The following is a 59,627-nucleotide window of genomic DNA, read 5'->3' as shown; positions in this document are numbered from 1 at the left end:
TATATTTCTAGGTTAAAAATGTCCAAAAGTAAAAACTATTGAATTCCAATGAGGTTGTTGATAGTACTTCTTTAAAAGAGCAAGATATTATTTTACTCAATTTAGGTAAATAAAATTACCATAAATTGCTACAATAAATTTACTTTTTCTGTCTTAAGCGACATCATCAATTTAAATGTCTAGCGTTGAGTAAGACCAGAGGTTTATTGTTACCTGACATTGTCTTTTAAGACTGAAACAGTAAATTTATTGTAGCAACTTATGGTAATTTTGTTTACCTAAATAGAATTTTTTAAAATTATATATATACAATTAATGTTGTGATGATTAATTGAAATCGGAACTTTTTGGGGAATTGGAAAAGAATTTTTATTTTCCGATGCCAAAAACCATTTATTTAATTATCTTTTTTTATTTGCTTTTAAGAAAATATGCGTACATTTAACATTTGTTTTTATGGTAATAGTGGAGAAAATAAGTTCTGGATATTTATACAGAATCTGAATCGGTAATTATATTGGAATTTAGTTCGGAATCGGTAATTGTATTGGAATTTAGTTCGGAATCGGTAATTGTATTGGAATTTAGTTCGGAATCGGTAATTGTATTGGAATTTAGTTCGGAATCGGTAATTGTATTGGAATTTAGTTCGGAATCGGTAATTGTATTGGAATTTAGTTCGGAATCGGTAATTGTATTGGAATTTAGTTCGGAATCGGTAATTGTATTGGAATTTAGTTCGGAATCGGTAATTGTATTGGAATTTAGTTCGGAATCGGTAATTGTATTGGAATTTAGTTCGGAATCGGTAATTGTGTCAGAATCAGGGGAAAATATTGGAATTGTTCCATCACTAATATGTATATATATATATATATATGTTATACAAACATTAATGGCTACATATGTGCACATATGTAGCCATTAATGTTTGTATAAATAAACTTAATATACCGGCTCTGTTTACTCATTGAGCACTTTTTGGTAGACACATGTTGTTTCATTGGATGTACCTCTAGGAAACTAAACTCTACCGCCATAATATATATATATATATATATATATATAAATTCCCCCCCACCCCACCCCGGCCCCAAAATCAACAAAATTTAGACAATTCTTATAATAATTTTTTCCTGTTGATTGTGATGTAATACTGTTTCTGTACAGTTCTAGGATGTTCACCCTCCCAGGCTTTGCCTTCTCTCTTTGAGAAGGGGTTAGTTTATTGCTAATTGCTTGAGGTGCCTCTGCTGGGAAATGGCAATTGGGCTACTCAGGCATCTTTTGTAATGTCAGCGTGCTCCTCCCCTGGGGTGCTGAGTTTTCAACCCCACTTTCCAAGTACTGTGTGATATAGAAGACATTACACCATTATTGTCCTGATTTTTTTTTTTATTGATTATGTGCTTTAAAAAAAAAAAAAAAAAAAATTGATCAACGTAAAGTTTCCCAATGTAATAACCATATTATCGCAAAGGTAATATTTTAAAAATTCACATACTGAACATATTAGCATTAAAATCAGTTTATGAAATAGAAAAAAATGGCACTTTTTAAATTAGTACAGATCGGCCATGTTGGAAATATGCCAGTATATTTGCTAATTTACTAATTTAAAAAGATTTTATTTCAAAAGTAATACCAAATTGATTTTGTTCTTGTCTAGAATTCTCTTGATATAAATGAAAAATCTCTGACGTATGTACTTGTGACGAAATGAAAATATCATATTCCAAAAATCATATGAATTGGTCAAATGGTTTAATTTTTATATTAGAAAATTAAATTTTACAAATACTTGAAGAGTGACTGTCTCATCCGCCATTTTGAAAAAATATCAACAAACAGGTGAATAATAATTCTTTAATTTTTTAACATAAGGGTAATTCTGGACAAGAACCATCGTTTTTGTCATGGTATCTACCTTTACAGACTACATGAACTCTTCCTCTTCACTAGAAATATCGGAAGCACATACCTCTGTATTAGGGCAACAGTAGTCTAGTAGTTGACAATCATATTGATGCTAAACGACTCTCCCATATGCTGTACTTCTAGTTTCTTCAGTATACCTTGTTTCACTTAATCCTGAGTTCATGTATTTTTTCTGGATCTCTTTCTGGTCCATATCAGATTTTAACATCAATACATTCAGCATGTCATAATCTTAAAAAAATATAACTTTTGAGCTACCACATATTGCCTTTCCAATAAAATTATCAAGTCGGGAAACTTCACATTTACCAAAACAATTTTATAATCTGCTACTACTAGTCCTGAAACCCACCAGAGTCGGTATTTACTTGCTTCCCCACGAAAGCAAATTAGACACAAGGTCGTTTTTTTAATGTGGGGAAAATCAGCTCCCCACCAAAAGGGGGCACTCTGGCAGTGTCCAAATAGTTAGTAATTGTCTCGGTATGAAGGGTTTCCCCTACATTAATCAAGGACCAATTAACTCAAGTGAAGCATCAGAACAGATACTGCACTCTGATCCTGGCCCGAAGGTCAAGAACAATACCTGTGCTACCAGAGTCATAGGGATGCTGCACTGATGAGTGTTGTACAAACTTTCTCTATTTCTGCCACTCTTGGTTGCTACAGAATTATTTTAACAAAAAATTGAAATTTAAAAGTCCACACAGTAAATAAATTATTTTTTTTTCTTTTTAACTTAAAATCTTTTTATTTATTCAAAATACACTTTTTATAAAACTGTTATTAAATTAAAATCAAAAACTTGTAGCATGTAAGTTAATACGGGTAAACTATGTAGGGCCTTGTTGTTGTTGTTGCTCCACGCTGGTTGATGACTGACATTAGTGGCACCTTTAACACACCTGGAGTGATATGGTTGTGGAGGGAGAATGTTAAAACAAGAAAACATTGTGAACGGGTAAATAAATAAATAGATGGTTTATTTACATATAAATATATGAAATAGAAGTTTATGGAATAGTAGATAAACATGGAAACAAACAAATATATAACTATTTACACCAAATTAATATCGTTGAACTGTAACATTTTCAACAACAAAAAAAAGGTTTTTATACACATGTGCGTATGTGCTGGTCTTTTAGGTGTTTTCCGTTTTTTTTCATGAGTGGCCGTCGATCATGTCGTCTGATTAACTAAAATGAATAAAACTTTTCATGCATGAAAGACACAAGAGGACATCTGCTGAGACTTCAAGGTTTTATTTGGAGAGAATGGAGTTAGGAGAGACTGTTATTTTCTAGTTATTTACTTTTTAAGCTTTAACTTTCTAATTTAATGAAATGAGTGATGCAGACAAACAGAAACCAAGGTAACATTTTGCATGGATTATTTCTATCATTATTGATAGTGATTCGTTTGCATGGCTTCCATCGAGAGCCTGATCTGAAAACTTTAGTTTTCTCTCGTTTGAAAAACGTGATGTCATTCATTATCGTTTGACTCCTGTTTTGTCTACAGTGTTTGACCTCTGCCTCTTGTCTCATCTTTACCTCACTTGTCTCTGAGAACGATTCTGTTTGCAGATTAAGGTTATCTGACATTCACTAAATGTGATTTTTGTCAAAATTCATACCGGCTAACTTAATTGCTACTGATGTAGGATCGCTAATGTGTAACAGAACCAATCAACTGAAATATCTTGGTTCAGCTTTAATGATGTGTTTGTGTGCTTATTTCTACTAGTCTGTTATCATTTTTATCTACTATTCCATAAACTAATATTCCATTTTGTGTGAAATTTTCGTTTCATATTTTTACTCCCTCATAGAAATATATGTATGCTTCAGTTGTATCTTTGGTGTTAGTAAAATCAGTTCAAAGTTCACATGAAGATGCGTTAGTGTGTGCGTAGAATGAAAGGTAATAAAACTGCAGTGTTTGTCAAAGCAAATTTTTGATCTTCTGCCATGTTTGGGTGAGTCAGTATTTGAGTGTTTTGAAGGAATGCAAGATCAAATTTTTTGGTTTGCTCTGAAATGGATTATGTTGATTATTGAATATTATTTAATTAGTACTTATTCAGAATAAGGACTGTGCTATCATTGGAAGTTTCCCGGCAGTTTAAGTAAAATGTCGCAAGGTGTTGAATTAAAGTTTTGTGATTTTGTGCAAATGCCAGCCAATATTTTTTTCAATGAAAAAAATATTATTTCTGATATTACACAGATAATTCAATGAAAAATTAATTTAAAAATGAAAATAATATTCTTTTTGTTTTTACAAAGAAAATACAATGAATAATTATTGGACAGTTCTTATGAAACTTTAAGAAAATTTAAATTCAAATAATAAAAAAAAAACGTTCATTCAAGGTAAATTTAATGAATAAATCTTTCTTTTGAATAGCAAACAATTAATAGAAAACAAAAAATTATTTTATTTTTTTTTTTTCATATAATATTTTTGTGATTATTTTTGCTCAAATCTAGGTAAATATTTAGTTTTTAAAAATTGATACCAAATGTTTTCTTAAATGATGTTGCTGCGGTTTCATTTTACTTTCAGCATTTTATGTAAACTGACCAGTACATTCTGATGATAGCACGGTCCTTATTCTGCAAACATATATATAAAACTTTTCATGGTAAAACAATATTTAAAACTGATATGCAACTGCACATTTAGTAAAAAATAATGTTAATAACATTATAGAATCACTCCCGTCTCCAATAGCATGATTTTAAAATATTCTACGTGGTTGTCACTACTTTTCAAGGCTGATAAGCCATTCGAGGATAAGGGTTAATGAGTGTCAGTTGGTCTGTGAAACCACACGGTAATGATTTGTAGTGGTGAAAATTGGGTAGAATTTGATTATTTAAGAGGACGGCTCAACAATAATGTTTACATTGGACTTGAAAATGACCATGTTGTAGTCAGCTGGAAAGCAGCCCCGCAGTATAGAATTCCATAGACAGGAAGTTCTAGAAAAAAAAAACATGAGATTTATTTAGATTTAGGCACAGATAAAAATTGTTGACAGTGGTTGTAGCTAGACGAGTATGTGTTGTGAATGTTTTGTAGATTGAAGCTCTGTTGAGCATTTGCCATGAAAATAATGATAGTTGAGATAAACTTGCTACTTTTGATAATGTTGGCATTAAAAACTGCTGTAAATATGTTGTTTGGTCGTTATGTCATATGACATAAGAGTCCTCTCCCTAAAATCCCCTCAAAGCTAACTCTAACCTTCTTTTTTTTTTTATTATTATTTAGTACAGCTTGTTTAAAGAGATTAAGGTGCCCTCCACCTAATGCTAGCAGTTAATTCTGTTATGAGTTAAATTTATATTTGAGAGTTCTTTTAATGATAGATTTTGTCCATTTTAGGGCTGCTATCTTTACCTTGCTACAGCTTGTCTATGTATTTTGTTAATTTTTAATTTTTTTTTTTTTCTTTAACCAGTTTGAAGACGGGCTTGATTCTACGAAAATACCATATATTTTTGAAAATGTTAATTACATCTTTATCTGTTGCAAATTCATATTGAAGTGTTATTTCCTGTCAGATTGACAAATTAGCATCCTATAATGGTACTACAACCTATCTATTTAGTTGAAGACTATGGCAATCATGTCCGATGAGCCTTCACACTTGAAATGGATTCTTTGCTTTCGAGTTGAATTTGAGTTTGGCTCATAATTTCAGGGATATGAATTTCTACTTAAATTGTTTCCGTGTTATTCTTTGCTATTATTCACTGAAATCTGCTGGGTTTTTTTTTTTACCATTTTCCTCCCCTGCCTTCCCTCTTCTGTAAGACACACCTACCATTTTCTAAATTGGTAACATTTTTATTAGTCTCATAGATGAGTTTTCTGGTTTTTTTTGTTTTGTTCTTTTTTTCGAACCTAAGCAATTTAATTTTGTGGATAAGATGGGTTATATGTTAATGAGACTGACTTCAAATGATTTTCAATGTTTTTGAAGGAATGATGAGGTAGACAGTAGATCTTATATGGTGGCTTTGACTGTTTCATAAAAAAAAAAGCTTGCCAGTCCCTTTCCCTATCACTTGCCATGTTTTTTTTTTTTGTTGTTTTTTCAAATAGACAAAAAAAAGAATGAAACATTTGTATGAATAAATCTGCTCATTAATTTATATGCAAATTTGCCTTTTCTATTTCTTTTTTTTTTTTTTTTTTTTTTTTTTTTTTTTAAATTTACTTTCCTCATTTTCTCTCCAATTTCAATTAAATGTGTATTTTATGCCTCCTACTTTTTATTCTGCCTGAATGGAGCAGAAGGAATTGCAAATTATATTGTTATGATGACTGAACTTATGCATTCGTGACCTGAAATTTTCATTTCTCTGTTGCAGATATTGATGGTGTCAGACTCTAAGAAAGCAACTCCTCTCCAAGATGACCAAAGCAAACACTATGAAAAAATATTGTAAGATATAAAAAAAACTACAAGTATAAAGCCTTTTATCAAAATTTATGTATTCAGCATTAATTTGAAAAGGGTTGATATGCCATAAAACAAAGCATCGAAACCAAACGTCATGAATAAATATTCGAAAACATAAAGAATTTGAGCATAAAATTTTTTACCCAAATGAACGGATTTGGCATTAAATAACCTAAAAAGGGTTGATATGCCATAAAACAACCAAACCAAACACCATCTCTGTGACAGATCTTGTTACACATGTAACAGTTGTTTTATTAACATGTTTGATCTTCCCTGTAAAGTCGATCTGTTTCTTGCCTTCTGATGTTGATAGCAGCAGCAGCAACCCGTTTTTCTTGCTGTAATAAAAACTAGTGTTTGTAGTAGAGTTTTAGAATAATAACAAATTCAATTTGTACTTATGTATATGATGGACTCTCACGTTGATTTGGACACATGAGCTTCCGCCACAACAATCAAGTTGCTCGGAAATCCACACAGATGATTTGTTTATAGTGGTGAAGGCTTTGTGTAGAACCAACCACACTTTTTGGTATTACTGCTAACCTTTATCGGTGCAGATACGGAGTATACAGTAAATTAGTTTATTACATCAGTTTCCTTCTAGAAGCATGTCTTAAAAAAGACTGAGGGTGCATCTCTTCCAGTGAATTAATGTGCCTCCAGATACTAACCTGGAAATTTCTATGACTTGGTGCGGAAATATATATATATATATATATATATTCTTTTTAAATTTCTTATACTTTATTAATGGAAGGAAAATTAATAAAATGAGCAAGAAGTGCTCTGAAAACACGTCTGCTAGTCTTGTAAACTAAAAGCCAAAGGGGAAAATCAGACTAGCTTATTTGCTATGCCTCGTTAGAGACTTTGCATGATTTATTTCTGGCTTGATACTAATAAGCAAAATCTCAACTCTGTCCTACACCATTGCTTGACTAACTTAAGGAAGACAATGTAGAATAGATATAGGAATGCAAAGACTTAAATTCTTCAGTGTAAGGGTAATTTCCTCATTAGCTGTAGGAGGACTACCATTATGTTGTCTTATGATTTGCCGAACATTTGCCAAGGATGTAGAACACTTAATAATGAAAATTACTTGCACCTGCCAGTATCATATATATCTACAAAGCCACCATTCACCCATGCATAGAATAGTGTTGCCACATATGGGCTGAAGCATCTGCCACTAGTTTCACCCTCTTAGACAGTGTCCAAAAAAAGAGTCTCCAATTTAATAGGTCCCGCACTATCAACCAATTTCCAACCCCTGTCCCATCACCACAATTTTGCATCCCTATGACTGTTTTACAACTATTTTAATAGAATGTACTCTAATGAACTCGTAGCATGTATTCCATCAATGTAAATACCTTCGACTAACCCGATAAGCAGCAACATTCCACATCTTCATCGTAGAAAGCTTTGGATTCTGGAAAGCCTTCTACTCTAATAGTTTCTTCCTTTGAACTGCTAGACTTTGGAATTCCACCCCTGTTTCCTGCAAAAAATTTAAATGTAATGTGCTCAACTCCCTACATAGTGTCCCTGTAGATATACTCCCAAATAGTAGCCCCTCATGTCTGTGTTGCAATATGCTTCTTTGGATGAATAAGTTTTTTAAAAAAATTATATACTAGGAGAGTAATTTGTAAACTGTTCCAACATCATCTGGAAGATTTTTTTTGTGTGTGTATATCTATGGTCAGCTGGTATTTCTATACTCACAGTTGTGAATGCTTGGTGTGGATATGTCGGTGACTTCTCATTAGCTTTGAGGAATGTTGCATAGTTGTGATGTCAACTTATTATTCCATTACTAAAAGAAAGAGATCATCTCATGATTTCCTAGGCACCATTATTCTAGGACATACTGAGAGATTTAGAGGTGAAAAGTTTAAATTCCTACAAGATCATATCCTTGAACATCTTCATCTCTGTATATGCATATAAAACGCCTTGAAATGAGAATACTCCCTCCTACAAGTAAACTCTGACCAAATATTTAAACTAACATATTTGAATATCCGCACACTGGCTTCTATAAGGAATGGTGCACCTTTTCCTAACGATACTACCTTGAGTAACACCACTTAGCTGGATAATCCACCAGACAAGATTCGTGTTCTGGAATCTGGCAAAACCAAAAATAGACCACATAAAACTTTGTAGAAGCTCATTTATTAACAGTAACATCAACTTTTATAATTCTAATAAAAGAATCCTACAATTAAAGGAAACCCAATCCCTTTAAAGAATGATATATTTATTTGAGTAGCCTACAACATTGGGTGTAGATTGCTGAAAGTTAAAACAATGTCACAGTGAAGGAAGTAAGGTCAGCTGACGAAAGTTATTAAACACTATATTTTCTAATGAAGAATAGCTTTGCTCAGCGTCAAGTTGAGAGAAAAAAATATCGGTACTTCTGCAGTTTAAAGCCTATTTTTCTACGAGTCTTGCTTGGCAACGCCCAGAGGACAATGGAAACCACCAGATTATACCAAATGAATGGAAATCAATAAAAAAAAAAACAACAAAAAGGAAAATAAAACGAACAACTTACCGTAATAATTTGATAAATTTTACTCTTTTTATTTACTTATTTTTATGGTAACTGTGTTTTTTCTCGTTATTTATTTATTTGTTTTAGGGTCATAAAAGTTCTGTTTCTTTGAATTCGTGAACAAATATATTTTTTTGTTTTGTTTGTATATGGAAAGTTATTTTGGTATTTTTTTTTATGACCTGGCCCAGCGTAGTATAAATGGCTTTCAGAATAAATACCCCAAACCTTAAAAGCCATTCTTAACATAGGGAGGTTGGAGGTGTTTATACTCCGCAGGGGCAGAGCATAAAAAAGACCTCTCTGTTGCCAGTTTCCTGACAAAAACGTGAGGACTGTTTCTGGTAATTTACAAATAAATTTCAGCCTAGAATTATTCATTTTCCTTCCTTGTCAAAAGACTTGTTTCTAGAAGCGCAATGATAACCTTTCCTTTTTTGCTTTGATTTTTACCGTCTCTTTTTGCTCATTCGGTATAATCTGGCAGTTTCCATCACTTACCGGGCGTTGCCAAGCAAGACTTGCTGAAAAACGGGCTTTAAGCTGCAGAAGTACCAAAATATCTTTCTTTGTTCAAGCTTGGAAGTTCTCTGAGATTGCTATGTAAAGCTCAGGTAGGGATCAGAGTGCTACTGGTGAAAAGATAGATGTGGGGCCGACCTTTACAACTTTTAAGAAACCCAAACAATATGATAATGGCCAAAGATGGCTGACAAACATTAGATGGGATTTAGTTAAATATAAAAACAGCAAGTTTTATTTAGACAGAGAAGTGCAATTGCAAATGGTTAGATTCGTTTGATGGCATTGGTACTATTAGATCAGGCTGTCTGAAGATACCGGCTTCTTGACATTGATGTTATTGTTATTCTGATTCTTATGATATAAAGGGAGACAACTTAACATTGCTGGTGTCTTGTGAAAACTACAGTTCCTTATAAAAAAATATATATAAAAGATAAAACAACAAAATTAAAATTAATTCATTGCAACAAGTCTCTCAGAATTTCAGAAGAGGCTGCCATCTTTATCAGACAATCTGCTCTCAATTGCTGATCCATTCAGTTTGAATTTCCATCATTTCCTTCAGTCTGACCATCTGAACTCTTAGATGTAGTCAATAAGCCACACAACAAATAAGGGAGATCACTCTAAGAATCTAACACAAAGAACAGAAATCTTAATACAAAGGGAAGATGCCTCTTTTAGAAGTTGGAGATCTTTATGTTGAACCTGGTACTTACACGAAAATTTTGAGCTTAAGCACATTCATGGTGGTAGATTATTCTCATTTAATAAAGTTTTCAGTTTGAAATTCTGTATATATTCCTGAGTTCAACATAAATATTCCTGAGTTCAAAAAGATGCACCTTAAGAAATCTGAGGTTACATCAGCCAAAATATTGTGAAAATAACAAGATAAAAATGGCAATCTGAATCTAATAAATTTTCAATCGCCATTTAAAAAAATTCTGAAACAGCAAATTTAAATTAGTTTTTCTACTTTTAATAAGTCATAGCGCTGCTGCTACAAAAATGTTTAGCTATGGCTTTTTATTCTGAGCCAAGTTTAAAGCTTTTTTAACATTACTATTGTCATTCAATTTGCATAAAGAATGTAATCAGAATTGAAGTGTGTGGTATTTGGATTCTCCATTTTTTATGTTATTCTCACAATGTATAACCTCTCACATCTGTCGGATCCCGGTTCACGAGACCATATTTGTGATATACCCTTGACCATGTTCGTTGATCTCGGTTCAGTTGACCATAGATGCAACCCAGCAGGGCTGTCTAGTGGTGGACCCTTCAAGGGTGACCACACTCTCACTGGAAAATACCGTTCTGCTGCTCAGGGCACGCGAAGCGTGCATAACCTTAAGTCTATGTGGCAACTCTTATCTTTAGCTAGCCGCTCGTCGTCAGATGCTGAGGTTTGGTTCATCTTTTGTAAATGCTCTGAATGGCTTGTATGCTGCCCTTCTCAGCTGCAATTTTGCATTGGTGCTGTAACAGTGTTTCAATTCAGCAGTTCAAAAAAATAACTCTGAGAGCATTTCTTATGAGCAAAAATAATTATTAAAAAAAATCTTCATGGTCAACTTTGTACATGGAAAGCTAAGTTCTTCGAGTTCTCAATGACTTTCTGGTGCAGGTTATTACAACTAGGTTCGTTTAGACAATTTCCTAGCTAGGAATACGTTTTTCAACAGCTTCTCTGGGGTTTTAGAGGCCAAGGCGATGTGCACTGCTCGATTCCAGCCAGCAAAAGTCTCCTATTTCTAAGAACACAATTGTTTTTATTAAATCGGCTTCTTCCCTCTCTGTCATTTGAAGATTATTTTTCCTTTCTCTATTGTTACAATATTTTTGAACTATAATGGGGTAGTTATTTAAATGCTGCCCACCTCAGCATTATTTGGCACAAGGCCTGGAAAGTGGGAACCCCGCAGGCTCCCCTAAAGGAGGGGCACTCCTGCAATTTTAAAAATTGCCTGAGTAACCCCGTTGGCATTCCCCGGTCGGGGCGCCTCAGGCAGCAAGCAATAAACTTGCCCCACCGGAAAGCCCGGTGGCAAGGCCTGGGAGGGTGGACCTCCTAGGTATTACCCAGGCAGTGTACCTCAGTCCAACAGGTGCTGGGCCGGTTCCTGGCCCTTCACCTGTTGGGCTGAGTGTCAAGTGATGAATCCTTGACTTGTACTACCCTGCCTCCCTACAGCCGAAGCCGATAGGAGACACATCCCATCATAGTGAAGTTCTATAATGGGGTATGATCCCACACAGTCGGGCGATTCTATTTATAAACGATGCTGCTAGGAACTGACAAATCAAATTAATTCACATTCTGCTACCAACCAATCAGAAACCAGAATTGCTCCAGAAATATTAAACCTTTCTGTAGCAATTTTGCATGTGTGTTCTCCGTGTCAACATAGGAAGAATCTTTTGCTCTGTGGATTACAACTTGAGAACTGTCTACTGCAAACCAGTCACCTCCCAGGCCTTGTGTAGAACAACGAACCATCGGAAACTGTTCTGAAACTAAACATGGTGTACGCTTGTAGACCTATCCCATCATTTCATATTCTTTTTCTTTTTTATTGTGAATCTTTTCTTTCTCTTTCGTAATACTATCTCTCTTTAATCCTCTTTTTCCCTTTTACTTTCTTTCTTTCTCTTCAACTTAATATTTTTCCTTCAAAGAAACTGTATTATCTTCCAAGGTTCAATTTCCATCACTTGGTGGTCTAGCACTTAAATATAACAGGTGACTTTATGACAATATCTTCTAGATAATAGAGTATGATTCCATCAGCCATGACCATGTAGAAGTTTTGGGTAATTTGTAATTGTATTCTTAGTGTTGTCTGCATTGATGATGGAACCTTCACTTTCTGGAAGACTGTTACTTAGAATTAATTATTAGTTAGCACTTATATCCATTGTGTCACAGGTCCTTCTATTCGAACTTTCATACAGATTCCTGAGTTTGACAAGATGTGCCCAAAGAAAGTCAGAGGTTACATCAGCCAAAACTTTGTGAGAATTGCAACATCCAAGATGAGAACAATAGTTTGAATAATACAAATGTTATCATACACTCATTGTGACCCTTGCCAAAATTCACATATGCTAACTTAATTGTGTTGTATAGGTGATGGACAACACCAGGCAAAACCAGATGTAAATCAGATTGCTGGCGATGACATCAACCCTACATTCCAATGAAATTAAACAGTGAGATAAATATTTAACTCTGGATTGGAAACTAGATTGCTCAACATCAACTCTAGATTCTGATCGAAGAATTGAGAACATGAAACAATGAGAGAAATATTTAACTCTGGATTGGAATTGTTAAAAATACAAAGCATAATACAATAAAAGAAGAATGTCAAAATAAATAAACAGTAATTCAATCAACCAATAAAATTTTGATATAAAACGTATACAAAGGCACAGACAGGACAGAGAAAAGAGTGAAGCCAGCGATACACTTCTGTCGGAATTTTAAATATAAGTCAAAACAATCAGAAAAGAAAACAGAGAAGCCAATGACACACTTCTGCTATCGTCCAACCAACCATACACCATCCCCCATACCGACTCAACTCTCTTGTAAAACTTCACTGTAAAATAAATAAAACTTTGTTGATTTAACAAGTTGTTGTTTGATTACAAAAACTATGGTCATCAAAGTGTATATACTATAAAACGCATTTTGTAAAAGTGCGTCTATAAAATATATAGATGACAATATAACAATTGTCACTGACATAGGACCCGTAATATGTAACATGTTCTGATTTGCTGAAATTTAAAATGAAAAATAAACGAAAACAAAACATTTTATGAATTTTATTATTTCAGATTTATTTTACAAATAGATCAATTTTTATTGAATTCAATTTCAAATCAGAATCTTTCAAGTTTAAATATAAAATCTTAAAGATTTCTCATCGACAGATTTTACATTTCTTCATTAATTTTATGAATTCTTACAAAATGAAACTTTTATGTTGTAAAAATTTATATCAATAACATTCGCCTGTGCTTGCGTAGAATAGTGGTATTTGAAACAATTGTAGTTCAGGTAAAAACACTATTATGCCATGTCAAAATTAGTATAAATTCCAAAAATTACGAAAAATGATCCAGTCAAAGATGTTCTAGATGTAGTTTTTACAAAAAAATCATTTATAGTACTAGTCGATATTTTGTATTTTTAAATAGCTGATTTTAATTGACAGCAAGGAAAGTAAGGGAGATAAGTCAGTTACTCATAAAAAAATTGGTCACAAAAAACTGTTTCACATTAAAACACATGATAAAACATACAATAATTCACTAAATTCTATCTTCACTTGTAATTATTTTTCTACTGGATCATTTTTGTAATCTAATATATACGCTTACAGAAAGTTTAAGGACTGAAAAAATTATGCTGCAGGTTGATTGAAAATTTAATTTTCTTCAAAAATCTAATATATAAACGGCTACATGTCTGTCTGTCTGTCTGTCTGTCTCCTTATTTTCAAACTCTATCTCCTCCTAAACTTAAAGTCACAAAGCTTGATTGTATTTTTTACGGGCCATTCTTTTATGAGTCTTTATCCAGTTAAAATTATTTTTAAGGGGTCAAAAATGGGTCAAAATTGAAGAACAAAAAGTAAAACATTTTCTACATTCAACTTGTTTTTAATTGGTTTATATGTGTGTCACTTTGGTGCAGTGGTAACATCAGCTTTGAATGCGGTTTCGGTTCTAGCTACTTTTTTTTTTTTTTTTTAACTTTCAAAATCATGACTATAATAATATATACGAAATATGGACAAATGAAAATATCATATTTAAGCATATTTTACACCCGCCCCCCCCCCTCCGCTAGTTTATACTGATTTTTGACATGACATGTAAGTACATAATAGTCTTTTTTTTAAATTGAAATGCATTTGTTTCAAATCCCAATATTCTGCACAAACACCGATTCTTCTTTTCAAATATATATATATATATAAAAAAAACTTATCTTTATGTACAAATTTTATATTAAAATCAAAATCAAATTTAAAATGTTGCCTTTTTTTATTAGGTTGGTGCAAAAATAATGTTTTTTTATATAAAAAAAAAACATTATTTTTGCACCAACTTAATAGTTTTAGTCGTGTTTGCAGTTGACAATAAAATAATATTGTCTTTTGTTAAATAAATTAAAAGCAGATAAAAAGAAAACGAATGGAGGGGGGTGGAATTCTTATATCAATTCATGATTGTATTTTAACTAATATCTCTGTCTTACTCTTGTCTTACATCTTGAAGCATCTTTTTCAATTCCAGTTTAATCAAACTGAACCAAGTATTGAAGCGACATGAAAGGAACACATTTAGTACAGCACCGTATATGATATCACTGAAACACACACTTTCACAAACATAAAACATTGTCAAACCTGCTGCAAAAAAGATAGGCTTCCTCTGCCATGCTACAAAATTACTCCCACCAGAAATGCTGAAATAACCAGAGAATGCATAGAATTGCAGAAGATAGGAACTCGAGATTTCTGGAAAATTTATAATAGTGTAGTAAATAAAAGACAATCAATAATTCTTCCACTATCCAACGACCTGAAGGTTGGATACACAACAACCGAAAAGGTGAAATTGCTTGCTTGGTGATTCGCCTCCAATGCCCACCTTAGAGCCAAAAAACAACTCCCTACCAAATTTCCCTATGTGGACGGAAGCCAGAATTGATGATCTGAAAATCACCTCTTCTCATGTCTGTGATATCACAAAAAACTTAGACATCTCAAAGGCGTGTGGGCCTGATCTCACCCCTGCTATACTAATTAAGAAATCCTCAGCTGAGCTAGCCCCTGTACTTTCCAAACTCTACAACAAATGCCTTGCTGAATATTGCTTCTCTAGTAGCTGGAAGATGGCCTCTGTGGTATCGGTGTACAAGAATTCTGGTGAAAGGATTGACTCTCAAGTATTGTCCTATCAGTCTCTTCCCTCTCTTCGCTAGAATCTTTGAGATGCTAATCAATCAAGCACCACCTTGCAAAAGCTAAGCTTCTTTCTGACAAAGAGTTGGATTTAGGCAATGTCGTTCTACTGCAGATATTTTAACAGTCATCTCTGAACGCATATACCATGCTCTGGATAAGGCGGATAAAGCTAAGGCTGTAGGCCTCAATATATCTAAGGCCTTTAACAAAGTCTGGCATGAAATGCTGTTAATGAAAATTAAATCATATTGTATAACTGGACAAATACTAAGTATAATTAGATCCTTCTTAGACAATAGGACCATCCAGGTTGTCATTGATGGACGTTCATCTAAGCAGCATAACCTGGGAGTGCCTCAGGGATCGATCCTAGGACCACTATTATTCCTGATATTGATTAATGATCTCCCTGATAATATTGTGTCCGAGATGGGTATATTTGCTGATGATACCACACTCTATAACGTGCATGAAGGAAAAACGGATGTACACAAATCCAAGACAATAGCTGAAGCTTGAGAAAATGACCTCCAGACCATAGTGGAGTGGGGACGTAACTGGACGGTAACATTTAATGCTAGTAAGACTAAGATGCTCTCCTTTAACAATTATAAGAAGCCTCTCCAACCACCGATATCCATGACAAATAACTTCCTACCTGCGAATTCTTCCTTCAAACTCCGACTCAACATTCACAGGAAATATGAACTGGAACAGATACATTGAGGACACTGCAAAAACTGCTACAAAGAAGGTGGGCTCCTTATATCGTGCTAGAAAACTACTCATACCTGATAGTATCCTGTACTTCTACATGGCCACCATTCACCCATGCATGGAGTATTGTTGCCACATCTGGGCTAGTGCATCTACCACTAGTCTTTCCCTCTTGGGTAGGGTCCAAAAAGAGTCTCCAATCTGATAGGTCCCACCTTGTCAACTAGGCTTCAACCACTGTCCCATCGCCATAATGTTGCATCCCTGTGCCTGTTTTACAAGCTTTTTAATGGAATGTGCTCTGATGAAGTCATTGCACTTGTGCCCCCTTGATGTACATATCCCCGACAAACCCACTTAGCAGCAAAATCACACCCCTTCAATGTTGAGATCCCTAAATGCCAGAAAATTTTCTAATCTAATAACTTCTTTCCTAGAATGGCTAGGCTTTGGAATTTCCTTTCTGCTACCTGTTTCCCTAACTGTACTGATATGCAGAAATTCAAATGTAATGTAAATCAACATCTTAACCTTTCTTAGGTATGGTTCCAATTAGTAGCCCCTTCCATGTCCAAGTGGCAATATGCCTTGTTTGGAATGAAGGTGAGTAAAAAAAAAATTAAAAATTAAAAAAGAATTAAAAAAAAAGAAGTAATAAATGCAGCAACAATTCAAGGTAATGTATTCTCTTTTGTGTAAATTTCTACCATACTTTCTCCGAATGTTCGTTCGCTTGAACGATGAGGACCATCTAACCATTTTGAAGGAATGATAGATGACACACATTTAATTGTGAAGTAAGAGTTGTGCAATCTCTAACCATTCATTTCACTGCTTTATTCTAGTGGCAAGATGTCCAGGATGACTGAAAACAATGCCGAGATAAGCAAAGATCACATACAGCACCTGGTATTCCCAAATGGTCACCCATTTTAGTACTAACCATGCTCAATGATGCTTAACTTCAGTGATCTAACGAGAACCAGTGTTTCAGCATGGCAATTGAAGCATTCGTTTTATTTTTTGCCAAATAAATTGAACTGAATTTACAGGCATAACACTAATTTCCTGACTCTTTTTTTAATCCAGATAAAATAATGAGAGGAACTTGGAAATTTAATAATCCCACACCTGCCAGACAAGTTTACGGGGTAACCAAAGATGGTTCAATTTTGAATATTGTGAAAGGGATATATTCTTTTGAAGTAGCTGAGTGGTTTAGCTACTGTATTTGAGTACTAATCTAGTAAGTCGCCTTACTGTACAGGTGCTCATAGTTAGAGCTGGTATATCCTTTATGTAAAGCTTTAGGAATACCTTCCGACATCTTTCCCAGGCCACTCTACCAGTTGGTATTTATGGCTTAGCCACCCAATCATATTCTTGTAAGGAGGAACCCGGATGTACTTATAGTTATTACATCGGATTTGTTTGTTCATACTACACTTGCTGGTACTAGTCTCACGTTGTTTTGAGATTATATCTTACTTTGCTTAAGTTTAATCTTAATTATAGATTCACAGGCAAATTTAAGTAGCAATTGTTATTTTAAACATCCTAAACACTGATCTATTTCCATCAAAGAAAAAGTTTAAGTAGCCTGATTTCTCACAATTTTGTGTGTGTCATATACTGAACATGTTTTCTCCAGATCCATCTTTCATTGTTGTTTGTCTCATCCATGCAATAAATAATCCAAAACAAGTATAACAAAGTATGGCGGCTGTATGCAAATGCTGACGTGTGTGTGAAATAACGTCACGGTAGAGAAAAAGGAAAAGACTATAAAAAAAAAAAAACGTGTTCATAGACAGAAATTAGAGAGAAGGAGTACCATCATGATTTATTCAGGAAAGTACCCGGAAATAAATGTCATTACAAAAAAAAAAAAAAGGAGTCGAGTTATCACTTGTCCTATGTTCCTTGCGATGTACTCTGTTACAATGTGTTGGGTCTGTGTGTAAACGTGCGTACTAAGTTATACAGAGAGGCTTCCTTCAGTCTTGACAGACTATGGATACCCACTATAAGGATGCCTGTGCGTGAAATTTTTGTGGCAAGAGTTACACAATCTCCAACCGCACCTCTCCTGAGTCAACATTGTTGAATACCAGTGGCAAGTGGAGGTTCAGAACGACTGGAAACAATGCTGAGATAAGCGGAAAGCACATACAGCGCCTAGTATTCCCAAATGGTCACCCATCTGGTACTAGCCAGGAACGTTGCTTAACTTTGGTGATCTGGCGAGAACCGGTGTGTCAACGGGATTATGCTGTACTAAGTTATGCAAGTAGATAATAAAATACCTACTTTCCCTTTGCTCCATTCTTGCTTATATTCTCAGTTAACAAGTATTTAGGTTATTTATAAGTGTAAGGCTTAATGAGTGTCAGTTGGCTGGTGAGACAACACCATGATTATCAGTGATGGTGGAACTTGGATAGTGTTTTTTTTTATTTAAAAGGGATGGTTCATGTTAGATTTAGTCAGCTAGGAAGCAGCCCCACAGTATTGTTTCCACAGACAGGCAGTTCTAGGAAAGAAACTTAGCTCAGAATTTACATATAGTTTTATGCACAGATAGATAGTAAAGGAAATTGTTAGCAGCTGTTGTAGTTGGACGAGTGTTTGCTGTGAATGTTCTACAGGGGAAGACCATAGGAGCTCAGTTAAGCACCTGCCATGAAAACAACGATAGAGCAGAGATAAACTATCCTGTCAGAAGAGAGTACCCTTAGCAGTTCCTCCTAAGATGTGGCCATCTCAGGATGTATTTGGCCTTTGTAGGAGTATGATGCTTTCTAGAGCTGTAGAATGAGCCAACCATTTTACCAGCAACATTGGCAACGGATTTGATGTAAGCCTTCTATTTCAGGTCAGGAGTGAAGGTCACACCGATAAACTTGTTAGGCCAGAGTGACTCCTCAAGATAAGAGCTGTTCATTTCAGTTAGGGTAAGGTAGGGATCAGTGCTGGTGGTGAAAAGATAGATGTGGGGGCCGACAACTTTAGAGAGACACAAAGTAATATGATAATGACCAAAGACGGATGACAAACATCAGATGAGATTTAGTTAAACATAAAAACAGCAAGTTTTATTTAGACAGAAAGGTGCAATTGCAAATGGTTAGATTCGTTTGATGATATAAAGGGAGACAACTTAACATTGCTGGTGTCTTGTGAAAACTACAGTTCCCTAAAAAAATATATAAAAGATAAAACAACAAAATTAAAATTAATTCATTGCAACAAGTCTCTCAGAATTTCAGAGGAGGCTGCCATCTTTATCAGACAATCATTAACCTGCTCTCGATTGCTGATCCATTTAGTTTGAATTTCCTTCTTCATCATCATTTCCTTCAGTCTGACCATCTGAACTCTTAGATGTAGTCAATAAGCCACAGCAACAAATAAGATCACTCTAAGAATCTAACACAAAGAACAGAAATCAAAGGGAAACATAAGATGCCTCTTTTAAAACTTGTTTAGAACAAGGACAGGAGGAAATCAGAAAGTCAAGCAAAACGGTGAATGCCAGCCCGATTATGGAACGAAGGGTAACAGAAAATTGGTGTTACACCTGCATCAAATATTTTTGTAAAATAAAATATAAATATACATTTTTGAATGAATTTTAATAGTAAAAAGTGTTATTCTATGATGTAGATTGTTGGGAAGTGTTAATCGTGTATTAAGTCCCGTGATTACAATGGTACAAAAAATGGCGTCTCCGATAGGATGTATGAACGCACTAAACAATTCAAACAATTTAGACTATGGATAGGATGCTTTGAAGAGCTGGCCCAAATAAAGATATTTAAAAATAAAGAAAGTGAAGAAGAGCAAAATGAAATTACTGGCAACGGCTGGATGTGAAGCAATCCAGAAAGTTTCAATGATGGCATATCCAAGAAATTTGGAAGAGCTGACCTTAAAACAAATAGCGAATATGAGACGAAAGAAAAGGGTAGTCATCAAGAACGAAATTTCTGAAAACAAAACAACACCTCGGTGAGTCTATTGTACAATTTGTATACCGATTAAAATGAAAAGCAAGATATTACAAGTTTAAACAAGTGAAGCATGCAGGGTCCCCCGTGAGTGCACAGTGAACGAGGCATAAAAAAAATGACTAAGTTCAGGACCCTCCCCCCTCCATTTAGCTTCAAAAATCCCCAGGGGACGTCAAATCCTAGTGAAAATGAATAAATGGTGCAGTTTTAATCCTTAACATATGTAAATTTGAGTTCTGCACCATGCAAAAAAAAGAAAGGACTAAGTCCATCATTTGCCCCACAATTTAGCCCCAAAAGTGCCTAAGGCCTTAACATATTTAAATTTGAGTTCAGCACCATGCAAAACTGCTAAATAGACATACACAGAAAATTTTGGACAAATATAGTAGAATAGTCCCAAAAATGGAGTGTTTTTATATCAGCCATTGGTGCACACCCAAGAGTTATTGCAGTATATAGAAACAAAATTATATAGAAAGCATGGATAAACAAAATTATATAGAAAGCATGGATAAACAAAATTATATAGAAAGCATAGACAAACAAAATTATATAGAAATCAGTTACAACTTTTCAGAAAGTTTTATAAAAATCCAAGGCATCAATTTTTTTGAATAAGCACAAAAGTGCCAATTTTAGCCATTTTAACCTGAAAGACACCCCTAGGGGGCAACCGGAGTTTTCCCGGAAAATTCATTCTGTTTCATTTTCGCTCATATCATGTTTAATGTTTGTGCAAAAATTCCAAGGCCTAGTTATTGGGAAAAGTGCGAACAGACAAATGGACAAATGGACAAGGGTGAATTTACAGGTCCACTCTCCTTTTGTCGAGGGACCAAATAACTTAGCGCCAGTGAAATGCGCCAAGAAGATGAATTAATCATGCAACAGCACCTTAAAAATGGAATTTCTTGATAAAATCTTCAAAGGTTCTACTGCAGAATACAGCTGGATGTGAAGCAACCCAAAAAGTTTCAGCGATAGCATATCCAAGAAATTTGGAAAGTCTAATCTTCAAAGAAATTTATGGGACTTGATCTGTGATTAACAGCATAGACAATTTAAAAATTGTTTTATATAATATGAGTGACATCAGATATGACATCAGCTAAAACTATTTCATTTAATTTCTTAGCATAATGGGGTTCCAAATGCACACTTGGTTTCTCAATTGCACATTTCAAAGTTCTAAATTTGATGAAGAGAGATTGTTTAGTACCACTTAGATGAATATGGAGCAGTTATTCCTTCTTCTTCCTTTTTCCAAGAAATTGGCAAATCAGTGATGCTTAGACACCTTTTCGTAAATTCAGCAATTTCTGGCAAACGATAGTAAAGCTTTCTGCAAAGAAGAAAAGAAACAAAATTTTATAAAACGAGAAAAAAAACTATTAAAATTATTTGTTTGAATTAGAAATAATCTTCTATTGACTGTTGATTGAAGTAATTATTCAATCAGGACACTTCTCTATTTGAGCATTTTTGTTTTGATTTTTGAAGAGTTTAAGCTCCTTATAAGTGAAGACGATCGTTAAAGAAAAAACAAAAGACAAACAAAATAAAAAAAAAACGAACACTTTCTTTTGATTACAATCTTGAAATAAATTAAAATAATTAACTTGGAATATTTTTGTTAAATTTAGAAATAAATTAAAACAGTCAATTTGGAATATTCTTTTTTTTTTTTTTCAAAAAATACTTAAAGAAAACAATCTGGAATTAATAAAATTAATCATTATTTGAAAAGGTGTTGTTTGTTGTTGTTGCTGTTTGGAAAAATGTGTGATTTTTAATTGTTTTACAAATAGTTTTCCAGCTAAATAAAAATTTCTAAATAACTTAAAACAGTCACTAGTGGAAAAAATGTGTGATTTGTTCTTTTCATTTTGAAAACAAGCAATTGTCATAATAAATTAAAGCAACATTCTATTTACAAAGCATTGCATTCATTTCCAGTGAATATTTCGTGGTTGTCTCCACTTGTTCTGAGTCAAACTCTTTATAAAAGGAAAAAAAAAAAAAAGATAAAATACAGAAATGCCCAAATCAGTACTATTATCTCAGATCTCAGATCTCAGGTAGAGATATCTTCAAATGTTAAACATTTAAATCTTATCTTACATTTCTATAAGCATCTTTGACCTGCATCAGTTACACAATTACGATCTATGTTCTTCTGCACTTGCATGTTCTTGCTCATGGAGCGATTGATACATGGTTCAGCCAGAACACTTTTGTGTGGGCTAAAAAAACAACTTTTTTTCCTGCTTTCTGTACAGTCAGACTATGAGCATCTTGTTAACAAGATGTCATATCCTTTTCTTTTTCTTTTTTTTTTCGCTAGGACGAAATAATAATAATAATAATAATAATAATAATAATAATAATAATAAAAAAATCTGGACTCACTCTTATTTCTAGAGTGCATGCATGTCTCCTAACCCAATATATTTTGTATTCCTGCTTTTCATAACTCTTTCCGGATAATCAACATCTGTTTAGAAATGATCTGTTTGTACTCTAGTAATTTTAGACGCTTGCTAGAATCAAAATAATTACTCCTCTTCTCAATTGAGTTATGTCTTTTACTAACGTTTTTCACTGTAACCATCAATATGTTAGATATACCTAAAAAAAGAAGAAGAAGGCAGAGTTATCGTTCCTGAGAAGAGAGAGAGTCGTCAAGCCAGTTTGAGAGGTAAATAAAAATGTGTCTCGCGTCATAGACACACATCCAGATGCTTCTATATTACAAGTAATTTGTTAAATAAATGTGTTAAAGGTTATACTTCGTTCGGTGATCATTTTTTGAGTGAATATTAAACAGATAACACGTATCATCAGACGTAACACAATGTTGATGAAATTGTTTGAATAAAATATTTAAATTGTAGAAGTTTATCTTTTTAACAAAAATTTGGTCACCGTTTTCTTTCCTGTTTAACAAGTCCACTACAAAATTGCAGTCCAAACAACTTTTCTTACAGTACAAGCCCTCTACTCTTCAAGATAAGAGTGTTGCAGTTGCACGGAGCTGATAAGTAAGGGTGCCAATCGGCCGTACAACTAAAAGAATAAGCACAAGGCAAAGTGGTAACAGCAACATCAAAGAGATGACAAACACAGATGAGCGAATAAAGACGAATGTTTTATTCACTACAGGACGGTAAATCGTGAGACAATGAAATTAATGCATCTAGGTCATTCAGAGTCAGAACAGGTCATTTATGCGCCTTCGAGATTGGTCCGGGTCATGTAGATGGGATCTGATGCTGGAACAGTTAGCCAGACATCAACAGGGCACTAGAACAGGTAGCTGGACGTCGATGGGCACTGGCAACTGGTAACTGGACATATGTGAGTATTGGAGCAGGTAGCTGGACATCAGTAGGTACTAGAAACTGGTAACTGAAATTAGTGGCTAGAACCGCTCGAGTTGCAGGGAGATGCAGGTGTGAGCTAGAGCCGCTGGAGTTGTAGGGAGCTGCAGAAGTGTGCTGGAGTCGGTGCTGCGCATAGGATGAGTTGAAACAGGAACAGGAATTGGAGTGGAAAGCTGTGAAGGGAGTTTCAGAAAGCAGGCGGCAGTAGAGAGTGGAGTGTGTTCCAGTAGTTTGTCAGTCATCCTTAAAAGGACAGTTTGAATCACATTAATAGTTTGGTAGTTAGCCCTAAAAAGGGCTGTTTGGGTACTGCTGTTGCTGCCTCTGACTTGACAAGAGCGTGTAAAGTCAGAGTTGAGAGTCTCCTAGCTATCAGGCTAAGGTGAAGATTTGCTGAAAAGTCATTCGCTTTTACGAAAAAACGTTCAGGTTACAGAAATGGGCTCATTAAACATACAAATCATTAAAATTAATTCCAGCCCTGATTTCTTACACTCAAAATGTCTAGGGTATTTATGACCGTTTATATATTAATCTTGGTCCAAAATTAAAGTTGGTTGTTTTTGTTGGATATGCGAATAAGAAAGTTTGTGTTTTTTTTTTATCGAAAAATCGTCACTATTTTAGCACATTTTATTTTGGGGCGAATTTGGGGAGTGTCAGCAACATGTCTGTCTTCCAACAGTCGTGTTTGTAATTGTTTGTAGATAGTAATCGTAAAGCTGAGACCACAACAAGAGCAAAACTACCTGTCCAACAGACAAATGTCAATCTTATATATCTATTGACTGCAGATTAATATTCACTTTATTAACGACACGATTCATTCCCATGATAATGAAAATTAGCAATGCAACCTATTGATGACAAAATAGTTTTTTAATATAGCATTTATTATCGAAATAATTATCAGGTTGCTTAAGTTTAATGGAATTTCATACATCCTCGGGGATCTCTTTTATAAGAAACTAGAAAGAATACCCATCCAAGAACGAGTAATATTAATTTTTGAACAGTTCTACACTACATTTATCTTACAAAGATTAAAATCAGATATAATGCTAAAAGATCTTATGTCTAGAATTTTAAGAAGTCACCAAAATCAAAAGGTTACTAAAATAATTCAAAGCCATCTCCAAAATTAAAACATCACAAAATATCAATGTTAATATCCCCCTCTATCAACTTATAACTTACCTTGTCATCCACAAAGACAACAATCAATAAAAATCAATAGTTGCAAAAATGTAAAATAGTTACTCAAAGTCACGATAAGAAAACAAAAGAAAATCATCCCCGAAATCAAAATGTCATTTTAAAAAATCAAAATGTCATTTTAAAAAATCAAAATGTCATTTTAAAAAATCAAAAAGTCATTTTAAAAAATCAAAAAGTCATTTTAAAAAATCAAAATGTCATTTTAAAAAATCAAAAAGTCATTTTAAAAAATCAAAATGTCATTTTAAAAAATCAAAAAGTCATTTTAAAAAATCAAAATGTCATTTTAAAAAAAACAAAAAGTCATTTTAAAAAATCAAAAAGTCATTTTAAAAAATCAAAAAGTCATCCTCAAAATCAAAAAGTTCTTTTTAAAAATCAAAAAGTCATTTTAAAAAATCAAAATGTCATTTTAAAAAATCAAAATGTCATTTTAAAAAAATCAAAATGTCATTTTAAAAAATCAAAATGTCATTTTAAAAAATCAAAAAGTCATTTTAAAAAATCAAAATGTCATTTTAAAAAAATCAAAAAGTCATTTTAAAAAATCAAAAAGTCATTTTAAAAAATCAAAAAGTCATCCTCAAAATCAAAAAGTCATTTTAAAAAATCAATGTTAGGAAAATTTATGTTTTAATTTCTAAGAATTACTAAAAATTCATTAAGAATTAAAATTAATTGAAAAAAAAATGAATATCAGAAAAAATCAAGAAGTCATCTAAAAAGTAAAAAAATATTCATAAAAATATTCAAAACATCAATTTCAGAAAAAGTAAAAAGGCACTAAATATTATGTGAATCGAAAAGTCACGAGAAAAAATCTTGCATGTTGATTTAATCTTTGCATTTGCTTAATATACAGTAGGATTATTTTAGCAAAAATTGATAAATTATTTTGTTTTCTATTGATTCGTTGATCTATTAAAATTTGCAGAAAATTGAACAATAGATATTCACCTATTTTTTCTGTAAAAGATCTTGGCTTTGGTTGCCAGCAAATACCGATTAAGTAGATTGGATAGCCAAGAAATGCGACAATGACACCAATCAGCATTTCTGTGGGTTTCTGATAAATGCCCAAGATAAGGACGGCAATAAAAAACAGAACGTGGGAGACGGGCATCCACATCGGAACCTGAAAGAAAAAAAAAGATCATTGACAAACACATATATTGACTAGCTGGACGCCTGGCGTTGCCCGTTCGTACAATAAGTTTAAACATGATATCCTAATTTATGCAAATTGCGTATGTATTATTCTTGAATCAATCCTCTATTGAATATAATATATTACGAGGACTAATTCGCAATAAATAAATAAATAAATAATGATAATGATAATGTCGTTCATCAAATTCTGTCTGTTATAATATCACGTCAGCTGATATTTGGGCTTGACGATCTTAAAAATAGTCTTTCTTCTCTTTTAAATAAAAAAAGAAGAAATTTTACACGGAAATATTTCATGTTACACCGGCCAACGTTACACTAGTGCAATGTAAAATATTCCCATATAAAAATTTTTCTTTTGTATCTATAAGAGAAGAAAGACTATTTTTAGGAACGGATTTTTTCGATTTTCAATACTTATCAGATGGATTTCTGTGCAAAACATATCTAAGAACACTGCCAGAAATATAAATTACCTTTGTGTGAAATTTGCAAAAGATAGGCTCAGCCATGTCGAAACTTACACACTTGCACGCATGCACGCACGCACACACACACACACACACACACACACACACACACACACACACACACACACACACAAAGTGAATTTTATATAATAGTAGAGATAAAATGAAATTCGTATGTCATACATTTAAAAGCCAAATTACAATGCAAAGATTTTGTAAAATAAACAAGCATTTATTTGTTTAAAATTAATATTTCGACATCATACCCCCTCCTCAGAATTTATTGTTTTTAACTTCTAATGCTATGATGTTATTAAAACAAAAATAATTTAGTAGTAAAAAATCCGTGTATTCTTCAACAGTGATGTTTTTTTAATGTCCGGGAGAGAATGTGTTGGCGCACGTTCTGAACAGGATCCACAAGAGAGTCGCCAACCTAATAGGTCCCGAACTGTCATCTAAACTTCAGCCTCTGTCCCACCAACGAAATGTTGCATCCCTCTGCCTGTTTTACAAGTATATTAATGGTGGATGCTCTGACGAGCTACAAGCCCTTGTATCCCCCCATCCCGACGAAAATACCCGCGACAAACCCGACAAGCAGCAAAGTCCCACCCCTATACAGTTGAGATCCCTAGATGTACGAAAGCCTTTCACTCTAATAGCTTCTTCTCCAGAACTGCAGGACTTTGGAATTCTCTTCCGGTTTCTGCTTCCCCAACTGTACTGACATGCAGAAGTTCAAGTGTAATGTGGACAAACATCTTGCTGCTAAACTCCCTACATAGTACCCCTGCAACTTAGGTCCCTGATAGTAGCCATCTACATCAAAGTGGCAACGTGCCTTGTTTGGGGGTGAAAATGTAATAAAAAATAAAAATGTCCCCCTATCATTTTTCCGCCATTATTGGCCATACTTAACTATTTCTCGTGTCTCATGATACCCAAACTATTTATTTATAAATCATCATTAAGCTTTAATAAAGTTGCGTCCTTTCGGAAGATGATAAATTCACGATTCAAAAGTCATTCACATTGCAACGTTCTCCCCTTTCTGAGATTGAAATTCTCTTTAGGATCAAAATACTTGCGTTTATATTGAAAGAACATTGTTCGAATGGACAGTGTGTATCTCTGATCTTTTACGTTCATAATAAACTGTATGGCGGTGAAAGGGTTTACTTATATGTAGATGTTGTTGGCCTTTTAATGTAATTGGTTATAAACTTGATAGATGGAGTGGAAGGTTTTACCTGATATGGACGGTGTATATTGGGTTTTTTGATCTTGTAGTAAACGAGAGCAATGGCGATGGCCAGAGCAACAAGACAGGAGATGAAGCTGACCAAATCAAGCATGAATTGCATCCCACCACTGAACAATACAATCAGCGACCATGCACACTGAAATTAGAAAATCAACAGATGTTAGTCCCTTTATATATATATATATATATATATATATATATATATATATATATATATATATATATATATATATATATAAGAGCAAATAGTTAATAAAACATGTTAAAAAACACTTTGAAAAAGAGTTAAAAACATATTTAATCTGAAAAGGAAAACACTAAATAAGTGGATAGTCCTTAATCCGCGGAGTTTCGAAGAAATACTTTCCTTCTCATCAGAAGGTAGGAATTAGCAAAATGCGGGATCAGATTTTGCTTGCAAAAGTATTTGATGAAACTGCAAGTAAGTCAAAGATCTTACTTGATAACAAAAAGTGAAGCAGAGGGAATATGGCGAAGAAAAAGGTGATTTCACGTGAATGGATAGTCTGGTGAAAGGTAAAGTATCCAATGAAGGTAAAATCCAAAAACGTAAATCCAAGAAAGTTAAATAAATTTCCATTCATACAAGTCAAGTCCAAGGAAATTGTTGTTGTTTCCTAGGTGTTAACCCAGTGAAACTCTAGTGTTTATAAAACAGTGCTCAATAACAAATAGAGCTGTATTATAGTATAAATTACTTTATTTATACAAACATTATTGGCTACATATGTGCATACATGTTTCAGCTGCGATCTCTTTCATGACCCAACTTCTCTAGGCCTCACATATAAATAAACTGTGTATACATGAAATAATAATAATAATAATAATAATAATAATAATAATAATAATAATAATAATAATAGTGCCATTCAAATTCCAGTATAGACCAATGGCCACTGCCAGCGAGAAATGAATCGTAAAAGGCTGTTGTGATGATGCAAATTTATTTGCAAATGCTATCGAAAGAGATGGAGAGAGCTGGACGTGTGGGGAAACTTGTTGTCACTCAGCTTCCAGAGAACACCACAGATTTCCACTCAAATCTTTTGTTGACTTGTGTGAAAGCTCCATGTGAGCCAATAATAATAATAATAATAATAATAATAATAATAATAATAATAATAATAATAATAATAATAATAAATGTATACACATAATATTATGAGAAAATATAGTATATCATGCAAATATTTTCATTATTTACTTCCACAGTGCTATATACTTTGTCACTCTTCTATTCCTTACTTCGCTGTTTAAATTTTCGGCAACCTACACCCAACTAGAAAGATCAGTCAAATAAATGTATTATTTGCGATTGAAAGTGTTTTGTATTTCTTTCATTTGACAATCTATTTGTTATGAAATATTATAGTTGTTCTTGCAATGCATGTGAAGATAAGCTACTATAAACATATGTATTTATTAGGTTGGTGCAAAAATAATGTTGTTTATATATATATATATAGTTGAACGTAAAAAAAAAAACGACATTATTTTTGCACCAAACTAATATATTGTATGAGGATCGACAGATTTCTTGATCAACACTTATGCGTTACATCCATTGTATTCCAGTATTTTCATGTCGTTTTTTCATACATTTTCATGTCATGTTTTCATACATTTTCATGTTGTCGTTTTTTCATACATTTTCATTTTGTCGTTTTTTAAATACATTTTAATGTCATGTTTTCATACATTTTCATTCATTTTCGTGTCATTTTTTCATACATTTTCATTTTGTCGTTTTTTAAATACATTTTAATGTCATGTTTTCATACATTTTCATTCATTTTCGTGTCATTTTTTCATACATTTTAATTTCGTTGTTTTTAAATACATTTTAATGTCATGTTTTCATACATTTTCATTCATTTTCGTGTCACTTTTTCCTACATTTTCATTTTGTCGTTTTTTAAATACATTTTAATGTCATGTTTTCATACATTTTCATTCATTTTCGTGTCATTTTTTCATACGTTTTCATGTTGTCGTTTTTAATACATTTTAATGTCATGTTTTCATACATTTTCATTCATTTTCGTGTCATTTTTTAATACATTTTCATTTTCTCGTTTTTAATACATTTTAATGTTGTCGTTTTTCATTCATATTCATATTATTATTATTTCATACATTTTCATTTGGTCGTTTTTTTAATACATTTTAATTTTGTAGTTTTTTATTAATTTTCATGTGGTTATTTTTTAATATAATTATTATTTTGTCGTTTTTTAATACATTTTAATGGCGTTCTTTCATACATTTTCATGTTGTCGTTTTTTCATACATTTTCACGTTGTCGTTCTTTCAGACATTTTCATGTCTTTATTTCATATATTTTTTATGTTGTGATTTTTCATCTATTTTTATGTTGCCATTTTTTTCATACATTCATACCGAGAGATCAAAGAGATTGGAGATAATATCGTGCAGTTTTAGTAGGGGAGGAGATGAATTGATCAATCAACCGACAAACATGCCTCGACAGACAGCTATCAACAAACGACTTTTGAGGGTCCTTTAACACACACACACACACACACACACACACACACACACACACACACACACACACACACACACACACACATTCAGAGCACACACACACACACACACACATTCAGAGCACAGTTGATTGATACACGATATAGTTTGTGTTGTTTTATTTTTATATTTGTAAGCCAATTCTGCGCCTCTCATCAATCGCAAATGTGAGAGACAACAAGACCAGAACGAGAAGCAGAATAGAAAATAAAATAGAAGAAAACCACAGTAAACAGCGTTGGGTCGGCGATTGATTGCCATATCATTGCATCCACATTTTATGGTAAAAATCGGAATGGAGATAATGTAAAAAAAAAAATAACAAACAAATAAACAAATAAAAAAAGCACAAAAGCTTCTTACCAAAATCAAAATAGATGGCCAAGGTGTCAAATGTTTAATATGAAGCATTCCAAAAACAAGAGGAGCTTGATTGTGTCGGGCAGCCGCGAAAAGAACCCTTCACGAAAAAAAAAAATTAATAAATAAAACAAAAAAAAACAAAGAACAAAAAATTATCAAACAGTTAATATTTCATTTGTTAGCAAAATTATTCATATTTTTATAATAATAATAATAATAATACTAATAATAATAATAATAATAATAATAATAATAATAATAATGATGATGATGATAATGATAATAATAATAATAATAATGATAATAATAATAATGATAATAATAATAATAATGATGATGATAATGATAATAATAATAATAATGATAATAATAATAATAATAATAATGATAATAATAATGATAATAATAATGATGATAATAATAATAATAATAATAATAATAATAATAATAATAATAATAACATATCTCATTTTTTGCGATTAAAAAGTTTTTCAAGTTTTCTTTTACAGTGTCAGTTTACTGAATAAATATCTGCTTTGAAATTTATCCATTTTGATTTTTTTTCTAAAAATGTATTTCTTTTCATTTTATTTGTTGATTTGGATCATTTTAGTTCAGTAATACCTTGAGATACGAATTTAATTCGTTCCATGACCGCCGACGTATGTCGAAAAATTCGTATTTTAAAATAATTGTTCTCATTGGAATTAAAAGAAACAGAATTAATCTGTTCCAAGCAATTTACGAAAAACATGTTCAAATTATGCTCAAATTACACTTAACGATCACTACAGAAAGATAAATACAGCAATAATTACACGGAAATTGATAGATAATAATAAATTTTGATAAAACAATAAAAAAATAGTTGTACTCTTCGCCTAGGCAAGTGTTAGCGTACGAGATGTCTACAAGGAGGCAAAGGGGAGTAGTAAGGTTACTACGTACACACACGTACATACTTACATGGTATGGTAACTAAAAAGGGCAAAGATTATACGCAATTGAAAACGTTGAATGAACTTGCAAAATGCTTAATATTTAAGTCTTAATGTAACAGAAATGATGAATAAAAATAAAGAATAAAATTGTAGCCATCTTACCCTGGAGACAGGGATGAGCGGCTGACGAAGGTGAGTTAGGAAAAGGAGGAGACAGGGAGAGAGGGCTGAGATATAGCTTAGGCTACAATACACATACAAACACAGAGAGAGACACACACAAACACACAGTTTTTTCTTGCTTTGCGTTTTGTACTTTTATTTTTGCTTTTCCTTTTATATATATATATATATATATATATATATATATATATATATATATATATATACATATATATATATAAATATATTGTCTTTATATAAGAAACTTTATTGCTGTCGACGTTTTATCTATCGAATCTGGATCGGACAAAAGCTCAATCAGCAGTTTCTTTCAGCCTATCAGAGAAGCAAAGACATTAAATATTTGGCAACTAGTCGCTGGAAGCCTTTTCACACACCATAATAAATGAACGGATTGTCTTTTCAGCCCAGTATTCAGTAAATTGTCACCGCGATAACGTAAGAGGACGTTTAACAGTTTGAACAATATGCTCTCTCTCTCTCTTTCTCTCTCTCTCTCTCTATCTCTCTATTTTTATCTCTCTCTACCTTTCTCTCGTCTCTCTCTTTCACACACATATACACACTTCGTGTCAAATAACCACTACTTTAAATAACTCGTGTAAGAATAATACACACAAGGTTCACTATTAATACTCACATAATCGGCAGGAGCCTGACACTTGCTGGGTTTATTTCAACCGAGATATTCAGGAGTTCACTCTATTGTCGAATTCACTTTTAGATCTTCTATGTTTGTAAATGTATATATTTTAATCTTAGAATTAGTCTTAATGTGAAATAGTATATAATTATTTTCGTAATCGAAGAACGCCGCAGCCCACACATACCATGAAAGCTACAGATTGGAAATCTTAGTCTCGTTTTGCCCTCCTTTGCACGCATGTGACTCGGGTTTCGAATCCTGAGTTTAAATAAGTTTTACTGATGAGCCTAGACGAAGGCAAAACTTCGGTCTGTGGCTTTCATAGTTTGTGTGGGCTGCGATGTTGTCTGATTGTGGAAATAATAATATATTTTAATGTGTATGAAATATTTGCAATCATTTGTCCATAGTTTGTATAAGAATAAAAAAAGAAGGAAACGTCTTACCTTGAATGACCCATGATGGAAGCGTTTAATGCTCCGATTGATGTGAAGGCAACGCATACTGATATCATGATAGTCAGAGGATTGTATAAACGTCGAATGAAAAGCTGGAAAGGAAGAGGATGATAGGAGTAATGGAGTATACTGTTAAGATTTGAAGACCACTGCGAGGTTTTACGATATAAATGCAGATTGATATGAGAGAGAGAGAGAGAGAGAGAGAGAGAGAGAGAGAGAGAGAGAGAGAGAGAGAGAGAGAGAGAGAGAGAAAGTGAGAGAGAGAAAGAGAGAGAGAGAGGCGGGGGAAGAGGGGAAAACAGGCAGACAGATATCGAGAAAGAGAGAACGAGAGAAAGAGAGAGCAGGAGAGAGAGATAAAGAGAGAGAGAGAAAGAGAGAAAGAGAGAGAGAGAGAGAGAGAGAGAGAGAGAGAGAGGGGGGGAAGTGTCTACACCCACTTCGCACACTGTTTCCTGAGAGAGAAAGACAAGGAGAAGGAATATGAGGAGGAGAGAAGAGCAAGAGAAAGGTGGGGGGGGGGGAGAAGGAGAGATAGGGTGAAAGGAAGAGAGAAAGAGTAGAAAGTTAAAGTGTTTTGTCATTTTTTTAATAAATAACTGGCTTTGCAAACTCACCTTTTCCTGGTTCAATTTTTTCGTCAGGGAAAAGTGAGTTTGCAAAGCCAGTTATTTTTGATGAGCTCAGTAAGTTACCCAGTGTATCAAATTTTTTGCTGTATTTGTTTAAATATGATTCTGAGAGAGAGAGAGAGAGAGAGAGAGAGAGAGAGAGAGAGAGAGAGAGAGGGGGGGAGATAACCCCTATCTACTATTATATAAAAGGAACCTTGTGTGTGTATGAGTTTGTTCCTTATGCACTCCTAAACAGCTGGACCGATGTTTTTAAAATTTCAATCAAATGTACTTTATGTGCCTGGCAGTGTTCTTAGATAGGTCTTTGTATCCGAATGTCTTCAATAAGTATAGATAATCGATAATTGAAAAAAAAATCCGATGAAAGAATGAACAGGCTATTTTGACTAAAGTTAACGCTTTATGCAGTTTAGCATCACAACTGCCTTCTGAGAAATTTTATTACTGCACAAGCAGAAAGGTCCAGCATATAAAATCAACAGTAGATTTTTTGATATGACAGAGGTGCGTTTGAAATGAATGTTTTTGTTTAGTGCACAATTGAACCATGACTTTTGCATTTTAAACTTTAATTCAATCCATTATATAAAATAATTTTATAAAATCAAGATTAGGTTCTCTACAGTGCAATGTAGACTACAATGTATTGTGGATTATCACTGCGAGGACGCATATGAAGCTTCCTTCCGGTGCACCATGGTGGGTCCCCATGACAATCGATTTGATTGAAAAATGGGCGGTTTCACCGATTTCAATGAAAATAAAACATGGGAAGGTGAAACATTCGTTGATCCTCATTCAGTCTAGGGCAACGTTGGGTCTCCTTGTTAGTTTTAAAATAATTAGAAGATAATATTCCGATATAATGAAGGAAACAAAGGAAAAGGAAAAAAGAAAAAGAACAAGAAAAAGTAGAAAGAAAAAGAGAAAACAACGCCTTTATTTATTTATTTATTTTTATTACTTACGAGTGCCACTGCATTGGATTGAAGAAGTTCTCGTTTGTTTAATAAAGTCATGTAAGCCAACAAAGTGAGAATATATTCCGTAATTGTAATAATGAATGTTATTGTTACTCCTCGGGGTAAATCCCTGAAAAAAGACAGAAGGGCGTAAAATTATAATCAATTTTTTTTCTTAACAATGACATTATTATTTTTGTTTTATTCTGATAAAAACCCAAAATAGAAAAGGAAAAAAACAAAAAAACAAAAGAAGAAGAAGAAGAAGAAGAAGAAGAAAGTCGTTATTTTCATGGAAGGTGTTCAACTGAGCTTCAATCTATGGTCCCCCCTCGCCAAACTTTCACAAGAAACACTCGTCTAGCTGTACACACTATCAATAATTCCCCCCACTCTTTATCTGTGCCTAAACCTAAACGTAGATTCCATGAACAAAGCTTCTTTCTTAGAACTGCTCGCCTGTGGAATTGTCTTCCGTTTTCCTGCTTTCCGGCTGACTACAATATGGTTGTGTTCAAGTCTAACGTAAATAAGTTCTTGAAGAGCCGTTCTATATAAGTTATCAAATTTACCAAATTTTCATTACTAATGATTACTATATTGTCCAATGTCTACTGTACACTCTTTAACCCTTATCCTTGAATGGCCTCTTGGTCTTGATAAGTGGTGATGCCTATGTAAAAAAAAAGAAAAAGAAGAAAGAAAAAAATAAAACATTTGAGCGTTCGTTCCACCACTCTCTTGTTGAAGACTTGCAAGAATATCTTGTTACAACCTATAATTTTGTTTAAATCTGGTTATGTACGTTTGCCCGATAGTTCAAACCTGCTAAAACGATTGTATTACAAAGGGTTATCAGGGACCCCCCCCCCCCCCACAAAAAAAAAAAAGAAAATAAAATAAAATAGAAGTATCTTAGGGACGACAGGCAGTATATTTCTGTCTTCGGTATGAGAATTTCTTCTCCGGTAGAAGAGGGCTTATAGAAGTCTGAACGCAACCGTTAAACAAAACGCACTTACTTTACATAAGAAATACCCGGTAATGTTTTTCATTGAAAAACGATGCGTCCAGTCCAGCGTAACCACAGCTTGTAAATAGTTTCATTTGACGGCAGTTCATAAAATGGCAAATTATGAATCAAGTTAACACGAGGTTAACGCATTGCTCGTTTACACTCACTGGAAGGGAAATGTCCCTTTTGGACACCGCATGGTCAAAAAGGGCGCCAAATTATTATCTAAAAGTCCCTTCTCCTTTCTTACAAGAACCCGAGTAAGAGGAGGAAAATGTGTTATGCACAAATTTAACGGTGCAGTTTATATAACACCAGTCATCCTACATGGCTGTACTACAGAACACTGAAAATGAATATTAAGTGTTTCGCGTGAAGCTTGTAAAAGGCTCTACAGATTCCTAGTACTTCCTGGTTCTTTTTATTTCTAACTCAATACGAGTTATTATCAATGATCATTTACTGCAAAAAGGCGGGTGGTGTTTACTAGAAGCAGAGTGACTACAAGTTTCTCCGGATTTTTGTACAGTCGGCATATTCATATCACATTTTCAACAGCCTTTTACCATTGATCTATCGCTGATAATGTCTAATGCCATTTTCTTGCATTAGAATAGCAATGTCGCCTCATGATTTTTTATAAGAAGTCGTTACTTATCAAGGTCCGAAAGCCACTCGACGGTAAGGGTTAATGGTTACTGGGACAACAGCGTAAGTATTATTTGATTATTTAAGGGGCCAGCTCAACTAGAATTTGCTTACATTGGATTTGAAGACGACCATATTGTACTCAGCCGGAAAGCAAGCCAGCGGAACAGAGTTCTACTGGCGGGCAGTTCTAGCAAATAAGCTTTGTTCATAGAATTTGCGTTTAGGTTGAGGCACATATAGTAGGTGGGAGAAATTATTAATAATGGTTGTAGCTATACAGGTGTTTTTTGTGAAAAAATTGGCAATGGAGACCATATTCTGAAGATCATACGAAAATAACGAAAGACCAGAGAGAGGCTCGCAACGTCTCTTCTGCGGGAAAAAGGACCCAGAGTAGAGAAAAGGACATCACCTACAAGGTTTCAAGCCATTTTTCACCAAGACAGTTAAGAATATTTATTGGCGTGATGAACTTCTATAGACGATTTATTAAAAAAAAAAATGTTCTAATATATTGTCGAAATTAGAAGACGTTCTCAAATCACTCTGGAAAATTCAGGATGCGTGTGTATAACCTGTTTGTGGTGTAATGAATGTAAAGAATGAATATCTTTACTGATAAATAAAGATATAGTCCATATTATTATTTAAATTTTTTGCTTAATACAGCTTCTTTTTTTTTCAGTTTTTCAAAAAATTCTAAGAGTGGAGTATTATACTGGCAGAATGATCCGAAGTCAATTTTTTTTTTTTTTATCATACCCATGATATTTTACTTGGACCCTTACTACCCAACGAAGAATGCACTTTCTTATCCAGAAGTTAAAGAAACAAACTTTTTCTATCAACGTGAAAATATCGATAGAGATTTACCCTCTTCCTGACTTGAACACCAAAGCGATCAGGTGTGCCACAGCCAGCTGCCATCTTGGTGCACCTTTCACAAAGCTTGTTGTCGTATGCAGTTACGCGTTTTTGGTTACAATTCCAAGATCAAAGTGTAGTATCTGTTCCGGCAGATGCTGCACTTAAGATAATTTGTACCAGTCAATGGAGGGGAAACCCTCTATACTGGGACAATTATTATTTTTGGTAACCAGAGTGGCCCCTTTTTGCCTACTTTTAGGGGAGCTGGTTTTTACCTCACATTAAAAACGGCCTTGTGCCTAATTTGCTCAGTGGGGGAGCAAATAAATACCATCTGTTCCGGCAGATGCTGCAAGCTATGACTAGCTATGACTAGCTATGACTAGCAAAGACCAGATGTGGGGGCAACCCCACATGTCTGACCTTTAACCAGCTCCCATTTCCCACCTCTCGGGAGCTGGTCCCCTTTTCCCCTTCCCCCTCCCTTCACTCCTCACATTAAAAATCGGCCTTGTGCCTAATTTGCTCGGTGGGGGAGCAAATAAATACCATCTGTTCTTCGGATGCGGTACTTCTATTTCTTGTTCTCTTTCGGTGGAGGAGAAATCCTTCACGACTGAGACAATTTTTATTTTTGTACCTTTTCTCCACGTTAAAAAACGACCCTGGTGTCTAACTCTGTCCCGTGGGGAGGCATAGTAAATAGGTACAATCAAGCAAGACTTCCAGAACTGCCAGATTCAAACGTAATATTTACTTATTCAATGTATACGCATTTCATTCTTCACCATGACCCTGTCAATAATGCTCTTTTTCGATTGTGTTTGAACATTAATCTAGTCTTATATTTAATAATTACATACGAATGAATGTGCATATATGTAAACCTAACTGTTACTTAATTATTACTGCTGAAATATTTTTGGCATAATATGACTGGGTATGACCCTCTCCAAATGGACGAGTGATAACAACCAATCAATCAGGTACCAAAATCTTATACATAAAATCTGAATCCTTTTAAATTGTTCAACTTTTCGTCTTGACACGAGAAGAGAGCCACTGCTGATCTTGACTGAATTAACACTACCATTCTTACATGGAATTCTTTATAATTCAAACCATTTCTAACTGAATTGATGCTGCTAATTTTGCTTGTGATATTTAATATTCGCAATTGAATAATTTTCTTTTCTCTATGATAGTTATTGCTTCCCATCCGTTTTAAAATCATTCTTTTATTAGATGAATATGAAGGTCTTGCGGAATTTTTAATTTTGATTTCAAATGATTGTATTTTCATATAAATTTTCATTATAATACCTTTACTTTATATATCATTTTAAACAGCGTTTTTCGATCTATCTAATCGTTTAAATTACAATCGTTTTCGTTTCAGAACGTTGAATACAAGATGGGGAAAAAAGCAAATTCGCACAATTTTCTTATTTCAATTCAAGCTAGGCCGAAAAGCTTCTGAAAAAAGCTTGTGATATCGAGGAAGCGTTTGGCACAGGAACCACTACTGAGCGCACAGCACAATGGTGATTTAAGAAATGAGAGTCTTGAAAATGATGAGTGTAGTGGTCGACCATCGGATGTTGACAACGATCAATTAAAAGCCTTAGTTGAAGCATGTCTACGCACAACTGTTTGAGAAGTTGCTTCTGAATTAGACGTAACATATACAACGATTCCCAAACACTTGAGAGATATTGTAAAGACAAAAACAAAAAAACAAAAAAAACTTGATAAATGAGTTGCTCACGAACTGAACGACGACTAAAAGAAACGCCGTTATGAAGTATCATCTCTCCTTCTTTTACGCAACAAAGATGATCCGTTTGTCGACTGGGTTGTGACTATGAAAAGTGGGTTCTTTACGACAACCGGCGACGCTCAGCTCAGCTGTTAGACACTTCCCAAAGCCAAAGTTGCACCAAAAGAAGGTGATAGTGACTGTTTGGTGATCTGCTACCAGTCTCATCCATTACAGTTTTTTGAATGCAGGCGAAATCATTACGGCAGAGAAGTACTGTCAACAAATGGATGAAATGATCAGAAACTTCGACAACAATACCCAGCATTAATCAACAGAAAAGGCCCAATTCTCTTCCACGAAAATGCCCGACTGCATATTGCTAAACCGACCTTGCAGAAGTTGAACGAATTGAACTACAAAACTCTTCCTCATCCGCCATATTCTCCAGACCTATCACCAACCTACTATCACTTTTTTAAGCATCTCGTCAACTTTCTGCGTGAGAAATGCTTCAAAAACTTAAATGATATCAAAAACGCTCTCAGCGATTTCATCGCCACCAGAACGTAAGATTTTTACGTTACTGGCATAAATACCCTTGTTTTGCGTTAGCAAAAGTATGTTGATTCTGCTAGTGCTTCTTTTTTTTTCATGTTCATCTGAATTTAAAAGTTAAAAACTGCAAGAACTTTCTTGTTAACCTGATATTACAAGAATAGCTCTCCATTCAAGAATTACTCCTTTATCTGTTTTATTCCGACCGATGTAGAACAATAGCGACCCATCTGAAACACAAAAACGTAATCATTAAAACGTTAAAACTAGAATGGTCAATATTGATTTTGCTATTATAATATTGTTCTCTCACCTGGCTGGGTTCTCCATTTCTTCGACTAAACTCATTACTACTTGCCTGGAAAGAAAAGAAAATGATGAGAGACTTTCTTGAAAATAAGAAGAAAGAAGAAAAGGGCGTTTGTTTCTTATTTATCTTTTAGATGAGGATTAATTATTCGTATTATTTGGATTCATCAGACTACTGGCCTCATCTAGAGTGTTATTTGCACAACGTTTCGGTCGATGTAACCCTCGACCTTCTCCAGGTGTATCTTGTCGAATTCGAGAATCTCTATATAAAACCCGGGAATCTTTCTGTCAAATTCGAAATTTCGAACGGAACCCTTTATTTAATCCACGGGGGTAGCATGCCCTCTTAAGTAATTCGCAATTGTATATTGAGTGTCGCCCGTACTGAGGATTGAACCTTCAACCACCAGAAGAGTGTAACTTACAATTGAATTTTACCCAGTAATTTATCCTCTACAACAAGAGTTCTTGTGAAAATAACGTTAGAACAGTAGTCTAAATAATCCTGATATTACGATGCATGCGTCTCGTTTTTTATATTGCCCAACATAAAGTCCTTTTTTTAATACATTGTTCAGCGGTATTATTTCAAATTGACCAACAACCAACCCTACTTTTTTGAAAAGCAATATAACCGATTCTGTAGACAGGATCAAAGTCAGGTGTTCATGATCACATTCGAAATCTACGATATGGAACCCCGGCGCAAGTCTATAAATGGTCCACAAGTAATCTTTTTTACTATAAAAATCTGAAAAAAATCTTTATAATGTACGTACTTGTCACTGCATGAAAATGTCATTCCAAAAATCACGTAAATCGATCAAGTAGTTTTTTTTTATTTAAGAAAATCAAATATTATGAGACATTTTATCAAAGAAAAACTTCACGCGCCATCTTGTTTTTGAATGATACACTGCTAGCGACACCTATTGGGAATGTTTGGAATGAAGAATTTTACGTAAATTGAGCACTCACACGTTGACGCTCCTCCAACAAAAATTCGGCAAATCTGTATTTCAACGGCGTAAATTCAAGTTTTACACTAGTGGTGGCCATAAAGTGGGTGATCATTATACTTTCTTTAAACTAACATTTCTTCATATCTTGGAAACTACTCGTTTGCTGGGATTTTAAACGTTATTTTCGTTTTCAACATCCTCAAAAACTTCTAAATGTCTTAATTTTCCAAGTTTTTTTTTCTATAGTGTGGAAAGTCGATTGTCTGCTCCTTGCCGATCTTATATTCCAAACATTCTCAATAGGTGTCGCTAACAGTGTTTCATTCAAAAACAAGACGGCGTGAATTTTTTCTTCGATAAAATGTCTCATAATATTTGATTTTCTTAAAAAAAAAACTACTTGATCGATTTACGTGAGTTTTGGAATATGACATTTTCATGCAGTGACAAGTACGTACATTATAAAGATTTTTTTTCAGATTTTTATAGTAAAAAATATTACTTGTGGACCATTTATAGACTTGTATCGGAACCCCTACTAGAAGTATAAAAAAAACTAATGTGATATTATTTTTTATATACTTTAAGATAATTATCCAATTTTATTTATATTTTAAGTATTTATTCAATAATAACTTATATATTGTGCTAGCTGCAACTACTCGATGTTGTCCGGGATGTAGTGAAGTTGTTTATTAAGATAAAAGTATTTGTCTGTCCATTTTATAAACCTTTATAGAAGTTAAGTGCAAGGGAGATGACTCTGTTAATACTTCAATTAAAAATAAGTTATTTCCCCTACAGAGTGTATTTCTTCGGTAGGTAGTAATAATGTTTCATCGTATCGATTGTCTGAGTTAGATTAAGTAATTTTGAAGAAAAGTTTTAACGCAATACGTTATTATATAATATTACCAGTTATATCATATAGCAATTACATATGAATGTTGGTCTGTCAAAAACAAAGTTTGATTTGTAATCCTGAAGGCTATTTGAACCCGATTTGGAAAACCAAAAGATAACTTTATGGGTATAGATTAGGAATAAAAAATTTAATATGTTCAATAGGGTCTGCCAAATGATTGTGAAAAATGGACTGCATGTTTCCTTGGCGTCAGATTTGTGTTAACTATACGAACTATGGAAAAGCAGAAGCGACTTAATGATTTTTTAAAACCCTTGTTTATCTTCTTCAAACTGCAATTAATAATTAATCTTTGTTATAATTTTGTTAGATTTTAAGATTTACACAGTTTAACGATTAATAATATTATAAACACATGTATATTAAATATGAAATACGGTTTTACTAAATATGTACGAGTGTTAATTACCGGCTTCCATACGTTTGTTTGGTAAAACGAGACAAACAAAATATGAGGAGGGTCTACAAAATGCTTAATATTTGTGCAATAATATTTTCAAATCGGTGTTAATCTGGCAATAAAATAGCTGACAAGAGCCATGTTTATATCAAAACTTACTATTAAAAAAAATTAAACACAATTAATTAAAAATCTACGTTTTAACGGGATATTTTGAAATAATGGAATTTTAATCGTTTTAATCTTTTAAAAATTAATTAATTTTTGGGAAGTTTCTTTTTCTTGGCAATTCATCTGATTATAGTATATATTAATGAGAAAAAACGCTATTAAAAACATAATATTAAATTTATATCAATCTTTTAATTGCAACTTTAAGGTAAGTTTTTGTTAAATACGTGTATACTGTAATTAATGATTAAATTAAATATTTTTTACTTATTTGAACTCTTATGTTTCATAATAAATAGAAATTTGGACAGATTTAAATATATTTTGTTCAAATTAAAAAAAAATAAATATGGGGGGAGATACGCACTAAAAAAGTATGTCCATTTATATATTTTGCAGAAACTGCATTATGTATGTAATTTCATTCTAAAATGGATAAGTATCAGAAATTTCACGGAAATCGGATCATTAGTTGGTTTTTACTAGATTTATTAAACACGGGTATGTTTTCACGTTCGGAATGCCTACTACATGAAAACGTTATTTTAAAGCGTCAATTATGTACACATGATTTTCGTTTCGCAATTTCATTATTTTCGTACGATGAAAAAATTTTTTTTAAATTATTACTAGTTTATTTGTTCTTTTAAATGATACAAAAATTATATTGATAATATTAACTTATAATAAAGTTACATCGTGTTACATATGGGGGGGTAATTCTGTGGTGAATTTTGGAGTAGCCTAATGTTCAAAATGCGAAAGTTTGATGGAATTAAAGTTTTAGTCAGAGTTACGTACATGCGCAGTTATATAAATATGCGCGTGTAGCATGTTTTGTGAATGTCAGACAGTGCAGTTGTTAGATAATTATCCAAAGGAAAAGTAAAGGAACAAAGAACTGAAAATATCTTTAGTCAGAGTCACACCACCCAAAAGATATTCTCTTTGTTTGAAAAAAGTAAGTGTCTCATTTAATGGAGATATGAGGTGTGCTTTGTGAGAGAAACAATGCTCAGAGACTAGTTGGATGTCATCTGGACGACTGAACAATGTCCACCAACAAAAGGTAACAGTCAGCCAGGCATGAAAAGACCCCAGAGGTGGAGCAAGAGTTAAAGTTCAATGTTGAACGTAAGAGAGTCTTTGAGAGAGCTGGTTGGTCTTTGGGAGAGCTACGACACAGTTGCGTCAGTGTACCTAAATGAGTTCCTTCAGGGTTTTCAGCCAAGTGAGTCTGCAATGAGACAGATGTGTCGGTGTGATCGAGCAAAGATCTACACGTTTGCAAATCAACATTATGAAACGAGTGTTACTTATTCAAAACAATAAATCTTGTTATGTTAGTGTGTTGTTTGGCTTGAGATGCGAATTCTTTGTTTTAACATTGAATGAATGGATCGACGAACATGACCCGGCCCAATGAACAAGACAATGCCGGCGATGCGGTAAGTGAAAACACGGGAAATTTTCACAGTAATACAGTTTGAAGTTATTTAATTTATGTTACGATGAATTTATGTAGCACTCACATACGATGAATTTGTGTATATTGGATTTGTTAGTGTAACATAGCGAAATGACGTCACCGCTAGGGAAAAATAAAGACTTTAAAAAGGAGCTCACAAAAAAGAAAATGCGAGTTGAAGTTCTTTTATATTCTTTGTTTGCTTTGCGACTGAGTCTACAACGTGTTGGTTCCCGGACAACGTTACATTAGATGTTGTAGAAAATAAAGTTGGTACATAACTTAACGTAAGAAAGAAGTGACGTAACAGGAAGCCTAGGTCGAGACGTGACAGATGAAAATCGAGCGACGACGTTCACTTAGGATTTTAGTCTTAAAAAAAAATCAAACGTGTTTTCGGAGTTCTTCAAGTGTTGCCTTGTTGAAGGGACGAGAAGATGATTGATATTATGCAATTTTCTTGTTGTGCATTAATACTCTAAATAATACGAGGATAGTAATAAAATTACAAATAAATACTCCCTCTTACGATAACTATAACCGTTGTTATTAATGGGAAAGAAAGCTGATAAAGAACTCTACCCACAACGCTACGCGATACGATTTACTGCTACGTTTTACTATATATATATATATATATATATATATATATATATATATATATATATATATATATATATATATATATATATATATATATATACGAGCAAACAGTTAATAAAACATGTTTAAAAAACACTTTGAAATGAGTTAAAAACATATTTCATCTGAAAAGGAAACACTAGATAAGTGGATAGTCCTTAATCCGCGGAGTTTCGAAGAAATACTTTCCTTCTCATCAGAAGGTAGGAATTAGCAAAATGCGGGATCGGATTTTCCATGCAAAAGTATTTGATGAAGCAACAAGTAAGTCAAAGATCTTACTTGATAACAAAAAAGTGGAGCAGAGGGAATATGGTGAAGAAAAAGGTGATTACACGTGAATGGATAGTCTGGTGGAAGATAACTAATCCAGTGACGGTAAAATCCAAATATATAACTTCAAGAAAGTTAATTGAATATATATATATATATATATATATATATATATATATATATATATATATATATATATATATATATATATATATATATAAGAAAGAAAATTAAAACTATAAGTTGAAATTTACAATAAAAATTATTGTTTAAATTTTGATTGTAAATTTCAACTTACAGTTTTAATGTTCCTTCTCTTATAATAAGCTCTACTTTCTATTGTGTATTGAGCTTTTTTATTCGATTGGGATTAAATTATCTATATATAAATGCAGGTATTTATATTAGATTGAAGTTTACCATTACTTACATAACGTAAACACTAACTCTCTTTTGATTTCATTACACACACACACACACACACACACACACACACACACACACACACACACACACACACACACACAAGAAATGACTTCACACGAACTGATATGCTTTTGAGTGTATGTCCCTAACAAGTACCGAATTAATTTTAATAGAAAAGTTGGTTGTAAAGAAAATGTTTCCAGTTTGTATTGGGTTGGTATATAATCATTGCAGCCTTTTCTTTCATTAATTATTTTAACAAAGACGATAACAAATTAACAGTTTGTTTAAGTTTGTTCATTAAAAAGGATCATCTTTTTTTTTTCCTTTTTTTTTGTTAATGCGTATCGAAAATCACACCCGCATTTACCATATGATATTATATATCTTTGAAAAACATTGGAATGCAACACAATCATTTCGTGATCTCAATGGGCGGAGAAATAACCAGTAAAAACCAAGATGAAAGATGATCAACGAAGTTCAGATTGGGCGATAAAGATTCCGCAGATGAATAATAATAATAAAAATAAAATATTGGCAATCAATTTGCACTGACCATTTTCAGCAGCATGATGCTGATTGTTTGGTTTTGTTTTACGGCATATTAACCCTTTTCAGGTTATTTAATGCAGAAATCTGGTAATTTAGGTAAAAGTTTTTATGCTTCGAGTTGTTTATATCGTCAAATATTTATTGATAGTGTTTGGTTTTAGTTGTTTTGTTTTTTTTGTTTGTTTTTTTTGTTATTTAATATCAAATCCGTTCATTTTAGTAAATATTTTCATGCTTCAAGTATTTTTTATATCTTCAAATATTTATTCATGGTGTTTCGTTTGGTTGTTTTGTAGAGGAAAATTGGGTGGTTTTGTTTTTGACTTTGCAGAATGGGAAAGGAAAATACAATAACATAAATATTTAGTGCACTTTGGCTAGTATCCTTAGACAGCCTGATCCTGTAGCATCAGCAGTGACAGGACGAAAACTTCACAACGAGAATGTTGACTGGGAACGTTATTGTAAACAATTTGAATGTTGTTCGTCTAAAAAAAAAAAAAGCCTGAAAAAGTATGGAAATCGTCCAATTCAATTTTTTTTACTGATTTGTTGAAAGCTGCAGTAATTATCTACCGACCTAACAAAAAGTGAATTTGAAAGACAGATGACTTACCATCCGCCGAACGCGAACACTGAATAGAATATGGACAGCGCTAGTTTCCCCGGATCAGTGACTGTGTTTTCGAAAAATGGCACAATGTTTTCAATATGGCCTGCAATGAAAACATTAGAAACAGAATCTCATCCACACAAGGTTAACCACAAATCAGGAGCCATTAACGCAGTTAAAGAAAAAAATGTACTCTTCTTTCGTCTTTGCACGAACATAGGTACAAAATCACTACGCTCGGTGCACAGCAGCAGGCGTTAGCCCATTAATACACAAGCGGTCACTTACATACTTTAAGATAGGGGTGAAGGTGAGGAGACGGAGAGTGTGTGTGAAACATGCTAAAAGAGAGATGCGTATAGATGAATGAAGACACACACACACACACATAGGTTAATGATTTACTTGAAACGTTAATCAATTAGTAGATTAGTAGATACTAATCGTAATGGATTTAATTGTTTTATAAAGATATAACGTCCAAGCTCAATAAATATATTTTGTGAATCCAGAGCATATATAGTCTAATAGAATAGATCGCAAAAGATCAAGTTTTCTCTGTTGGTAATTTATTTCATTCTCAAGAGAGAGAGAGAGAGAGAGAGAGAGAGAGAGAGGCGGAACCAAATTTTATTCTTAAAAACTCTTCAGTTGGAACGTCATAACACGTACTGTCTTGTTACGGGCTCCGTCAGACTTAATCTCTGTCCTGTTGTTTTTATTTATTTATTAGGATTTGACATTTCATTCATTTATTTATTTTCCTCACGTTTCGGCCAACTATTCCTCTGGCCTTCGCCAGGTGGTTACCGCGACTGGATAGGAACATCTAGGACAGCAATTACTGTCTTCCATAGTCGTTGTCATCTCACCACATTTTGGCCAACTAAGCCTCTGGCCGGCTTTGGGTAGGCTTGAAACCGTTATCGTCAGACAATGCTCACCTGGAACCATGGAGATTCAATGTCTCTTATCCACTGCGCCACGGGCCCCGAAGAGCAATAAAGGTAGGATGTTTTGGTCTTATAAATCCACATGTATTTATTATCTGATCTTCCATTTTCGGGTCCGTACTAAATGGTATATATATTATTTTAATTAATTGGAATGTTTGTTGAGATGAGCATTATTCATTCATTTATTTATTGCGGACTATAATCCTCATATTTTAGTTGCTGTTTTCACGACGTTTCGGCCAACTATTCCTCTGGCATTCATCAGGTGGCTAGGAACACCGAATCCAATAACTGCATCCTCAACAACTAAAAGATTAGGATAATAGTCAGCAATAAATAAATAAATGCATAATACTCATCTCAATAAGCATTCCAATTAATTAATATATTGACATTTCATGTAAAAAATTGAACATTGAATGTAGTAGCAAGTCCTGGGAACATGTTTACCGGCAAGAATAGTTGGAAATAAGTCATACACCATCCACTATGACAAGCAATTCCTACAGCTACATACCAAGAAAATTAAGCTATTAAAGCTGACATCATGATATGGGAAGAGAAAGTGAAAGAAGCAAAAGAAGTTGGTGTTACCAATGATGCTTGGTTAAACAAAGCTGAGAGGTAAAAGATTAACGAAATACCAAGGTTTTATGTACGACATCTTAAGATTCCAGTAATTATAGGAGTAACTGGACTCATGAAAAAGAATTTTTAAAAAACTGCATGGCAAATATACCTGATGAACAAAGTGCAAGAGAGATACAAACAATTGCATTTAAAAGGACGGATAGAATCTTAAAAAAAAGATCTCTCGGTTGAAATGTAGGAGATAGCGGGTGAATGATTGGCGTGTCTCATCTTTAGCTAGAACAGAATGATAAAAAAATTGAAAAAGAAAAATAATCGTATCGAACGAGCAAGAATAAGTTTAATTTGCCGAAAATGTTGAGTTCGTACATTTATGTGAAATGATATTTATTATGGAGCGACAAAAAAAGGAAAGAGTGACTAAACGAAAGGAGAAGGAAAGAGAGTTGGTTATACAAATGAAAACTCCTAGTGAATGAATAATAATAATAATAATAATAATAATAATAATAATAATAATAATAATAATAATAATAATATGCTAGCAAGAAGACACGACGTTGCCCAGGATTGAATGCGGAAGGTCATATCTTTTTTCACAGTGCTCACAACACTATATTGCTTTCTTTTGTTAATTTTTTATTACCCCCCCCCACACCTTTGTTTCGCACTTTAATATAGTTAGAAGAAACTCAAATTTTGAAAAACTGTCTGAATTATATGAGATGTATTTTTAGAGGCAGCGGACTTTAAATTGACAACTTTAAGTTGACAAATTCTATTTTATTTAGTTGCAGATTTGGCAACTATCAGTTATTTTGAGTTCAGTTTGGTTTGGCAGTTCATCATGTGGTTTCAGTAGGATGGAACCACACGCGATACGATCAATTTACTGAGAGAAACATTTGTTGGACGAATAATTGCACGAAATAAACATGTCAACTGACCACCTCGTTCGTGCGGTTTAACCCCATTAAATTATTTTCATTGGGAATATGTAAAGTCCCATGTCTACGCTGATAAACCAGACACAAAAGACTACTCGGAAGACAACATTCGACGCGTAATTGCTGAAATATAGTCTAATTTAATGCGTAGAGTTTGTGAAAATTGGACCTCTAGATTATGCAATATATTCACGAGTCGCAGTGAGTGATATGCTCTAAATTGTATTTAAATTATTAATGCCAAAGTTCAATCTTTGGAATAAACCACATAGTTGTATCATAAAAAACATTTTTCTGTGTTTTATTTAAGAATAAAGTTCACTACCTCTAAAAACACCCTTTACATGTGGCTTAAATTTCATTAAAATCGGATATACGCATTTGTAGTCTTCAGGAGGTTTAGCTCGACCTCTAGCTCTTTTAGAGGGGGGAACAAAGAGATTTGGCATATTGAGTGACATGTAGGGATACAGAAACACTTCCATTATCTTTCTCGGAGAATTTTATATGTACGAATTAAATTTAATAAAAATAGAATGCATTTAATAGAGTTTCTGTCTCCCATAGCTTCTTTAGGACGCACTTAAAGATTCGAGACTGCTTCTATTGTATACCCTTAAATTTTTATACCTTTAATTAAAATTTCATAAGAATATATATTTGCAGATTAAAGATGGAGTTTGCCCTCATTACTCACTTATATGAGCACTTAGATATTAGGAACCACTTCCATTGTTTTCTTCGTATAATTTTTACGTATAAATACAATTTTACTTTCATGTAGATTCCCTAACCTTATTTTTCATATGGAACGCACAAAGATATTGACATTTACATATAGAGATGCATATACAGTTAACGAAGGCGATTTTTATTTGAAAAATTTAACCGAACTTCTTACCTTGATAAGCTTTCATAGCAGCGCCACCTATGATGATTAAAAGAGCGATAATCTTCGTGGCAGACAGGTAGATCTGGATTCTGGAGACAAAGTTCTTACAGAAACAGTTCAAAAAGACTAACAAGACTGAAAAAAATATTGAAACAAAATGAAATAAAAGTAAAAAGTAAAAGAAACTCATTACTAACTAGAAAATGTACTTTATATATATATATATATATATATATATATATATATATATATAAATTTGTTATATATATATATATAACAAATTACTAACTAGAAAATGTACTTTATATATATATATATATATATATATATATATATATATATATATATATATATATATATATATATATATAAGCGAGATAAGACACTGATAGAATTCAGATGAAAAATCCTGATAGATATTACTTGAAGTAATACTTTCAAGGAGATCCTAGCCAAAAGGAAAAGCTCAATATTTACGAATAGAGCAATATATAAGTTTCGTGGTTAAATTTAAAATTCTGAAAAAATAACATATAGAGACATATATTCGATTTAAGAATTTATTGTTTGACAAAAGGAATATATAGAAGGGGTTATTTTAATTTCCTTCATCCATGGATTTTCAACAATGGTTCATATAATCAGAGGAAATGAAATGCAGTTAGCAAAATGTTCAGCTGCGAATGGACACTATATTGCTTTTCAGCACAAATATTGAAAATAGTTTTTGAGTGGTTTTCAATATTTGTGCTGAAAAGCAATATAGCGTCCATTCGCAGCTGAACATTTTGCTAACTGCATTTCATTTCCTCTGATGATATGAACCCTTGTTGAAAATCCATGGATGAAGGAAATTAAAATAACCCCTTCTATATATTCCTTTTGTCAAACAATAAATTCTTAAATCGAATATATGTCTCTATATGTTGTTTTTTTCAGAATTTTAAATTTAACCACGAAACTTATATATATATATATATATATATATATATATATATATATATATATATATATAAAAGTACATTTTCTAGTTAGTAATGAGCAATATGTGTGTGTGTGTGTATAAATATTTCCATAATGAAATACCGCCGCAGCTCTCACAAACCATGAAAGTCACAGACCGAAAGTGCTAGATTTATCATTATATATCACTTCCAAGACATATTAATCTATATTATCTCACATTAATATACATATCATCACACACACACACACACACACACACACACACACACACACACACACACACACACACACACACACACACACACTCGAGCGTGTGTTCTCTTTGAAAAATAATATATATTTTGATATAGTGTAGTTCAAATTTTTATGATTCTTCGGAAGTTAATGTTAATTTCCGGAAGTTAATATTTTTCCTTATTACATTTAGAGGATGTAATTAGCAATATATACCAAAAGAAGTTGTAGAAGACGGGAACGAAATGTGCGTACCGAGAAAACCGCAAAAAGAAAAACAAAGACATGACAGTACGCGCTGTTTTGAAATCTGGAGTGATTATTTTATCTTAGCACTTATTTATTTTCTCTCAATTGTAAACCGGTGCAATCGTAATATTTCGAGGTTTCGCTTCTTTATCAAGGGTGCATGGGAAAATGTGTGCCAAGGGTGCCTAGGAAATAGAGGCGTACATGTAAAGAATGGACGAAGTCTATTTCTTATATTTATAACAACGTTATTAGCCATCTTCGTTTAAATATAATTAATTGAAACGGGAGAAAAGGTGTTAGTAAGATAATATACGTACGTATGTTTATTTAAAGGTAGGTCGAGTTCGTGTGTGGTTTGTAAGTATCTGCGTGTGTTGTACTGTTGTAATGGCATAAGTCTACGCGCATGCAGCTGGTCGCAATGAGGGTAATTGGAATCTTCTTGTCGATGTCGAAGCTCATGGCTCAGTGTCAGGCTTGGGAACCAAAATAGAAGTTTTGTAGTCGCATTGAGCGACGTGAATGGGTTATATAGTTGTGCCTTCTCGTGGCTAAAAAGAGGGGAATTACTGGTGAGCGCTCTGTTTTATAACCCCCGGGAGGAGTGATCTACTCACACGTGACATTGTTTCTGATTGGGCAATTTAGAATCGAAGTTGAATGTTTACTCTAATCAGATCCCTGCTTAGAAGTCAAGCAAATATTTCAAACATCCATAATGGCGGCTATTGCTGCTTGTTGTTGTATAATATAATATGTATATAATGTATTATCTTATAATTTTTTTTTTTTTAATTTTAGATTTTCTGGGTATCACATTTCCTTTCCACGTCTTCTAAAACATTTCAAAAAATCGTTTAATATACTACGCAAAATGCATTAAGTGACAGTATCCTGTATCTCTACAAAGCCAGAATTCGTATATCCATAAAGTATTGTTACCACACCTGGGCTGGTGCACTAACTACTGGCCTCTCCCTCTTAAACAGGGCTTCAAAAGAGTCTCCAATCTAACAGGTCTCGCTCTATCAACGAACCATCAATGTAATGTTGCATCCTTGTACCTGTTTTATAAGTAATGGAATGTGCTGTGACAAGCTCGTAGTATTTGTAGCCCATCAACGTAAATACCCTGACTAACTTGACAAGCAGAAAAATTCCACCCTTTCGCCGTAAAGGTCTCGAGATGTCAAGAAGCTTTCTATTCTAATGATTTCTTCCTTTGAACTGCTAACCTTTGGGATTCCTTTCTCTTTTCAGCTTCCCTGATTGAACGAACGTGCAGAAATTTACATGTAATGCTGACAGATATCCCGCAACTCAACTCCCTACATAGTGCACCTGTAGATATAGTCCCAAATAATAGCCACTTACATCCAAGTCGCAACCTGACTTATTTGGGGTAAATAAGAGTTTAAAAAACTGTAACACTATCTTATTATTAATATGTTTGGTTTTATTTAGGAATATTGCGCCCGAACTGGGCCACCGTTTACACTCTGGAGTAATGAAAGAATCAATTTGGCTCAATAAAACCAATCAGTATTCAAAATTTTAAGTAGTAATTTTATGTTTCTGTGAAAAATGAGTTTCTTAAAAAAAAGGAAAGATTAATACAAATTGACTTGATTAGCGAAATTTTAGTTTCTCTTCTCGGTTGACCTTCTGTTTAATACCGAACTGAGTTACTTACGTATGAGGAGGGCGGCAATCACTTTTACCACTCCCTCTGGCGGGGAACAGCTGGGAAAGATCGGTTTTATTCCGTACACGGCAGCCGTGTAAGAGAGAAACGACCAGAACGGACCAGTCGACAGCATCATGTAACTCCAGAGCATCATGAATCCGGCCAGTGGTCCACAGGCTGTCTTCACATACGAGTACGCGCCACCAGCCTCGTCAAGGGAGGTGCCGAATTCCACAAAGATGAGAGCCTGCATCCAGTTGACAACGCCACCGAAAAGCCAGACGACGAGAGAGACGCCCAGCGAGCCGCTGTTCTCGAGAATAGACGACGGTGTGATGAACACGGCCGTATGACCGGTCACCGCTATTAGGCTGGCCGTCACTTGTAGCAACGAGATAGACTTCTTCATCTGCATGGACATTTTCCTTTTCGATAGTCGCTCGACGAGAGATTTTCGACGAACCGTTGTGGATACAGAACGAATACTGCACACGCCACCCGGTTCATTCTCTTCTTGTGTAATACTGCCATGGTGGACAACAGTGTCGTTTCTAATTTTGCTTTGAGGTACTTCAATTGATTTCTCTTTCCGTCCGCTATTGTGACATCGAAGGCCCTTTTTGGGCTTGCCCATCTTACCACACCTGTCAGATAATAATAATAATAATAATAATAATAATAATAATAATAATAATAATAACAACAACAACAGCAACATAAAACATAGACAAACAGTAAATGTAGATTCTGTGGACCAAAGATACAAAATGGTAAATCACATAATAAGTGAATGCAGCAGACTAGCCCCAAAAGATTACGAAAACAGACATGATTACGTGAGGGAAGCAGTGCACGGGGAACTATGCAAATGACTGCATTTTGAACATACAGACAAATAGTACAGGAATAGATCAGAGACAGTACTAGCAAACGAAAATCACAAAATTCTCTGAAATATGGAGGTGCAAACAGATAAACTCATTCAAGCAAGAAGACCGGATGTCATCATTGTCAAGAAGGAAGAAAACTGCAAATTTGCCGTCTCACGATAGAGTAAATATCAAACAAACGAAACAAATACACGGAGCTTGCAAGAGAATTAGAAAATAATATAGAACATGAAGAATGTCAGTATAGTACTAGTAATTGTAGGAGAACTAGGAATAGTCCCCTTCTCTGAAAAAAAATATGCTGGTAAAACACCAAGAGAAAATTGGAAATAGAGAAAAGACCAAGACTCCACAACAAATGGCAATGATAAAAAAACTGCTGAAAATCCTCGAATGCGGTAACTAACCTGCATAAACTATAGACACTAACAAACCACAAGGGAATTGCAACAGAAATTAAAAAAAAACAAAAACAAAGAGAACAGAAAATGCAAGATATCTTATTATAGATATATTAAAACTAAATAATAAAATAAAATAGATAATAAAATGAAATAAATAAATGAATAAATAAATAAATAAATTTTAAAAAGTATCATTCTCGACTGACGCCACACAAAGTAGCTGTGATGCGTCAAGGAGGGTGAAAAGATTGGGATGGAAGAGCACTAATCAGACCTTCACTGCTTGACTGAGTACTAAGATGACGAGAAGCTTGAGAAGGTTTATTGCAATCCAAATTCCAGTGAAGCCAGTGGTTGTAAGTGAGAAAACAGTATTGTGAATGAGAAATCAATGATAAGAGACTGTTACGATAATGCAAAATCATTTGCAAAGGATATCAAAAGAGGTGAAAAAATTGGAAATCTGGGGAGAATTGTTACCCAGACTCCAGGGAATACCATTGCCTATTATCAGTGAATAATCGCTGATAAAAACCTGTATGAAAACTCCTAGTGACTCCTAGTGACTCCTAGTGACTACTACTACTACTACTACTACTACTACTACTACTACTACTACTACTACTAATAATAATAATAATAATAATAATAATAATAGTAATAATAATAATAATAATAATAATAATAATAATAATAACTAGTGGGACCTGTGGAAATTTCACAGGGGAATTTTTCATATGTAATATATTGTTGCTGGGAATGCTGTGAGCGTTCTGTTCAGCATGAATGAAGGCACAATCATATTATTCTAGTTTTTTTATTAAAACTGTATTGTATCCTTACTAAAATAATAACTTTGATATATTTTCTGGGCTGATCATTTCATTACAAACACACCGTTCAATTAACTATCGCCCCTCCCCTTACTAAAATAATAAATTTGATATACTGTATGGGCTGATTATTTCATTAAAAAAACACAACTATCAATTAACTAAGATTTCATCATTTTTTATAATTCTTGGATATGGTACTATTTTCGACAATAATTTTTCATCATTTAAACTCACCATATCGTACACCTCACTAAAACTAATAACTTTGATATATTGTCTAGGCTGATTATTTCATTACACACACACACACCAATCAATTAACTCACATTTCATCATTTTTAATTATTCTTGAATATGTTACTAATTTCAACAATAATTTTTTATAATTTAAACCATCCTCATCGCCTTCTCTTACTAAAAAATAACTTTGATATATTGTCTGGGCTCATTATTTCATAAAAAAACACAACTATCAATTAACTCATATTTCATCATTTTTCATAATTCTCGGGTATGTTACTAATTTCGACCATCAGTGTTTAGATTTTTAATCCACATTTTTACCCCTCCCCCCACTACTAAAATAATAACTTTGATATATGATCTGGGCTGATTATTTCATTTCAAAAAACACCAATCAATTGACTCACATTTCGTCATTTTTTCATAATTTTTGGATATGTTACTAATGTCGACAATAATTTTTCATCATTTTAACCCACATCATCACCCCGCTTACTAAAATAATAACTTTATATAGTGCCTGGTCTAGTTATTTCATTGCAAACACACTAATGCATTAAATCACATATTATCATGTTTTCATAATTCTTGGATATGTTACTAATTTCGACAATCATTTTCCATAATTTAAACTATCCTTATCGCCCTCTCTTACTAACATAATAACTTTGATATATTGTCTGTGCTGATTATTTTATTATAAACACACCAATCAATTAGCTCACATTTCATCATTTTTATGTAATTCTTGGAAATGTTACTAATTTCGGCAATAATTTTTCATAATTCAAACACACCTTATCGCTCTCTCTTCCTAAATAATAAATTTGATATATTTTCTGGACTGATTATTTCATTATAAATACACCAATCAATTAGCTCACATTTCATCATTTTTCATAATTCTTGGATATGTTGGTAATTTCGACAATAATTTGTCATAAGTTTAACACACTTTATAGCCCCCCCTTACTAAAATAATAACTTTGATATATTGCCTGGGCTGATTATTTAATTACAAACACCCGAATCAACTCACATTTCATCATTTTTCATAATTCTTGGATATGTTACTTATTTCGACAATCATTTTTTATAATTAAAATCCCACATTATGCCCCCTACTTATATAAGAACTTTGATATATTGTCTGGGCTTATTATTTCATTACAAACACACCAATCGAATAACTCACATTTCATCATAATTCTTGGATATGTTATTAATTTTGACAATAATTGTCATAACTTTAACTCACTATGTCGCTTCCCCTTACTTAAATAATAACTTTAATATATTCAGTCTGGGCTGAATCTTTCATTACAAACACATCAATTAATTCCGGCTATTCTCATAGTATGTATGTTCCACATATCTTATCCAATCCCGGGTTGCGCTGCATATTCTGCTAGTATATATTTTTCATCTATCTCATTCGATCCTGGGCGACTGGGTATTCTGCTACAATATTATTTCCACCTATCTCATTCAATACTGGAGGACGCTCTCCGCTAGTATATATTTGCAGTTATCTCATTCAATCCCGGGACTGACTTCATGTCCGCCACCCCACTGTTAAAAGTATACATGAAATAAAGTAATGTTTAAATCGTAAACTGTTTAAGCCATTTCCGGGACTGACTTCTTATTTCCCATCCTACTATAAAAAATATACATTAAAAATAATAATGCCTAAACGTAAATGGTTGCAGCCATTTCCGGGACCGACTTCATATCCCCCAACTTACTGTTAAAAATATACATTAAATAAAGTAATGTTTAATGCGTAAACGGTTCAGCCATTTCCGGGACTAATTTCTTATCCCCCACCCCACTATTAAAGATATACATGAAATAAGGTAATGTTTAAATCGTAAACGGTTTAAGTCATTTCTGTGATTGACTTAATATCATCTACCCCACTGTTTAAAATATACTTAAAATAAAGTAATGTTTAAATCATAAACTGTCTCAGCAGTTTTTCGAAATTAATACATGAAAGATTTACACGGTTAGAGATTAGGCAACCATTGCTTCATTTTCGATTTATGAGTGTAGTGTCAGTCTCAGCATTCCAGTGACTTAAATCCCCCTTTTTTGGTATTGGTTAATGGAGGAGAAATCCTTCATTACTGACACAATTTTTATTTTTGTTACTAACCAGGAGTTGGTTCCCCGCCAAATTTTTAACTGACCTCATGTCCAACTTTGCCTTTGTGGGGAGGCAAGTAAACAAACAAACAAAAAAGTAAATAAAATAATCAGAAGGGACATTTTCCAAGGCATCTTATAATTAATCAGAAGAGACATTTCCAGTGCATTTTACTTTTCCCAGTTACTTTTTGTAATATTAAAACTTTGTTCCATTAAATATAGTACCTATTTACAATGCCTTCCCACGGGACAGATTTAGACACCAGGGTCGTTTTAACGTGGAGAAAAGGAAGAAAAATTGTCATAGTCGTAAAGGATTTCTCCTCTACTGAGAGAGAAGAAGAAATTGAAGAACAGATACTAAACTTTGATCTTGGCCAAAAGGCCATGAAGAACTCATTTTTATTAGCTTTGCCTCAATAGCGACACCAATTTTTATTTATTTATTTATTTATTTTATTAAGAATCGGAATATTTCACTTTCCTTTTAAGGGGCGACAAGGTTTATTTGGGATATCCTACTTTCCTTTTTTAGGTATGCACAGCATGATAACGGCCGAAGCGAATTACGATATTTATATAAAGGTAAGAAATGGGATTTCACAACAATTAAACGACCCAGATGTAAGCGCGACACACAAAAGAACACACACGCTATCGTAATAATATATAGATAATAACAGCAACATATCAAGAACATTACAAGAAGCCAAGGAAACTGAAATTGTCAGAGTAGATATGTAATCTAATACCGTTTCTCCGTCCAGCAAAAAAACAAAAACAAAACAAAAAACGATGACATCGGCATTGGTTGGTACCATATAAGCTAGTCGTGAAGTGTCGATGAGGATGAAAAATCTATTCTAAACCTTTTTTTTTCGGGTAACGGTTGACTAATTCACACCATCAGCTCAAAGTATAAAATGTATTTGATACGAGATAAGTGGCAATGACCACCCACAATTTTGAAATTAAAAACTTTCTCTCACAGTTTCACAACTGCATCAGACCCTTTCTTTCAGAAAATGCAAAATTGTTCCGTTAAATTAGTTGCGCAGCACGATTGTCATTTCATTTTATTTTAAAAGACAAAAATTATGAAAGTGGTAATTGTATTATATTTAAATTTCTTTGTACTATTTGCATTATCAGCATCATTTCTCTTCGTATTATCGTAGAATCAAGAATGTCATTGTGTTTAGTTCTACTTGTCCAGGAGCAATACATGTAACATTACAGTATTGCATGTAAACATAGCTCCGGTAAATAAAGTAAATTATTATTTTTGTCCAACACATCAAAACAAACGATAAGAATGGGCTGAACAAAGAAGAAAGACAGGGCTGAGGAGAGGGAAGGAAATGATGTGGTCGAGAGAAGGAGAGAAAAGGAGAGAGAGAGTAACAGAGAGAGAGAGTAACAGAGAGAAAGAGAGAGAGAGAGAGAGAGAGAAGGGGGAGAAAAGTTTTAATATAAAGATGTTACATTTAACTTCCATTTCGTTTTTTTTATGATACCGGGCAACGCCGAGTAACCTTGCTAGTCATTTAAAACGACAAAAAATACGAAGTGGCAATTGTGATATGATCGTGGTCCAAGGAGTCACTCTATGTTATACTCTAGGTGACTAGGCACTGATTATGATCTGATGTCATGAGGTTTCTCATGATTTCGGCAAGTTGCTATTCCAATTATTCTACGCTCACGTTGTTTAAAGATCAACAGAACTTTGGTGTTTACGCAGTTATGTCGGCAATTTGGGTAAGTGGTCGGCTTCATCTGCAACCTACAAACATGAAAAACTTGCCGTATATAAAAACAAATATTTATTGAAACGCAATTGTGTAACAATAATAAAAAGGAAAATTATGTTGCTCTTTGCAAAGTCGCTTCGACTCGAACACGACCCAATCTGAGCACACTGCTCTTTCTTGCATGGCAACAACCTTCCATCATAGGCTGACATATGGTTCAGTTCAGTTCTAGAAGGTCCACTTTCCCATACTTTACTTTCTCCTTTTGGCAAGAGGTTAGTTTATTGATAATGGCCTGATACGCCCTTATTGAGGAATGTCGATGAGGCTTCCCAAACATTTTTTGTAGTATAATTTGCACGGGCTTTTCAAAAACTCGCATCGGTTTTTCTCTCAGCACCAAAAACAACAGAGTATTGGTCATTGTTGAAAGGTTTTTTTTTTTCATGTTGATTGAGGTATGTTTCTGGTAATGTGCAGTTCTAGGAGATCCACCCTGCCAGGCTTTGCTTTCTCCCTTTAAGAAAAGATTTAAGAAGGGATTAGTTTATTGCAAATTTCCTGAAGCGCTCTTTGTGGAGAATGCATACGAATTTGCCTAAGCATATTTTACAGGGCAGTACTCTTTCTCTAGGGCGCTGGCTTTTTAAATTCTACTTTCCAACCCTTGTGTCACATCATCCCGCTATGAGTGAGAGAAAACTAATTCCAAA

General features: G+C 33.6%; 2 protein-coding genes across 2 annotated transcripts; both read right to left on the bottom strand.

Moving 5' to 3' along the window:
- Nucleotides 1-21,453: 21,453 nt before the first annotated feature.
- Nucleotides 21,454-27,869, bottom strand: LOC145278169 (asc-type amino acid transporter 1-like). The gene is made up of 3 exons (XM_080130449.1): nt 27,736-27,869; nt 25,703-25,977; nt 21,454-21,583 (listed from the first exon to the last, which is right to left on the bottom strand). Exons 1-3 carry the CDS (start codon nt 27,847-27,849, stop codon nt 21,454-21,456), a joined length of 519 nt encoding a protein of 172 aa, XP_079986575.1. The 5' UTR covers nt 27,850-27,869.
- An 11,688-nt stretch (nt 27,870-39,557) lies between these two features.
- Nucleotides 39,558-53,267, bottom strand: LOC145278168 (Y+L amino acid transporter 2-like). The gene is made up of 5 exons (XM_080130448.1): nt 52,640-53,267; nt 49,504-49,629; nt 46,112-46,211; nt 39,675-39,719; nt 39,558-39,591 (listed from the first exon to the last, which is right to left on the bottom strand). The coding sequence occupies exons 1-5, from the start codon at nt 53,265-53,267 to the stop codon at nt 39,558-39,560; spliced, it is 933 nt and encodes a 310-aa protein (XP_079986574.1).
- Between the last annotated feature and the right edge of the window lie 6,360 nt (nt 53,268-59,627).

This window comes from Euprymna scolopes, chromosome 6 (assembly GCF_053919585.1).
Source record: "Euprymna scolopes isolate OS-2025 chromosome 6, ASM5391958v1, whole genome shotgun sequence".
Taxonomy (NCBI): Eukaryota; Metazoa; Mollusca; class Cephalopoda; order Sepiida; family Sepiolidae; genus Euprymna; species Euprymna scolopes.
The sequence above is the reverse complement of the archived record's forward strand: the minus strand, read 5'-3'. Positions and strand labels throughout refer to the sequence as shown.

Excerpts from the sequence above, each read along its gene's own strand:
- LOC145278168 (XM_080130448.1), bottom strand. The coding sequence starts at position 53,267 with ATGGGCAAGCCCAAAAAGGGCCTTCGATGTCACAATAGCGGACGGAAA. Across the intron at positions 39,720-46,111 it reads GTGTTCGCGTTCGGCGGATG|GCAAGTAGTAATGAGTTTAG; the intron begins GTAAGTCATCTG and ends TTTTCTTTCCAG. Across the intron at positions 39,592-39,674 it reads GAAATGGAGAACCCAGCCAG|ATGGGTCGCTATTGTTCTAC; the intron begins GTGAGAGAACAA and ends TTTGTGTTTCAG.
- LOC145278169 (XM_080130449.1), bottom strand. The coding sequence starts at position 27,849 with ATGCAATTCATGCTTGATTTGGTCAGCTTCATCTCCTGTCTTGTTGCT. Across the intron at positions 25,978-27,735 it reads ATATACACCGTCCATATCAG|GTTCCGATGTGGATGCCCGT; the intron begins GTAAAACCTTCC and ends TTTTTCTTTCAG. Across the intron at positions 21,584-25,702 it reads TTTGCTAAAATAATCCTACT|AAAGCTTTACTATCGTTTGC; the intron begins GTATATTAAGCA and ends TCTTCTTTGCAG.